The sequence below is a fragment of the Littorina saxatilis genome, linkage group LG14, assembly GCF_037325665.1.
Source record: "Littorina saxatilis isolate snail1 linkage group LG14, US_GU_Lsax_2.0, whole genome shotgun sequence".
NCBI classification, from domain to species: Eukaryota; Metazoa; Mollusca; class Gastropoda; order Littorinimorpha; family Littorinidae; genus Littorina; species Littorina saxatilis.
In genome coordinates this window covers 38018660-38090748 of record NC_090258.1, presented here as the reverse complement: position 1 = coordinate 38090748, position 72089 = coordinate 38018660, and the positions used below count along the sequence as shown (strand labels likewise).

At 40.8% G+C, this 72089-nt stretch overlaps 2 protein-coding genes across 7 annotated transcripts; one reads left to right on the top strand and one right to left on the bottom strand.

The window, feature by feature from the left end:
* Positions 1-14404: 14404 nt before the first annotated feature.
* LOC138947726 (cullin-1-like) lies at positions 14405-38920 on the bottom strand. 3 transcript variants are annotated; one of them, XR_011449773.1, is made up of 21 exons: positions 38790-38920; positions 36208-36530; positions 34332-34521; positions 33796-33963; positions 32470-32611; positions 31804-31967; positions 30808-30970; positions 30270-30400; positions 29511-29618; positions 28052-28158; positions 26834-26882; positions 25854-25985; positions 24980-25103; positions 24440-24516; positions 24080-24211; positions 23095-23187; positions 22031-22146; positions 21563-21668; positions 19203-19316; positions 16863-17321; positions 14405-16808 (listed from the first exon to the last, which is right to left on the bottom strand). XR_011449773.1 is itself a non-coding variant. In XM_070319266.1 (20 exons), the coding sequence occupies exons 2-20, from the start codon at positions 36342-36344 to the stop codon at positions 17241-17243; spliced, it is 2334 nt and encodes a 777-aa protein (XP_070175367.1). In that variant the 5' UTR covers positions 36345-36530; positions 38790-38920; the 3' UTR covers positions 14405-17240. The 3 variants fall into 3 exon arrangements, 2 of the variants coding, with proteins under 2 accessions (XP_070175367.1, XP_070175368.1); XM_070319266.1 differs by having other exon boundaries at positions 14405-17321; XM_070319267.1 differs by having other exon boundaries at positions 14405-17321; positions 38786-38907.
* A 176-nt stretch (positions 38921-39096) lies between these two features.
* Positions 39097-66594, top strand: LOC138947732 (DAZ-associated protein 2-like). Of its 4 annotated transcripts, XM_070319280.1 has the most exons (7): positions 39097-39243; positions 43707-43883; positions 48040-48209; positions 50583-50672; positions 60643-60770; positions 62569-62658; positions 63504-66594. In XM_070319280.1, the coding sequence occupies exons 1-7, from the start codon at positions 39237-39239 to the stop codon at positions 63532-63534; spliced, it is 693 nt and encodes a 230-aa protein (XP_070175381.1). In that variant the 5' UTR covers positions 39097-39236; the 3' UTR covers positions 63535-66594. The 4 variants fall into 4 exon arrangements, with proteins under 4 accessions (XP_070175381.1, XP_070175384.1, XP_070175383.1 ...); XM_070319281.1 differs by lacking the exons at positions 39097-39243; positions 43707-43883 and adding an exon at positions 44948-47651; XM_070319283.1 differs by lacking the exons at positions 48040-48209; positions 50583-50672.
* Positions 66595-72089: the final 5495 nt, after the last annotated feature.

Sequence of the window (72089 nt, the reverse complement as noted above, 5' to 3'; positions counted from 1 at the left end):
GTCGTATCTCACATGAGAAGTGTTCAGGCTAGCACTGAAAAGTGAACTAACAGATTTTTGACTCACATGCGAAGCAAAAGTGAGTCTATGTACTCACCCGAGTCGTCCGTCCGTCCGAAAAACTTTAACGTTGGATATTTCTTGGACACTATTAAGTCTATCAACACCTGATGTGGCCCGATGGTGTATGGTTACAAGATCTCAAAAAACATGTGCGGCAACTTGACCTCACTTCAAGTTCAAGGTCACAGGGGCCGTAATTGTTGTCTTAAAAACGACCATTTTTCACATTTTCGCATTTTTTTCTGAAGTTATCGAGAATGGCAACCTTAGCTATGTATGCTATACAGGGCAATGTAAGCCCTATCTTTGGACACCAGTTTGGTTGACCTTGCTTCAAGGTCAAGGTCGCAAGGGTCCTTTAAAGTTGGATTGTATACATAGTTTGAAGTGACCTTGACCTTGAACTATGGAAGGTAACTCTTCCAAATCTACATATGTGTGAGGGAAATACATTATACTTACAAAAGTGAGTCTATATACTCACCGACATCGTCCGCCTGTCCTTCCGGGCGTCCGGGCGTCCGTCCCCCCCCCCCCCCCCCCCCCCCCCCCCCCCCCCCCCCCCCGTCCGTCTGTGAAACCTTTAACATTGTATATTTCTTGGACACTATTAAGTCTATCAACACCAATTGTGGCCTGATGGTGTATGGTTACAAGATCTTCAGAAACATGTTTGGCAACTTGACCTCACTTCAAGGTCAAGGTCACAGGGTCCTTTAAAGTTGAAATGTATATATTTTGAAGTGACCTTGACCTTGAACTATTGAAAATAACTCTTCCAAAACTACATATGTGTGAGGGAAATACATTAGATCTTCAGAAACATGTTTGGCAACTTGACCTCACTTCAAGGTCAAGGTCACAGGGTCCTTCAAAGTTGAAATGTATATATTTTGAAGTATTGTTTTTCTCAGTTTTATTGTAAAATTATTCTGAAAGAAAGATCAAGGTCTGTTCAGCATGTGAGTCGTGTGGGCTTTGCCCATCTTGTTTAACTGAATGTGATTTAATCAGCACAACACTTGAAACTTGATTAAAATATTCAACACTATCTGTAGATTTGTTATCAGTTCAAAACAAAATAAAGCAAAGAATACCAAAGGCAAAGTAAGACTTACGAGTACAGTATTTCTGAGTCCTTGGCTGCAAGAAATTTGTGCTGAATGCAAAACGTGACCAGACAAACGTGAACACTCACTGCTTCTCATGACCATTATAAATGTTAAACTTACAGTTATCTCTTACCTTTGCAAAGATAACAGAGTTTTGACAGACATCAGATCTGTAGCACTTGATGTAGCGCGAGACAAAAAGTCTACCCGATTCCAAACTCTTGTATACATGCCTTCAGCTGCTCTCAGGATTATGCACTCTTGCCAAGCACAAAACGATGTTGATGTTAATCATCTGGCAAATCGTCCGGATTTGTTGACCAGCATGCGGTGGTAATGTGGTACGGATCATTCCCGTGAATTTCCAAAATCCATTGGTGGTATCGCCGCCGCTATTCTATCAATAATCGCTCAGAATACTTTCTCTTCTCACGCAGTCAGCATGGCGATCGCTTAATGTTTTGCCTGAAGCAAGGGGTCATCTCTCTTGATGCTTTTCAGAACGCGTCGGAGCTCATTGGGGATAACATCATGTTATGATGTCATAGGGTCAGAAATGAGGTCATGCAAGTGTCTTGAGTACACATGTTTTGTCTTGGCCAGCCAAACAAAATTTGGTCAAGAAAAGAATGGTTCTTGTAAAAAAAATCTCTTTTTTCAAAATGTAGAGGGTGTTGAGTATGAGGCTAGTGAAAAACATTTACGGACCGCCTAAGTCTACTTAGCGCTTTTTGACTGCGACTATGTCCCATTGGAGTTCTGTTGAGGGGGACAAATATCCCATTGTTGTTTTTTCCCAGGCTGAAGCCTGTTGGGGAATCCTCCTTTTAAGACCTAAAAAAAAGTTCTGAGAAAATCATGTCTTAAAAAAAGGAGTCTTAAAGGCCGAGGGTCGGGTATAAAAGCAGAGCGGCGCGTGGCACTTCAGTCTAATGTCCAACCCTTTTCAGGAAACGAGCTCTCACTTGAAATATTATTTTCAAAAATACTCTGTCTATACCAAACTCAAAAGCACCATTTTTGTCAGGCAAACATTTCAAGGTGTACACCATACATGCACCCCAAAAAGTGTGTATAATAAGCCCTGGATAACGTACTTTCAGAAAAAAAATTCACTCACCAAATTTGAATTCAAAATCAAACGGCTGTCAGTCGTGGTGGACTGGGCGGAGCTAAAGACACGAGAAAGATAATGTCCACGCAACGCTCATTCTTTTTCGGCAACACACACCCGCAACACAACGTTTACCAGATGTTGCCTGACCCCAAAGTTCCGGTCACTCCGCGCTATTGCAGCCGCCATGGATGCTACATGACACCACTGGCTAATCTGCCTGAGCAGAGTGAAACACTTTCAATGATCGTTCTGTAATTAATAAATCATTTCAAAGATAGTCTGCACTTTTCGAATGTTAGTTTGGGGTTTTTTTTCTTTTTTTCTCTTCTTTTCTTTCTTCTTCTTTTTTTTTTTTTTTTTTTTTTTTTCTCTTTTCTCTTTTCTCTCTCTTCTTTTTTCTTTCTTTTTTTTATCCATCTTTTATCTTTTGAACCTCAGTTACAATATGACTCGCTACGAGTATGATACTGTGAGCGAAGCTGAACAGTTTAAACGTAAACAGAATGGGTTATAAATAATAATAATATCATTCTTTCGTTTAACATGGACAATCTTCGAAAATGTACAATATTTTCAATCAATTATAATTTAGCTATAATTCTCTCCGTCAACTGGCATTTGCACACTTTCTCTCTTTCTCTATCCTCTCTCCCCATCCTCTCTCTCCCTCCCCTCCCCTCTCTCCCTCTCTCTATCTTTAATCGTCCTCTCTCTCTCTCTCCCCCTCTCCCCTTCTCTGTCTCTCTTACCCTCCCTGCCACTCTCTCTCTCTCTCTCTCTCTCTCTCTAATACTGTGAGCGATGCTGAACAGTTTAAACATAAACCCTACCATTCTCTCGCTCTCTCTCTGATACTGTGAGCTATGCTGAACAGTTTAAACATAAACAGATAGGGTTATAAATAGCAATAATATCATTCTTTCGTTTAACATGGACAATCTTCGAAAATCTCTCTTTCTCGCTCACTCTCTCCCACCCCTCCCTCCGCTCTTTCTCTACCTCTCTCTCTCTCGCACCCTCCCCTTGCCCCCTCTCTCTCTCTCTTCCACCAGCTTGTATTTATAATTACCTGCATAGTATGCATTTGATTTTATGAATAACCACATATGTATGCTCTTCATGCCTCATCTTTATCATCATCATCATCATTATCATCATCATTATCGTCATCATCATCATCATCGTCATCTTTATTATCACGTTTTCCGACCTCCTTTTGTTGGTTAACTTTTTAACTTTTTAATTTTTTTTTTAATTTTTTTTATTTTTATTTTTTTTAATTTTTTTTTTTATTTTAATTTTTTTTTAAATTATATAATTGTGTGTCTATGCGTCCCAAGGACAGATTGTAAGAAAAGGCGTAGCCTTAAATCTAAATCCTTGTAAAATAAAGTTCAATTCAATTCAATTCCTCCCTCTCTCCCTCTCTATCTCCCTCTCTCTCTCTCTCCCTCTCCCTCTCTCTCTCTCCCTCCCTCACTCTCCCTCCCTCACTCTCTCTCTCTCTATTACCATGCTTGTGTTTAAATGAATTAATAATAATGATATATTTTGCTGTTCGTCATAATTGTTTTCATCATTGGTTCACCTTAGTTAATACATTGACATTTGCAACGAGTCATTTACAATAGCATGATAGTACTGGGTTTCTCAGTCAAAAAGCCGAATGGAGAGCTCTCTTTCAAATATACAATTTGGGTCAAAGCCTTCTCCGTATTTGTATATACTTATTGACATTTTTGCAACAAGCAGAATAAAGTTAATATTTCTTATAGTTTGGTCCTGTTGCTTGTTCGGTTGGAAACCAAATAAAACGTCAGTTTCTTTTAATTTTATCTGTGAACCTGTTTTTATATAAATTTGCTTTTCTACGTTCTTCCAAAAAAGTGATATTCTTGGGCATTTAAAGAAAAAATGTTCAATGAAATCAATATCTCCACACAGACTACAGCGATTGTTTTCACGTTTTTTCATTTTGTGTAGTAAGATATTAGTGGGGTAGATATTATGCAATATCTTCCAGTGAAGTAGCCTTAGTCGCTCTTCCTTGGTGCAGTTGTTTGCTATCATCCAATTATTTCTTTCTATTTTATAGTTATATTTATTCATCCAAAAATGTATTGAGCAAGGAGTATTTGCTTTTTGTTTGGTAAGTAGTGATCTAAATTTTTTGGGAGTCCAGTTTTTAAGAGATTGAGGTTCTAGAGAGACAGTCGCTTCTTGAGTTTGGTTATTGTCAGCTCGCAATGATTGCGCAATGAGCGCGGTTCGCATTGCATTATAATCAAACAGCAGAGCAGGGTAGTCCCCGATTTTTTCTGCAATACGTGCAAGTGGTAATAATCCCTCGTCTGTCCATATATCTTGGACGTAATTTATGTATGCATTTGTCCATCTCTTGAAGAACAGAGGTCTGTTTCTGTACATTATCTCTTTGCTATTCCAGAGACAGGTATATTTGAATTCAGTATTGGACAGGTATATATTTCTGAATTCAAGCCATTTAATTAGACATGATTTCCAGAATTTAGATTTGACTTTTTCGAGTCCTAAAAATGTTTTCGGATTGGCAGTAGCATTGAGGCAGCAAAGGTTTGTTCCAACTTCATTAAAGATGTAGGTTGGTATTAATTTCCATTTGGCAGATGTGTCTATTTTTAACTGAGTTATCCATGTCATCATAAAGGAGGCTTGCATATCTATTATGTTTATCATATTACAACCTCCATTCTCCCCTACGTTGCACATTACACCTCTTTTTACCTTTTCAAAGGCTCGCGTATTTGTGTACTTCTTTTTCCATAAAAATCGAAATAAGATTGTATTTACTTTCTGTAGGATAGTGGCTGGAGCACTTAAAGCTTGCATTGGGTATACAAATTGTGAAATCAAGAAACTTTTTACAATACATAATTTGCCTGTGATACTAAGGTTTCTTTTAGACCATATACTTATTATTCTTTCTATTTTTTCGATTCTTACCGACCAATTCTCATTTATGTCTGATGCAGTGACATCATTTTTAAAGATTATACCTAAAATCTTTAGTTGTTTTTTCCATTTTAAGTCACAGAGATGTTCTCTGCTGTCCTTTTGAGATCCTAGCCACATTGCTTCCGTTTTGTTTTTATTAATTTTTAGTTGTGATATTTTCGTGAAATCCCGCAGTGGGGCACTGCGGTTATGAAATTAAAGGCCCCTTCTGTTTTTGGAACCGCAGGAGCTTTCTAGTTTGCTGTTAGGTAGATTTTTGGTTCCTCTTTCCTGTCATGCTCTCTTTTTCTTCATGAATTCTTTTCTTTTTTCTGCCTTCTTGCTCATTCACCTGTATTTTTTCCAAAAATCTCTTCTCTTGCCGCTTGTCTCGCGATTCATGTATAGTTTAATCTGTTAGTGTTCTGATGTAAGTCCAGCAGTAGATAGGTTAAGCCTATTTTAACATACTGGAAACTGGTAATCTTCCAGTAGGTATTAATTTAGTTTTACTAAAGCCTGCTGGGACACAAGTAATGGGTTAGTGCATTTGTAAACAGGAATCGCTTGACAAGTGGCCCCCTTCATCCCCCCCTTCCTCGTCCTGATATGGCTCTGCGTAGTCGGCTGGACGTTAAGCAACAAATAAACAAACAAACAAAATTTTCGTGAAATCAGTGACAAGCTTCATTGCATTTTCCAGATCTTGTTTTCCTTGTAATAGCATGCTAATGTCGTCAGCGTACATTGCTAATTTTATCATATCAATTGAGTTGTTAGTCTCTATCTGGGAGCGAGGTAATCGAAGTCCGTGTATGCTTGGATCGTTTCTAATCTTTATTGCAAGAATTTCCAGTCCGAGAATGAAGGCCATTGGCGAAAACGGGCAGCCTTGGCGAATTCCTGTCTCAATCGGGAATGGTTCGGAAATCCAGCCAAGGTAGTTAATACTACTTTCGGTCTCATTTGTGAGAACTTTAACCCAATGCGTAAAATTCTCGCCAAATCCGAATTTTCTGAAGGCCCATAGCATGAATTCCTTGGAGATAGAGTCAAATGCACGTGTATAATCTAGGGCCAATAAAATACCGGGTTTATTTTCATTATTCATATGTTCAATTACGTCATCTATTAATCGGATAATATTACTAGCTTTTCTACCCTTAATGAATCCCACTTGATCCTCTGAGATCAAATCACTTATAACATTCGACATCCTGAGCGCAAGGCATTTTGCTAATAATTTATAGTCTGTATTTGTAAGGGAGATGGGTCTCCAGTTACACAAGTTATCTCTTGTGAGGTCTTTTCCTTTATGGATTAAGGTTATAATAGCTCTTTTTTGTGAGGGAGACATTTCTCCTACATGAAAGGATCTTTGAATCGAGCCTACTAGTAGCTCTCTTATTCTCGACCAAAAGAATTTAATAAAACTTGTAGTCACTCCGTCACATCCCGGTGAAGAACCATTTTTCATTCTTTTTAACGCTTTAAGAAGTTCTTGTTCAGTTACTGGGTTTTCTAACGCTTCAGTTTGTTCTCGTGTCAGTTGTGGGATATCAGCTTCTCCTAAAAAAGTATTAGCCTGTGCCTCTGAGAAATCATCGGTTTTCTTAAAAACGTTTTTGTAGAATTTAACTTGTTCTTGTAGGATATCGCTTTGGGCGGTGACTGTGTTACCTTCTGCAGTTTGCAGTTTATCCATGATCTTCATGTTGGCTCGCATTTTTTCAAGCCCAAGAAAATATCTTGTGTTCTTTTCTCCTTCAGCAATATATTTTTCCTTTGATCGCTTTTGGGCGCTTTTTGCCTCATTTAATTCGTGGAGTTCTAGATTTTGTTTAACCTGGCCTCTGTGAGTCATAAGGTGTACATCATAAGGGTTGGAAGCCAGTTTTTTGTCCGTTTCATTAAGCTCTTTCGTAAGCAGGGAGCGTTCGGAAATTAATTTTCTTTTCTTTTCTTTACCATAAGCAATACAAAATTCTCTGATTTTAATTTTACATAGGTCCCATCTTATTTGCGGATCCATATTATCGGTTTCGATAACATAGTTCTCAATTAAACTGTTCATTTTTATAACAAAATCAGGGTCATTAAGATGATTGTCGTTGAATTTCCAAAAGGAGGGTCCTCTTTCTACTGGGGAGATGCAGTACTTCAGTCGAATTAGTCGGTGATCGGTGTTTGGGTTATATTACTTTTTTTTTAAGTGAAACATATCCATCCGAAAAAAAACGTTTTCTTCTTGGGCTGAAAAAGTAAGCTGAAGTTATTTTGTGGATGAATACGATCGTGAGTTAGGTACCAATGTCTTGAATTTATGGCAGACTTTTCCAGAGAAAATAATATTGTACGCGTTGCTTGATGTTTCCGGTAGAACACCGCGTATCACAGTCACGCACGTTGGAACCAGGCACTCATGACTCATGAAAGACACTTTCTTCACTTTTTCACACACTAAAACACCACTCTTCAGGCGACTCTGCGGCAAATGTCGTAATCCCTGTCTGTCACAGATATCATATTCATCAACATCCAGCTATAGTGATGCTCTGCTATCTAATTAAAACTTTATTAGTCACAAAGCTATTCTCCTCCGGCCATGACGCGACACCATGCCTTGACTGACTAAATGCAAGTTTTCCCACCAAATTTCTCCTCTTCCCGCAAATTTTGGTGACCTAGTTAGTCTCAGACAAAACCAAACTTCAATCAATATGAGGCTTATATTGCGCATATTCCGTGGGTACAGTTCTAAGCGCAGGGATTTTTTTAATTTTTTTATATTTTATTTTATGCAATTTATATCGCGCACATATTCAAGGCGCAGGGATTTATTTATGCCGTGTGAGATGGAATTTTGTACACAATACATCACGCATTCACATCAGCCAGCAGATCGCAGCCATTTCGGCGCATATCCTACTTTTCACGGCCTATTATTCCAAGTCACACGGGTATTTTGGTGGACATTTTTATCTATGCCTATACAAGTTTGCCAGGAAAGACCCTTTTGTCAATCGTGGGATCTTTAACGTGCACACCCCAATGTAGTGTACACGAAGGGACCTCGGTTTTTCGTCTCATCCGAAAGACTAGCACTTGAACCCACCACCTAGGTTAGGAAAGGGGGGAGAAAATTGCTAACGCGCTGACCCAGGGTCGAACTCGCAACCTCTCGCTTCCGAGCGCAAGTGCGTTACCACTCGGCCACCCAGTGGGCTGGGGGAGCGAAATGCATGCTCGCAGTGCCGTTATGTATCTGGATTTACTGGTCAACCTGAAGCCAACGGTCACATTCGTAATTGACAAACACAAACTATATCTTTTGTTCAAACTAAGGGTGTCTAACAAGTCAGTTTCAACTTGTTAGATTCACAGACTTTACATTTGGCTTATTATGGCAAAGACAATGGTCAATATATTTTCTTTAGAGAATGCAGTCGGTTTGTGTAACAAGGGTTACTGACCTACTCGTCTTGAAAACGGTACCGACCTTGATACCTTGGGAACTGTAAAACCAAGACACAGAGCTACATAGTGGCGCCAATCATCATGTGCTCAGTTGTATTACACAGTGTAAAAATGCGCGCACGCATGCGACGGTGTGTGTGTGTGTGTGTAATCTGCACTCAGCGGATTTATTGCTTGTGTTAATAAATCATTGCCACTAATAATGCTTCCAAATAACCGTCAGAAAAAAAGAGGAATACCACACACACACACACACACACACACACACACACACACACACACACACACACACACACACACACACACACATAACGGGAATTTACAGAGGTTCACACGAAAGGCACACACACCAAGGAGAGGTATGCAGTCTGCTGTTGGCTTGTTTAAATTATCAAGCAGAATGCCTTGGCCACTGCATCCAACAGACTAGGTAACTTGAGACCTGTCGGTCACTGAAAATAGGCTCCGCCTAGACCCATAGGTATTTTGGCCTGTTGGACCTCGGCCTTTAAGACCTAAAAAAAAGTTGTGAGAAAATCATGTCTTAAAAAAAAGAGTCTTAAAATAAGGGTAAACTTTGAGAGTTTATTAATAGAAAATGTGAGAAAACTAAGGGGTCTTGAAAGGGCGGATTAGGTCTAATCCGGGGATGGGGGTCTTAAAAGGGAGGGAGTCTTCTATTGGGTAGGATGGTTGGAGTAGGGGGGGGAGGGGGGAGGGGGGTAGTCTTCTGTCGGGAGGGGAGGGGGGAGGGTCTTAAAGGGGAGGGAGTACATCTTCTTTTGGGGGAGAGGGGGAGGGGTCAAGGTGGATTCCACTGTAATGGGAAATGACAAAGGCGAGTCGTGTAACCATTTGCTTTTCTTGTTAAATTCTTTGCAGGTCGTGAACAGAAAATAAAGGTCTCACCGAAACACACAGTGACTGGGAATCCCACTGTGCCACCTTTTCCCAGCGAAATGGAACTGGCAATGTTTGGTAAATATATTTTACCAAATGATTGACACTGGCAGCATGACATTTTACTACATGGATCAGTTTGGGGACTTCTGGCATTATAAAAGCTTCAGGGATCATTCTTGAGATTCCCAGATTGTACCATTTTTTTACCATTTTGTCTAAGGTGTTTTTGTGGAGGTGGGAGGTCATGATTACATGATATCATGCCTGTCTATGTCTGTACATCGAAGTGTTTGGTATGAGTAATTTCAGATATTTTGTATTACACATATTTTGCTCTCTCTTTATGTGGCCCACACTAAGGAATTTGAAGCCAGAATCTAAAGTTTTGGCCAAATCAGTAGATGTCAAACTAAAAATCAAGAAAATATGATGTAAACTATTGTCACACAAGGCTATTTCAACTATTTTGGTCTGTGTATCATCATGTCCAGTTGTCCTATGCCTGCAAGCTGTGACCGAGATTGCTGATGATGCTTTTCCAATTAAATGAATTAGTAGGCCTTCAATAAGGCTTCACTTTTAGTTATGAGCCTGAGCAAGCTTTTTCTCTTTTATACTATGTAGTACATGTATCTCTAGTTAAATTCTCACGTCTACTTCTTATCCATAATGCATGTTGTACATGGGCTCCAGACAGGCTGCTTGTATTCAAGTCAATTTTTGTAAATGTATTAAGTGTATAAGTTTCATTTCTGCCTGTTTATTTTTCACAGAGAATACCAGTCCCACTTACAATACAGTGCAGTTTTTTTATAATTCTCTTTTTCCCGTATGTTCCAGGAATGGGGTGTTTCTGGGGTGCAGAGCGAAAGTTCTGGCAGCAGAAGGGAGTGTACTCAACACAGGTATGTTTTTCTCACCACAGATGGTGCACTGAAGGTTTAGTAGTCATGATCAGCATGCTGAAGTCAGGTAAAGTCTCTCCAAGACTTTTGCTAGAAATTGGGATGTGGCAAGTTGGCTTTACACAGCACTGTATGCATAGTTATGTGGGTTTTTTCTCTTTAGTCTGGCTTTCTATCAGTCAAAGCGGGCGATCATAATGTTGAACCACGCGTGTTACTATTGCACAGTTCGAAAAGGAGCCGGCAAGCAAAGTCTCTCCAAGTCTTTAGCTGGAAATTGGGATGTGGCAAGTTCGCTTTACACAGCATTGTATGCAAAGTTTTCAGTGTTTTTTTCTAGTCAGGCTTTCTATTTCCATTTTTTTATTATCTTGCGCGATCCTAGCTAGATAACAAAACAACCAACATTTTTTGATTGTGCCACTTTTGTTCTTCAATGATAACAGGTTGGCTATGCAGCCGGCCACACTCCCAACCCCACGTACAAGGAAGTGTGCACAGGGATGACTGGTCACAATGAAGTGGTGCGTGTCGTCTTTGATCCTGCCAAGGTCACCTACGCCGACGTGTTGAAGGTGAGTGCTGGAAGGATTTCCTGTAAACCTGAATGCTACATGATATAGATGAAGGGGAAAACTCTTAACATTTTTGTTGTTGTCAGTGGAACAAGAACAAGGGGCGAATAATTAACTGTGCTTCCTGGGTTGTGGAGGACCCAGATCCTCACAAAAGTGTTTGTATCTCTAAAACTATTGGAAGTTTTTGATTGAAACTCCATGCAATCCTCCAACACCATGCAACCTTTCTCATGGACCACTTTTAAAAGAAAATATATATAAAAAATAAGCGATTTTGCAATTTGAACTGCAGTCTGGATCAAGGTGGTCAGGGACGACATACAGTCAAACCACCTGTCTAAGGAGACCACCCCAACGTATCCCTAAGGGATTTTACTATATAAATGACCTGTGTAAAGAGACCACCTCCCTGTCGAGACCAAAGACCACCCAATTTCGGTCCCAAAACACGGTTCCAACCTGTCGTAGGAGACCACCCGATGCCTTTTCCAAAACAAACCCACTTGACATTACAGTGCAGAACATGAGGTCAAGTATGGTCCATGACAGTTTTATGGTCTGACCTGATCTAACTGCAGCTTGACAGTCACTCCTCCACCCCCCTCCGCACATAGCTGAACAAGAAAGCAGCGGAGCAACAACTGTGACTTAAGTGGCCAGTAGACACAGAGGCGGTGAATCGCTGGCCTGTGACAGAGACAGAGGCGGTGAAGCAAACTTTATCCATTGTTTGCAACCTGAACTCCTGATTCGCTTCAACAAAAGGTTACAACTCCACTGTCCACCCTCAACAAATAGCTATTGTTCGGAGGACTAATGAGAGGATGTTGAACATCTTTTAACCGCGCTGGCATCAAAACCAAGCCGATACCTGCCCGGAGGATAAAACAAAGATAAAGAAAAACAGAAAACGAACTTATATAGACGGCGATGGTTGGATATGCTGATTAAAGAAAGCTTTTCCTGCTTCAGTGTTTGCATTCTCGTTCATTCTTTTGTGTGTTTTGTTTGTTTGTTCATGTGCCCATTAGAAATGTGAGTTGTGATTGGGTAGACGTCATCTGTTTGAGTGAGATCATATAGAATCTAGTTTAGCCCAAGGATGTGTCTGTGTAGTGGGAGGTTTTTGTGTGTGTGTGTGTGTGTGTGACATACGTTCAAGTGTTTCTGGGAAGATGGGTGTTTGCCAAATGGCAAACCTGTCTAAAGAGACCACCTGTCTAAAGAGACCACCTGTCTAAAGAGACCACCTGTCTAAAGAGACCACTTTTTCTCAGTCCCTTGGGTGGTCTCTTTAGACAGGTTCCACTGTATATGGAATCAAAGAAGGAATTTTACAGTGTTTATCCATATCCCGCATAAACAGAATAACAATCCAAAACTCTATATTTTGATGTATTGTTGGTTTCAGGTGTTCTGGGAGAGCCACGACCCCACGCATGGCATGCGGCAAGGCAACGACGTAGGAACGCAGTACAGATCCGGAATCTATACATACGGCAACGAACAACAGAAAGAAGCAGAGGCATCTCGCAAAGTCTACCAAGATCTTTTGATAGAGAAGGATCTTGGCACCATTACCACCGAGATAATCCCAGCGCCAGAGTTTTACTACGCAGAAGACTATCACCAGCAATATCTGGACAAAAACCCTGGTGGTTATTGTGGGCTAGGTGGTACAGGTGTGTCCTGTCCCATTGGAATTGTCAAGAAAAAGAAGGAAGAACTTTGAACGAAGAGACTATGAAGAATGTGGATTTTGCTTCATAGGGCACAAAGAACCGTGATATTTGGAAAACATGATCTATGCAGAGATGTTTCGTATTTATTATCTCGTGTTTGTTCAATCTGAATCAAAATTTGTGACAGTGTAAAGACAAAAAGTTCTGTTTTTTGTTTATTTGTTTTTGTGATTATAACAAAAAAAGAGGTTTGAAAGTCATGTACTAGAGCAAAGGATGTTGAACAACAAATATTAATATATTTTTCAGTTTGAACCTCCGATTGTAAATGTGCATGGGCCCTGCACCAACGTTTGTGGGAGTTCATCTCAGAATGTACAAAAACTGCTCAAGAATACAGAGTTGAAAGCAAAATAACCTGTTTGTTTTTCTTAATTTTGTACAAAATATGTGGAATGCATTGAGATTAGACCATGTGGAGTACTTACAATAAGATCAAAATGTAAGAATTTCAAACATTCACCTGCTGGTAGTTTTCAGCTTATTACTTCATAATGTTGTGCAGTTAATATTTACATTTACAGTCTGTAATGCGGGTTTTCCCTAATGCTGTTGCGTTTGATGATATAACTTTACTATCTAAGGCATAAAAAGTAGGTCTCTTTACTCCTTTACATTCAGAGGGCAATTTTGTATGTTTGTTGCTTTTTAGGACTGTTTTAAAGCATTGTGTTATAAACCTGTTCCTGTGATTTTTGACTGAATATATCTGAGAAAATGAAGACCGTAAGATTCTTCCTGGTGCTTTCAAATCTGTAGCATGACTGTCACTTGCTTCTGAGGCTTAGTCACAAATGTTCAGCTTAAAATTGTCTGTAGACATACACTTGCATGCACACCATTTATGCAGGTCTATCTTCTTCTTCTTCTTCGTTCATGGGCTTAGACTCCCATGTTCACTCATGTTTTAAGCACAAGTGGAGTTGTACGTGTATGACCGTTTTTACCCCGCCATTCAGGCAGCATACGCCGATTTCGGGGGAGGTATGCTGGGTATTTTCGTGTTTCTATAACCCACCGAACTCTGACATGGATTACAGGATCTTTTCCGTGCGCACTTGGTCTTGTGCTTGCGTGTACACACGAAGGGGGTTAAGTCACTAGCAGGTCTGCACATAAGTTGACCTGGGAGATCGGAAAAATCTCCACTCTGAACCCACCAGGCGGCAGCGACCGGGATTCGAACTCACGACCTCCCGATTAGGAGGCCGACGTCTTACCACCACCCCAATGCGCCCGTCATGCAGGTCAATCTTGAAAAGTGACACTTCAATAGAGCATGAATGATTATGAGAGGCTGAGTGAAAGAGATTGATTAGTGGTTGTGGTGCCTAGGCTGTGCAAGTACAACAACAAAATATCAGTGAACAAAAATGTGTTTTTTTGTGGATTTCTTTCTTAATGTGGGATTACATTCTTAGTGTGATGCATCAATATCCAAGTCATGCATCTAGTGGATATGATTTACAACTAAAAATGCTGCGTACAGGTGACACAAATGATACACAGTACATGGATAAAAAGACAACTCCACTTATTCCCCTTTGTCTTCATCTTTATTTTCTCTTTCACACACTATGTACATGTTGTTTTGATGAAAGATCATGTAAGTAGCGTGCTCAAATCTGAGGGTCAAAACAAAACCAGAAACGAAAATGTTTTCTTCCAAAGCAGCGAAAAGAAAAGAAAATAACAACACTCGCAACTTTATTTCCACAGACTCACATAAACTGTTAAAATCTGTATTCATCGTCATCTACTTAATCATAGCATTTAGTAAGTTTTTCACACAAACACATCCATGCCATACATACACAATTTTCAACTTTCATTACTCACATTAGAGCCAGGCAGTTTTCCCTATTGTCTTAGATTTCAAACTGAAAATGAATTGGTGCACACATCGACAAGGTATCTGAAAGCAAAAAGTACCCTCACATAGAATTCACAGCTGATGGTCATCCAGAAAAGCTGGATGCTAGTTCTTGTATTTCCTCTGTGTGTGATCGATGATCATCGATGCTACAGTAACGAACTGTTGGAAAGAAGAAAAGATGTTTATGATGCACTTGTGCAAACTATATCGTTTCATAACAATAAGGTCGTTGTGGCACTCCTTACAGTGCTGTAACTCCCACGTCAACAACCTTTCTGTGCTTAACACCCCCCTCCTCCAGTATCCCTGTCTTCCACTCAGCTTTTATTTTTTTCTTCCTCTCTTTTTTGTTAAGGGGTTCTTTTATTCCTTAGAATATGTTTTCAGCAAGATCCTGAACTGGGGGTGAGTGGAAAGTGCAAACCACAGTTTTTCCAGGTTTTGTAACTCGCCTTTTGTGCACACAAGGAAGTTACACATCAAAAAGGGTGAGTTCATACACTGCTACGAATACTGACCATTCCAAGTTAAACTCTGAAATGTGTTACTACTGACCAAGAGGCGGATCTTTTGTGATGTGTTCTTATTCCCTGACGTAACCCTCGACCTGCACCCACAGACAAGAGATCACGAAATTGTAAAAAAAAAAGCAGTCTGAAGGCATACCAAACATTTTTGAAAGAATGATGCAAAATCTTGCAATCCGGGGATCTCGAGAATGATCCCTGGAACTGTATCAAAATGTCAAAAATCTGCCAACTGACAGAAAAATCTCATGTCTGTGCCAGTACCTAATAAGAACACAAATAGAACCACTGTGATGCACATTCTTTGTCATTTTTTACAATAATTGCCAACAGAAAATTATAGGTGGGATAAAATTTGCTGTGAAACATCTCTCACATCCAAGCTTTGTGGTTATACATTCCAAGAAAGCACATGGCTGTTCAAGGTTTAGGGGAGCAATGTAGGAAATCAAAGAATCACAATGACTTCAACTTACAAACATCTCACACACTCTCGATTTCTTAATGTGTCACCCTCACACTTTCACTGCACTTCTCGTTGCAGAAAACCATGCACACTATTCATTCACACACATCTTACATGCATCCTAATCAAACACAGTTTGTGTTTTCTCAACACACACATACACACACTTGCTGTCTTCTCAAAATGTGTTTATTCAGATATCTTCTTTTTTTGTTTCGTTTGTTTGTGTTGTAGTCTCTCTCACTCTCAGCAAAATCATACAGATAAAACTTTTTTTTTTCTCAGGAAATAAATACACGCCAGGCATAATCTTGCTGTACAAAAACCATACATATTTACAGTCACGTGTTATGTTGTAGAAACCAATGCAACGACACCACTACATATACTCACTTTTTCTTGCAAGTTTTAGTTTTTATGTTGAAAACAGGAAACATTCAGACAAGAGAAAAAAAGGCCATCTTTGAATTGTTTGCATCATCAAGTCACCATGTATGAGAGATGCACGCACGGATGAGAGAAAAAAGCCAGACAAAAATTCTTACCATGCAACATCTAGCATAGTACAAGATGATCTGATGTGTTGCATGTGCTATGGAGTCATTTTCTTCAGAGACAGGCCTCATCAGCATGACAGTGAAGACAGAAAGCAACAGCCAAAACAAGATGACACGTCATCACACCTACTGAAGCACTAAATTCTCATTTTTCTACACCTTTACTTTCAACTTTTTGTTCAGTCTTCTTCTATTTCATTTTCTTTGTTCATGTTATAAACACTTCGTTCTTCTATTCCATTTCATTCTTCTTCAATTGACTTTCTTGTTCTACATTCTAAGCACATCTCAGCCTAAGAGCGGGGAATGACGGAACAACATAAGTTTCTGTCTAGAGACCAAGGTTACAGTCAAAAATTCACAACCAGCAATCAGCTTGTCATTCATTTCCTCAGACACACTTTCTCTTTCACAAGTTGCAACTTACATTCACATACAACATGCTACTCTTTTTCTGCCTCCAGCATTATAATGTGTATATCCTTACATACAACATGCTACTCTTTTTCTGCCTCCAGCATTATAATGTGTATATCCTTACATACAACATGCTACTCTTTTTCTGCCTCCAGCATTATAATGTTTATATCCTTACATACATGCGATTCTTTATCTTACTCCAGGAGAGACAGCAAGCATGTAAAGCAACTGACGCAATCAGACAACAGAAGACAGCAGATGTGGCAAGAAAGACGTTTCCTGGAGACCCCACAGCTTGCATTTTTTCTCTTTTTTTTTTTTACTTTCTCAGGATAACGGAACCCTGTCAATGACAAGACATGACAACACAAGTCCTGTAGTGTAGTTGGTTAGCTGGCAGTCATGTCGCTCTCAGCAAGCGTGGACAAGAGACGAAAAGTGAAGAAGTGGTAGTCAGTGGGTAGTGGTGGTTGCAGTAATGATGTTGCAGTACCGGTGATGATGATGAGGGAAGCGACGAGAGATCAGGCCAGGTAGCTGTAGGTGTCTTTTTGGCCATCCACTCGTTCTAAGTACTCTTTCTCTATCAGGATGTCGATGCATTTCTGAAAGCAGACAGACACACAGGTAAGCTTTCACCCCTAAACGACACAAGCAGATCTGGAAACCCCAATTTTGCACTGGGAGTATTCTCCCAAAAAATGTCAGGATGATAAAAACTGTCAAATGGCACTTTTCGCATTTTGTCCCAATCACCTACTCTGGGTACTACTGACAAGAATCCAAATGGCGCTAGTAACATGGTTATCCCTAAACTGGGATAATGGAGACTACCTGTCACATCTAGTACCGCAAGCTTCAGAATAATATTTCCGACACCAAAATCTCCTTCTACCAAACCTTGTATTCGGCAATATAATCTGTACTGTCTTTCCCAGACCTGGGAACCCCCGTTTTGCACTTTGAGTATTCTCAAACAAACTTGGTGTATTTTCAGAAAAATGAGCAGCGTTTGAACATCCATTGAATAAAACATGCCTCACGCGCATCCGTCACAGTTTACCTTAACCTATACATTTAAAACAAGAGGCGAAGCCTTCAAGGCTCACGTAAGAAATCGACAAACAGTAACACAAACTCAATCACTCCGTCACACACACACACACACACACACACAGTAAGCATAGGTGAAACTGTGCAAGAAAGCGAGACCCTGGATCTGCCAATTAGTCTCGGCCCGCTCACAATAACAATGACCGAGACTTTCAGTAATTCCTTTGCGTGACGTCTAACCCTCTTACGTCATAATGTGACGTCTTCAAATAGTTTCTATCACACACGTCAAACACTTTTGACCGAGACGTAATCTTCTTATGCGAGCTTTATCCATAGACTCGGAAATGTTAAAGTTTCTATCACACACACACGCACGCACGCACGCACGCACGCACGCACGCACGCACGCACAGACAGACAAAGTTTATCATCGCATAGGCTACACTTACGTGAGCCAACAAATGCTTTTTTCAATGTTTACTGACAAAAACTGTAATCATGCAAGAGCCAAAATACTGGATCGGCTTCGGGATGAAGAAAAGTATAGTCTTAATGGAAGGGCGCTGGTTCTGTGCGACGCTTAGTTTTCGAGATAGGTGTGACTGACGAAGAACAGGACGTCACATTCCAAATAAGCACGACTATGTTGCAGGTGGAAGCCGCTGAGATTGCATTTCTTCGGGAGGTTTCTGCAAAAATAGATATTACACGATTTGCGCGAAACAGTCGAGAAGCAGACGATCTCTGTTCGTCTCGTGATAACGTTATTTGGTGTGTCAGTGGTAAATGTAAATAGAAATGTGTAATACAGACAAAACAAACAAATAAACGTGTTTTTCTCGTGAAAATGTTGCATTGTGCGGGCGTTTGGGTGGCCACGTGATGTACACAAAGCAAAGTGCGGGACGGATTCTGCTCTGTGCTGTAACACTGGCAAGTTCAAAACACGAGAAAAGCGATTTCGTTATGCGGGCAGCCACGGGGGATGTATGTATTTTTCAAATGGTTGTAAAATAAGTCTTGTATTTATCACCATACTCAGGCCCTGTTCTTTTTTTCGTCACACCTAAAACCGTTATTTCTTGTGAGCGACGCAGCATTATCTAGGAATTGTTCTCGTCGTATTTTTTCCCCACTGACCGTACTGATCGTATTCTCGACAATCATGCATACAAAATACGACACAATCGTATGGGTTCCCAGGTCTGCTTTCCAAACTACTTCAATTGTTTTTCAAAGCTCAGCCAAAATAATTATGCTCACAACCTTCCTCATGAATATATCAGAGCAGTCACAACACACCAAAACATGTACGTTCTTCCTACTTTATGATCTTCATATTGAGTACTTTTTCAGAAATAGCCAGCCCACTAGCTTGCTAAACAAGTGTAAAAACTTCCATGACAATGGAAACGGTTCCTCTTGCCTACCTTGATGATGGGGACGCGAGGCTTGAAGCGTGCAGACAGCTGGTTGAGGACCTCCCCCAGGAGCTGCTGGTGCTTCAGCTGTTTCCGCATCTTCATGATACGTACAATGGCCGCCTGCACACACACAATTTACGTTGTAAAATCAGCAAACACATACAGTGGAACTCCCCGTTTAAGATCCCCCAAAATAAGACTTCCTCCCTTGTTTTTTCACATTTTTGTTTGTTTGTTTGTTTGCTTAACGCCCAGCCGACCACAAAGGGCCATATCAGGGCGGTGCTGCTTTGACATAATTATAACGTGCGCCACACACAAGACAGAAGTCGCAGCACAGGCTTCATGTCTCGCCCAGTCACATTATTCTGACACCGGACCAACCAGTCCTAGCACTAACCCCATAATGCCAGACGCCAGGCAGAGCAGCCACTAGATTGCCAATTTTAAAGTCTTAGGTATGACCCGGCCGGGGTTCGAACCCACGACCTCCCGATCACGGGGCGGACGCCTTACCACTACCGTGCCGGTACATTTTCTGTTCATATCCCCTGTAAATGTAGCTTCATTTAAAAACTCCCTCCTTTGTAAGACCTGATTTTATCAGATTTTTGGAGGTCTTAAAGGGGGGGTTCCACTGTACCTTTTCGTAGTTTTAATAAAAGGAAATCCAGAATTGAACTTGATTACTGCTTCAAAACAAGCTCAATATCTGATAGAGCAAAAATTAAAGAAGGCGTTAACGCCAAGAGGAGGTACAGTGGAACCCCTCTCTAGCGACCTTGAAAATGTTGACAAAAATCGGTCCTTATGGAGGGGGGTCCTTACAGAGGGAGGGGGCGGGGCCACAAAGAAAGTCACCTCAGATTTTCTTAAAAAAAGAAAACAGAGAAGTTTGAGTTGCTGACGACCGTTTCCTCAAGCAAACTGCTTCGATTTCATGTTTGACATTGTCGATGGTGTCCACCAGTTCTGGTGCATGTTTCAATGCAAAAAGAGTTAGTTTCTGAGCAAGCATTTCTTTACAGCAGTCCCTGCAATGATGAAGGCCCTCCGAGAAAGAGAGTGAAAAATCGGCCACCGTTCTCAGCAAGATACTCTTGTTTCCCTGCAGCCTTGACCAGTGAGTCGGTTACCTAATCTGTGAACCCTTCAGTTGTGTTGCTTTGTCAAAAGTTAGACACAGTCAACTAGTTTTGCTCTGAGTGAACAGTGCAGCTGGCCTCAATTAGCCGGTGACACCTCTCTGGCCACAGCACCAAACAGTACATGGCTGGGGGGAGAGAGAGAGAGAGAGAGAGAGAGGGGGGGGGGGTAGCTGGCTAAACTCAGTGGGGTGTCCGGTGTCACTGAAGTCAGCAGGAAGAGCATTGGAGAGAAATAGAGAGGTGTACTCTTCCAAACAATTTCCAAGGATCAGTTGTCAGGGCTTTGGGTAGTCAGTGAGGGAGAGTGAGAGCGGTTTGTGTACAGTCCGACTGAAGAGTGAAAAGTCACTGCCACAAGATCGGCATGCAGTCAATAAAGCCAGACAAGAAGAATGATTATGACATGCGGCTCTATCTGCTGGTTTTTTTTATTCAAACTGGTTTTCAACGCTTATTCTCACAAAGCATCTGCACACCTGCCTCTGTGCTGTGTTTGTGTGGCTGCTTTCGTATGATGTCAGTGCATGGTGAGTGCGTTCACTGCCTTGTCACCACTTCCCCACCTTTTTCAGAATGTTTTCTTGGAGGTGGATAATTCTTTGAATTTGCGATTTTCCAACATTAAGACTTTTTGCAATCGCGATGGCAGTTTCTCCCTTTTTGTGTCTGTTCACAACATTCACTCGATTTTCGAGAGTTAAATATTTTCTTTTCTTTGTAGACGCCATGTCGACCTCCACTGCTCTTCTGTCCAAAGACTGTCTATTCTGACTGAATTGAACGGTGTGTGTTGGTCACGTGAGTTTGTTTTCTCGATGATTGGTTTGTGATGTTTACTCAGCCCACCCAACCATCACACCTCTCAGCGGTGCCTTTTAGTGCCTTTGCTTACGCAAGACGGTTATAACTGTCAGTGATACGTTACGCTGACTGAGTCTTGGCTTTGTCTGACAAAGTCGTTACACAAGCTGTTAGGTCGGTCCTTAGACGTTAGAGCGGGGTGGTCGCTACACTGATGACAACTATATAAGGAAACACATCGGTTAAAAAAAAAAGGGTCATTGTGGCGGGGTAGTCCTTAGAGAGGGGGGTCGTTGTGAGGAGTTCCACTGTATTACTTTAAATGGAACAGCTTCATGGCTGTACGCACAGAAATATGTTGCTAAAAGTGAGACAATACTAATATTCAAATTGTCAAAGAGTGGTGTCATTCCTTACCTGTATGAGTAGCTTTCTGTCCTCCTCTATGTGTTTGTGTGTGGACTCCTGTTCCTGTTTCACCTCAGTCTTCATTGGCACGTTGATGTTCACCCTCAATTTCTTGCTGCAAAATACCAAATCACAAACATTAATAATATTGTATTGCTAAAAACGAAGTCTACTATAATATGTAAACTTGCGTATTCAATACACCATCAGGACATTTTAAGAATGACCACTGATCCTATTGTAATTGTATCAATTTTTTTCTTTCATTACTGCTTTTAGTATGATTCACAAACTTCAATTTTTTTCTTTTCACAAAATAAGGGGGAGTGCAGTCTGAGTCAGCTTCAGGCGTGAAGATGGGCAACTAATCAATCAACTTCCCAAACAACTTCTTGAAAAGTCATCCTGATGTATCCCTGCATCATAAATTAAAGCACAAACAGAGAGAAAGACAAATGAAAAGAACAGAAAACCCACTTTTTGTATCCAAAAAAGAGAGACATTTTGGAGGTGGCCTGCAGGTCGTCTTCACCGTCAGGGCACACCAGCAGTTTGGACTTGAGAAGGATCTGTAGCACTTGTGTCAGCATATCCTGCAAACATATTTATATATACATGCATGCAACGTTTCTCTTTCACCCGACTCCATATTTGTATAAAATCATTAACATCTGTTATGTCCCCATGTCTCTCTTGAATTATTTACTAACTCACCTCTTCTCTCTCATCTTCTATCTTGTCTCTAATTTTTTCATCTCCGCTCTTTCAAAGGTCTATCTCACTTACTTTAACCTTTTTGCTCCCCACCCCCCTCTCTCTTTGAAAAAAACACCTGTCTATTCCAACCCCCACCCACCCATCCGCCATACACACACATTTTTTCAAAGTCTGTTTCACTTATTCCTCTTACCACCATAGCCGTCTGAGGTTCACACTTGGCTAAGTCTGGAATTACAATGAACTCCTCCATATCTCTACCTTGCACTAACAAGCAGGAACTTGGAAGAAAGCTTCTGTTCTTTTGTTGAAAGACATATTTCTTTGAACACTGAACGCGAGTTCTTTTCTTTTGCTGAAAAAAATACTTCCTTCAAATATTTCTTGATGAATTTTCACCACCAATTACCTGAAACTAGTAGGGCGGGGATGTAGCTCAGTCGGTAGCGCGCTGGATTTGTATCCAGTTGGCCGCTGTCAGCGTGAGTTCGTCCCCACGTTCGGCGAGAGATTTATTTCTCAGAGTCAACTTTGTGTGCAGACTCTCCTCGGTGTCCGAACACCCCCCGTGTGTACACGCAAGCACAAGACCAAGTGCGCACGAAAAAGATCCTGTAATCCATGTCAGAGTTCGGTGGGTTATAGAAACACGAAAATACCCAGCATGCTTCCTCCGAAAGCGGCGTATGGCTGCCTAAATGGCGGGGTAAAAACGGTCATACACGTAAAAGCCGTGGGAGTTTCAGCCCATGAACGAACAAACAAACAAACAAACCTTAAACTAGTGCATTTTAATACCAATGTTTTGATTGCTGAAGACTTACCATTTTTAGTTGTGTGCCATCTGCTAGCTGTTGTACGCTCAGTGTGTCACAGTTGTTGAACATCAGTAGCACTGCCATTTGAAAGGTGGATGCCTGAAAATAAAAGCAAGTAAAGGTATAGATATCATAAAACATACTTTATTTAAGAGAACAGTTCCATAAACAGATTACAATGATTGCGAAATTGTCCACACACACGCACAATATGGAAAAAAGACTGAACACCATGTGTTGTGAAGTTTTTCAAAACATGATGCAAAATCCTGCAATCTGGCTGTAATTATCTCTGAAGCTTTGTTTATGCCAATGATATGCCAACTGGCCAGAAACAAATCTTATGCCTGTGTTTGCATAGTTTTCCTACGTTAGTTCAAGCTGCGTTGTAATTATCACCAATACGCCATACTGCACTTCTCATCAAGTACGAGAAGTTCTCAAGGGCACAGAAGGTAGACACCACATCTTAACACTTTCTACCCCACCTATGTTGACCAAGTTTTTTTTTAGCCGAGACCAGCTGTGCTGCAGCAGAATGGTCACTCAGAATGGTAGTAACTGTGTAGTAACTGTGTATCAACACGCTGGAATGCAGGCGTTAGGTGGACGTTACAGGAAGCGACTGAAGCTAACAGTCTGAGCGGATATATCCGTACCTGGTCAGATAGAGCCATATGAGCGAGTACGGATATATCCGTACCTGGGAGACAATGAGTTAATCGTCCAATTCAACACAGAATACTGATCTTATCGAGAAGAAGAAAATGAAAGTTAATTGTTCATGTCAATGCTTCTTATTTCCTCAGATGCCAGGAGACTGGTTTGGCATAACTCCCACTCACAGTTGTTGACTACATTCAGGGCACTTACTTCCCTTTATTTGGTAGCTCTTTGTGGGTATTGCACTGCCTCCCTTGGACATGATTTGTATGAAGTATAAGCCTCAGGCAAGTCTTAAGGAAGACTAGACTTTACAGCATCTACCTACCTGCAGTGTGTATCTGTTTTTGAAGCAGTGAGTGACGATCTCTCCCTTGGACATGTGATACAGCCAGTTCAGCTTGCGACCACTGTGACGACCGCTGTAGAAGGTGGTGAACCGCTGAAAACTCCGCTCCAACTGAAAGTAACAGAGAAGAATTCTGATCATGTTCGGAGTTCTAAAATGCAACATGAACAACAAATCAGAACTGGTAAGACTCTCATGTCCGAAAGGTGGACACTGCAGAAACACCCAATAAAGTAGTTTCAGCCATCAAAGCACATCAAGGAAAATGGCAAAACTAATAACAGTGTTGGGGTGAAACTTTGGGCGGGCCGTTAGAAGTTGGCAGAGAGTATGACTTACTTCCACTGGGAGTGTGAAACCGCAGGACTGCTGGAAGGGCCAGGAACCAGAACTCAACACCTGTATGCAGAAGTCAACTGAAACACAGGTAATGAAGGTAAAGTTGACCTGCGTTTTCTGAGCTTTCATTTACGCACACGCATACACACACACACACACCAAGACCAAAACACACATGTATGCACAAACAATGCACATTCTTCAGCTTCCCAGCTCCCATTCTAAAATATATGTTGAGTCTCAATTCTCTCTAGGCATCTTCCCAAATAACTCATGGTGTATTGTTTTCCTCTCAGTAAAACGTCCCGACTTTATTTAACTCAGCTCAATATTAAATTTTAAACATCTCATGCCAAGTTTCAAAGCAGCCAAAGTCAAAACAGAGATGCACTGTCAAATTTTTTTTTTACTCTACCAGTTTGGTTCTGTTTTTCCAGGAGAGTCTCAGCAAAGAGATGCTGCTAGCATGATACAGCTAGAGTCCAAAAGGGATCAGCCAAGTGTCGCAAACTACGAAAACTTTATCAAAATTTAACTTACTGTCCAGAGGCTCTCCTGCACTCTCCTGTAGATGTTTCCTGAACTGCTCGTTGAGGTCCTTGCTGACTCCAATGTCCTGGAACATCCTCTGCAGCTTGGACGTGTACTCAAACCCACAGGCTTGCTGCAAGCACAGGAAAAAAACGTCTTAATACATATGAAGACTTGCGCCACCTTTAACTTCTGGCACAGAGACGCATGTGTTGAATATCCAAGAAAAACAAAAACCTTTTCTTTTTTTTACTGTGCACAACCAGTGAAACCAATGCTTGCTGAAAAGGGAAATATAGCCCTCACCACGGGTGGCAATTTTATGAACATAAAAGATCAAGAAAAATCTGTTAGCGATAAGTAATGATCAAATGACTGTGGAATCAGTGGAAAGTGACACAAAATACTCTGTTTGGCATGTACTGTTAGCCTTGTATAACTACAGTGTTGTTCTCAGGCCTTGGTCTTTCGGTCATTGATGCATACTTTTTTTTTTATCTTGACACATTGTTCTGATTCCTGGCCGGTCAACCGTCCAATAGTTTTGACACGCACAAGGTCTTCTGATATAACAATATTTATGTCAGAAGGACATACGGACCTATACATACTTAATTATTTGTAATACCGATCACACTGACCTATTTTCTTCTGAGTTTTGGAAACAACATTGTAACTGAATTGCCTATCCTTTCTTATTGTGCCAATTCTGTGTTCATGCAATACAGGTTTGGACACTATTCACACTAATGGATCGAGGTGCTATAAAAAAAAAAAAACAATAAAAAAAACAAGACGATGACAGAACTGTACAAGGGACAAAAACAGCGCTTAAAAAAACCCCAAAAAACAAGGACCAAAGAGCAGATGTCTGTCGCCTAACCTTGAGTTTTGAGATCATGCTGGCCTCAGCATCATCGCTGGCAGACATGTGCTGCACCAGTCGCTTTGCCAGCATCTTGCTGTAGAACTTCTGGAACACGTCCTTGTCCTCGATGTACTTGAACACTATCATCTGCACACACACACGTTTCATCTCTCAGCGTTAAGCAGTCTTTCTGATAGGGAATACAGTGAGGAGATAATCACATCAAACAAGCCCCCCCAAAAAAGAATTTTTCAAATGTTAAAATGCTTTTCCCAGATGTATTGATTATATTCTTGTATCTGACAATCTTTATATTATCAGCAGGATTGCAAACCCAATATTTGCTTCACATTTTTTAGTGAGCCACACTGTCCCACAAACCCCTTTGATGACTAAAGCACAAGGTCCACAAGAGCAGCTTAAAATCAAGAGCATTAAAGGTCCTTGTCTACATTTTGATACCAAAATCGCCATTTGACCATTAAAATGCAGAGTCTATTATCTACAAATATCAACAATACACCCCCTTTCGATCAGGAAAGACGAAGCCAGTGTAGCCGTTTGAAAATTCATTGTAGTATTCCAGCGTAGTACTCATAGTAGGATATCCTTATTAGGAAAATGCCAAGCACAAAACTCTTCTCAAATCCCGTGCATTTCGTGCGTTTAAAAAAAAGCGTGGACAGCGCTCCAGTGTCAAACTGTTGCTGCACTTGTTTGGGCGTGGCTATAAGCATAGTGACATGAATTTGATTGGTCAGTATTTTTAGGCAAAGCACATGTTCTCAGCAAACAGAAAACAAAATATTGGAAGCGTGAGTCACGCTACCCAAAAATAAAATCTTTTTTTTACATATATTTTTTTTTCTATAACTTTTTTCCCCATGGTTCATTCATCATCTGACATAACTTTTTAGCGAAATCTAACCATAAGATTATTCAAAAAAAGCAAAAATGTAGATGACCACCTTTAACATAACACACAAATCACATACCACTTGATTTAAGGTGTCTTCAAGTTCCGCTTCCTCAGGATTTTTGGAGCTGAAATAAAAGAGGGAATAATTTAAATACAGGCAAATCCAGCTAACTCACAAACGGTTAAGTCAAAAATTCGCTTAGCACACAAAGAAATTCTGGTCCGGAATTATCCCTCTTTATCTATGTGTACAAAGTACCCTGAGCTCGAAATGGGATTTCTCTTTCGTAAGTCGAAAGACGGATAGCACACAACAGAAAGTCAGTCCCAAAGACAAAATTTACTCTATATTTACTACAGCAACTCGAAACACGAAACTTGGCGTCTCACACTAGCGCATTGTGTAACCTTATTCCCTTCTTCTCTACACGGACGCCACACCGACTGGTCAGTCGGCACGCAATAAAGTATGAAGTGAAGTTAGGAGGGGGCGAGGAGTAAGGAGAGGCGAGTGGTACTCACAGTGTGTGTTCACGGGTGAACCACGTGGTTACTATACGGAAGCAGAAGAATTCAAATTGTGGGTTGCCTCTCATTCAGTCTTTGTTCAGTCTTGTGTGCTCTGTGTGTGCGGCCAGATCAAAGGCATTGGGTGGCCTTGTTTACAGACACGACCTTCTTCCCAGGGGTCAATGACCCAGTTTTTGCCATGAGAGGTGGTTCCCCTGTCATATCTGAGAGAGGAAACACTTCCTGCATGGGGGTCAGTGACCGGTCAGTGACCGAGTTTAACAGAGTGGAAATCTGTGTGTGGGCCAGATCAAAGGCAGGGCAGTACCTAGTAGCTGAAACATGCATTATCACAAGTTGTTTGACTGGTACTCAAGCGGTCTCTTTGATTTTTTTCGTAGTTCACGGTACTATGACCAAGTCGAAATTTCGGATAGGACACAATAACAATTCGGTCCCTTCAATTTCGTCTTATCCGGATTTGCCTGTAACTATAAAGCAAGTACAATTATTTACAAAAATTCCCAAGAATTAAAACAACTCTTGCACACAGTCACTAAACCAAGCAAAGTCAGAGAGAACCAAACTTTTTACCAAACCATAAACTTCAAAAGAACAAGAGGGTGGAAGTCGTTAGTCATTCCAATGCTTGTTATTCTCAGGAGCCAGGTGACTGGTTTTGGATAACTCTCACTTACTCTTCTTATCTTTGTTTTGAGTGCTTACGTCCCATTGTTTCTTTGACCAAATTGTGCAGCTTTCAATCAAAACAGCCTGGTATTACCTCTTTTTGAGCAGGAGATCACAGTATCGAGCCAACAGCTCAGGAGACTTGCTGGTGTTGTTGACAAGTTTGGTCACAGCGTTGTTGTTGATGAACCGACCGCAGGCCTGCAGACAACACAACCACAGTTAAAAAAAAGTCATGTCTTAATAGTACAACACATTTTGTAAATTAAAAACATTGTTTCACCTTGCTATGACTGGCCACTCCCCCCAAAACAGAAAGAGATAAATAAGCTTACCTCTTTTTGTCTCTGTCACACACACAACACACACTCACGAACACCAATCTGTTAAAACAATCAGCAATGACACCACAAGTCAATCACAGACAATGACTTTCTGTCACAAGGCCAAAAGTCCACCCTCGAAAATTAAAGCAGCACACACACCAGGGTTCCTGCAGGGCAGAGCTGATACAATTCAATGAGTTTTCAAGGACATTTCCAGGACCAAATAAATGCTTTTCAAGGACATGATTTTCCCCAAATTAATGCAAAGCACCAAGCTTACCTTCAGTTTTTCAAGTCTGCAAACTATTAGTCATTCCGTAGTTGTTTCCCTAGCCAACTTCTGGGAAGGGAAGCAACTACGGGTGACTAGTAATAGTTAGTTTGTCTGCTTTCGTTTTCACTCGATCTTTTATTTTCCCAAAATGTGTGTACTGTATTTGACGAAAAAAAAGGGGGTTGCATTTTTTTTAAGTAAGACAAGCTGCTGACGAAATGTATAGGCAACAATTTGGAAAAATCAAGTACTTTTCAATGACTATTTAACAAAACTATTTTCAAGCACTTTTCAAGGCCTGGAAAAGGTTTTCCAATTTTCAAGTTTTCCAGGGTTCAAGTACTCTGTACGAACCCTGCAGCAGGGTTCCTGCAGGGCAGAGCTGATACAATTCAATGAGTTTTCAAGGACATTTTCAGGACCAAATAAATGCTTTTCAAGGACATGATTTTCCCCAAATTAATGCAAAGCACCAAGCTTACCTTCAGTTTGTTCAAGTCTGCAAACTATTAGTCATTTCGTAGTTGTTTCCCTTGCCAACTTTCGGGAAGGGAAGCAACTACGGGTGACTAGTAATAGTTAGTTCGTCTGCTTTCGTTTTCACTCGATCTTTTATTCTCCCAAAATGTGTGTACTGTATTTGACGAAAAAAAAGGGGGTTGCATTTTTTTTTTTAAATAAGACAAGCTGCTGACGAAATGTATAGGCAACAATTTGGAAAAATCAAGTACTTTTCAATGACTATTTAACAAAACTCTATTTTCAAGCACTTTTCAAGGCCTGGAAAAGGTTTTCCAATTTTCAAGGAGTTTTCCAGGGTTCAAGGACTCTGTACGAACCCTGACACACACACCAAATTAGTTCAAACAATCAGCAATGACAGCACATGTCAAACACACTTTCTGCAAAAATACCCAAAGTCCCCTCATGAAAATGTCAGCTGTGCTTCCTACCTTGTCGAGAGCAGCGACAAAACCGGCATCATTGACGAAGGCGGTGATAACTAAGGCGTTGTACTTCTTGTGCACATCCAGTATTGTCTGTACGTACACCTTGGGGTCCTGCACACACACAGTTTCAACCATTTTCACCACACTATAAATGGAAAATTTCAGTAGTAAATTTTTATTTGATTAATATACTTACCCAATTCTCATAGTTAATACCCTCCCATCCATCCCCGCTAAGGGTTTTTGAGAAGTCTCGAATGATTATTCCGGATGCCGGCGCTCACGTGGTGCGCGGTGGGTTGTGGGTAACCAGGTGGACAGGGCATAGCAATGGCTATGGCGTCTGTTGTTAGCTTGGGTACCACCCTTGCAAGGGCAGGTAATTTGAGTAGTTTTTCGACATCTAGCATGTGAGATTGAAATCAATGCATTTATGAGAATTGGAGTAAGAATACGTAATTTAATGCACAGCTAACATTTAGTGTGCAAACCAATAATAAGTTTACTGACGATGAATAAAATGTGTAAAAAACAACAACAGAACAAACAAAAAACACCAGTCAATTTGCCAAACTTGGCAAACCAATCAAAATAAATAAAAACGCTTTAAAGGTCAGATAGCTAAACCAAAATATCCATGAAACCTTTCAAAAATCCTATTGTGATTTGGGATATCCAGAAAAACTGTGAATGCTGATAAAAATATCATCTTTCCTTGACCAAAAAAGACTATTCTCGTATCAATGAAAGAAAAAGACTCACATTGAGGGCAGCCTCCCCACAGCGTTCTATAGCGGCCTGACCCTGTGTGAATATATGTGTCTCTAGCAAGGTCTTCAGCTCTCCCAGGCCGTCCACAATCCGTGACACCAGCATGTACATCCGCCCCAGGTCTGGAACATACACAACGTTCATGATGCATCTGCATTGCATAATGTGTGAATAATGGCATTTCCGTTCCATGCGTATTGCAGAAGTACTTATACATTTATTTGCCACAAATGTAAGTGTGCAGAACTGTTTTCTCTTACACGAGAAACCCCTTGATCCTTTGCACAGCTATAGGCAATCACAAGACAGGGATGTCGCCTGGCATCAGCAATAAGTGAAACGCATAAACTTTTTTCAAATCATACAAAACTGTTTGGCAGGATAGCCGAACTTTTTCGTAGCCGGGGAAGAGTGACAACAAGGACTTTCTAAACTTTCAGCAAACTGCTGAAACTTTTGCAGCCATTTTGGCATATTTGATGAAAAAAATAATTTAAAGCAATGGCTGCAAAACGACAGGAACACCCACCATCATTTTTGTCTGTGTCCAGCAGGTTCTGGAACTCGAAGTGGAAGATCTCCAGGTGTTTCTCTATCAAGACACGCTCGCACACCTTGGCTAGACTGTCCTGTGTGCTCTCATGTAGGTACGTCTGCACTCTCTTCTGCTCCTCCTTCAGCCTCATCTCAGCCTGCCACAAAGCAAGTTAGACTGAGAATGTTTTCATGCACAGCGCTGAGTTTACTTTGAAATGTAATATATGAAACACAATGAGGGAAGGAGGCAAACCTTGAATTGACAGTTTGAAAAGTGAATGAAAGAGAAAGGATTTTGGTAATGGAGTTCAATAGTGTTGGTAAATAAAGACAGATAAAGCACAAGCCAGGCTTTCATTCCATACCAGAGATGTTTTACCAATTACTAACAGACTACAATCACACATGCCTATGGGACGGGGATGTAGCTCAGTTGGAAGCGCGCTGGATTTGTATCCAGTTGGCCGCTGTCAGCGTGAGTTCGTAATCCATGTCAGAGTTCGGTGGGTTATAGAAACACGAAAATACCCAGCATGCTTCCTCCGAAAACGGCGTATGGCTGCCTAAATGGCGAGGTAAAAAACGGTCATACACGTAAAATTCCACTCGTGCAAAAAACATGAGTGTACGTGGGAGTTTCAGCCCACGAACGCAGAAGAAGAAGAAGAAGACACATGCCTACCAAACCCACAAATTGTCACAGTAATGAGTAAATAACACGAACAGACAGACATGAGAAACATTACCTAGAAAAAAGAGCACCTTCAAAATCATGGTGTTGCTAAATTCACAAATTCTGTAACTCATTAGTAGTAATGAGTGTCTTCTCAAAACAAAAAAACATGACTCATCACTCCATCCTACTTTCTTTTCTTTATTTGGTGTTTAACGTCGTTTTCAACCGTACTCCATCCTACTGAGCAAACAAATTTCTCTACTCTCCGTCACTTCAATTGTAAGTATACCCCTTCTCTCCAATAATTCTCACCTTCTTCATGTACTCTGTGACTGGGTTCTGGCGCAGGAACTCTGTGCTTTCCCGTGTGTAGTAACGCTCCGTGTCGTCCAGGAAGGGGGTCTCGAAGTGGTCTTTGTACACGCCTAGAGTGGGGCCCTTGGCATTGGGGTCATCCTCGTTCAGGCCAAGCTCCACTGCACAGGCAACAATTTATTTGTTAGCAAACATCGGTCAAATTTGTCTTTGATTAATAAAAGAAAAAAGAAGAAGAACACAGACTGACCTGAGAAATCTTTTCATTGGAACACTTAAACCATAAGGACATTGTTTCTGTGCTTCGCAGATGGTGTTTTGCATTATTATCAACAAATGTCCTGGTTTTCTGTACAACAGTACAAGTTCAGCAAGGTGAAGTTAATCAGGATATCCCTGTTTTCCTTTCCCTGCAGACTTTTATCAAAAAGGAAATGTCTCCCAAAACCAAAACTGATTACAAATACTGTGTGAGGAATAAAAATGATGGCATGTTAGGACTAAATTATGCACCAATGTGTAATAAACAGTAAATTCACTGAAGTACACTTGAGCTTGAAATGTACTGCTCACCAATAAGCCCATACTTGGTTTGAACAAACAACTAAGCCCAAAAAGACTTGACCAACAAGGTAATGCCCACCAAAGGCAGCGGACACTCACCATAGCAGTTGATGACGCCACTGACCAGACGAGTGTTGATGGTCTCCCCGTTGCGTTCCTTCTCTATCAGCTTCAGCACAGCGTTGGTCACCTGCTTGTTGAGCGGCCTGAACAGACACTCTCGCCATGTGGTCAGAGCAAGCTGCAATAAGAAAAGTCACCAATTAGTCAACCCAAACATCGGCAGGCCTCACCAAAAGTAGGACAGTAAGCACACTCTTCAAGACAACAATGTCTGTGCACTTGAAAACCGGAATGCAGAAATATTGTCTGGCAAGACAAGTTTTGTATCAAATGGTAAAGCCAAAAACATAAGTTTTAAATCATAACTTTCTTTCTTTATTTGGTGTTTAACGTCGTTTTCAACCACGAAGGTTATATCGCGACGGGGAAAGGGGGGAGATGGGATAGAGCCACTTGTCAATTGTTTCTTGTTCACAAAAGCACTAATCAAAAATTTGCTCCAGGGGCTTGCAACGTTGTATAATATATTACCATACTGGGAGAATGCAAGTTTCCAGTACAAAGGACTTAACATTTCTTACATACTCTGATACTGCTTGACTAAAATCTTTACAAAAATTGACTATATTCTATACAAGAAACACTTAACAAGGGTAAAAGGAGAAACAGAATCCGTTAGTCGCCTCTTTCGACATGCTGGGGAGCATCGGGTAAATTCTTTCTCATCCCAATCAATATGGGACTCCCCCTAACCCGCGGGGGGTTAAATCATAACTAATCATGACTAAATTAAATCCAAAATACTTTTTTGTTCCTTTTTATAATTATTCATTCATTCGCTTGGAACTTTCCAAACAAACGGCCGAACATTCCATCCAGCTAAATTCTTGTTAAGTACTCATTGTTTGTCTGTGCACTGTAAAGACCGTTGGGTCGATATATTTGTGACTGTAACGTATTGTTTTGTCCATAACAAACAACTTACCTTTCTTGTTTTGTTTTTTTATTCACGACTAAATTAGCATGAGTTTGCATAAAAATGCTCATGCCCAGAGTTAAGCCTTTGGACTATGGTAATGTTTTCCCTCACAAAAATGTGCCAGTGGTGGTCCGCGGCCCTAAAGTCAAATTTCCAAAAGATGGAATGATAATTAATGATGTGTGAACTCTTGACAGTGTGTTCTAGACTGAGGTACACCAGGCGAAAGTGGTTGCCATCCTACTGGGAGAGAACAAACCGCAAGGTCTGACTCGTTAAAATCACAACACATCTTAATTCCAACCAATTCAACACTGCGGCTTGCTCCCAGTCCCACTCGGTTGGTCACTTTCTCGTGCACCTTGGCCCTGGTTAGCACTCACAGAGTAGATGTAGTAAATGCCCTTGGTTCCCTCGTCACACTCGCGTCGCACCCAGTGCCTGTTGAGGTAGGCACAGATACCGTCCAGCACCTTGGAGGAGAACTGATAGTCTTCCCACTGCCGTGTGTAGAACTGCAGAACCTGTTCGTCCAGCAAGTCTTGTCCGTCCTGCAACAACAGAGGGAGCAGTGCTAATGCTGTGCTTCAATGTCATATTGTGTGGTGCCATACTGTTCTATCATCTCATGCTAATATTAATGCGCAGTGCAAAAGTTAAAACGAAAAGTACATCATCTGTAGTTTGCACACCTGCATGCATCTGGTTGGACATTTCTGTCATCATTAGTAAAACTGTTAACTCTTACTGCAAAACTGTTCAAGAACAATTTTGGTTGGCATTGTCATCATAAACAAACATGTTATGTTTTGGGGCCTTATTTAATTTCCAAACCGAACATTCCCAGAATAGTGTAATATAGATTACTACTGTGCTAGATTTAAGACCGAAAGCAAGACGTTTGACAACTGATATTCACCTTCAAGAGATTGATGAGGTAGGTCTTCAGAAACTCTTTCATGCGCTTGTAGAGCTCATGGCCCACGAACTGAGCGCCCCCGGTGGCCTGACGCTGCTTGTTGCGCGCCCCCGCCCGTTGCATGGACTGGCCCGTCATCCCTGCCCCCTGTCCTTGGCCGTGAACACTGGTGCAGTAGTTGTATACATGGCTACAGGGGTTAAGGAAAAACAGCAAAAATACACATCGCTCTCTCAGCAGCTAGACTTGTTCTCAAAGCCAGGAAGTCTGATCACGTTAAACCACTCCTCCGCACCCTCCACTGGTTGCCTATTCAAGCTCGCATTGACTACAAACTCTGTACCCTGTGTCATAGTTTTTTCTCTCAGACTGCTCCTGTCTATCTATCAGATATGTTGAATGTATACATTCCCTCAAGACAGCTTCGCTCTTCCAGCGATTCTCGGATGCTTCGCATTCCTCATGTCAGAACTAAAGCCTTCGGCCACAGGTCCTTCTCCTATGCAGCCCCTAAAATATGGAACTCTCTCCCATATGACATCCGCCACATTGACTCAACCCCTTCTTTCAAAGCAGCTTTAAAGACCCATCTTTTCAAAATCTATTTAGATCCCTGATCCGCTTTTTCAATACCCTGTACTATCGCTTCACGCTTGTGTTTGTGTGTGTGGGTGTGATCGACTGCGCTGTGTGTGCGTGTGTGTGTGTGCGTGTGCTATGACTATGATATAGTGATTTAACATATTATTTTTCTTACTATGTACTTAGCTTTAACTTGTGTGAGTGTGTGTTTTTCTTTGGATGTTGTTGTTTGTATAATTAATGCATTATGGCATCTACACTACTGTATGAACTAGGATACTATTTATTGTAAACATGTATTGCATTGTTCAGTTTGATGTAAAGCGCGGAGAGCGTGGGTTAACCCCATGGTTCGCGCTATATAAGCTTGCCACTATTATTATTATTATTATTTGTTAACGATACTCAGTTCATCTTGGAAGACAACGGAAAAGAAAAATGTGAACTTATTCCAAAGTATATATATTATTCTGTTCAAAATTTAATTCAATTTCAAGCGCTAATTTTTCAAAAAAGACAGATACTTTGTGGTGAGACATTTGGCTTAGCTCTTTGATATCAACTATTATCATGTGCAGAAGTCATGAATAACACTAACACTGTAACAGTGTCCAAATATCCCTTGAGTACGTCAATCAGCCCCCAGGACAAGACTCCAAGCATTACTAGAAGCTCTTGAGATGAACTAAATGAACCTTCCTTTTTCCTTTCGACTTGGCACCGAAGTGTGGTGGATAGTGCGACCGCGAGGCATCATGCCTGGATGAGCTGACTTCAATTTAAAGTCAGTTGATTACCTTTACCCAATCCCCCTGATCCTCCGATCTTCCTTTCTTTTTCCCCTATCCGTTTCTTATTTATTTCCAACGTTCTTCATGAGGTTTATGAAAGATCAAAGATAGCCACAACAAAGTCAGACAGGCCATAGAACTAGAAGTTCATCTTTCATGCAAGACTGGGCTGCAAGTCATATGTGTCTTTAAAGTTTATCCCCTAAAATTAATGCTTTCCTGTTTGCAACAGATAGTCACCCCCAGCAGATTTTGCTCAATATTTAAACGGGTATTAAATGAAAATAACTTGGGATATCCTATCATTGTAAATGTCAAAGTCACTACATCGTTGAGGACTACTCCCAGTCCAAAGCACAACCATATAATAATTAATATATATATACTTATTTACAAAGAAGGCAGTGTTTTACTTTTAACACTGCATGTCTCAGTAATGGAATAGTAATATCCTTTTATAGTTTAATCTTAAACTGTGTAAAAGAAGGCATCAACAAGGATACGTGTAAAGCTCCATGTAACGCTGTCTAGTCATGCTCTGTCGTCTGTAGACGCTGCGAATGCCCGATTTGAGGTCATCCCATATCTGGTCCAGCTCGATCTGCTTTAGACCGTGAGGGTTTTGTCCACCGCGACTCATGGTGGTGGTTCTGGTCAGCTCTCCTCCCACTGGACAAATGCTATGCGAAGGAGAAAATCAAAGTCTGAAAGGCTTCCTCCTCCGAAATGTCTAGTGTAGTAAAACCTCAAGATGTTGACCTAGGAGGGGTCAGTTGCTTGCCTGTCACTGCACCATTGTTGTTTACTGTCAGTGTCAATTCCAGTTCTGGAAGTGGAAACAAGGACAAAGAGTGATAGTTCAGATACATTTATTACCAATTCAGTGCCCCATATGGCTTTTTGACCAATCAGGACGGATTCTGGGTGACCCTCTAAATGTTATAACGTTCAGGCAGGGACCCTTTTTGTTTATCAAGCTAAAAATAAACAAGACAAAGTAAAAATTTAAATCAGCAATATCAGTGTGATTTATTCTAAAGAATGACACTTCAAATGCTGTCAGATAATACTCTCTTTATCTAAAAAAATACCGAAAAGCGAGTTTTGTCGGTGGGTGCTTTACGGAACAGCGAGTCACCGCCCATCCTATGAGTGTGCAATGCCGACCCGCTCACTTAAAATCTAAATTATCAAAGTTCGGAAAAACCAAGTGAAATTGGGTCACTCGCTTTTCGTCAAATGTATCTTTACGTCTTTTCCCATCCGTCTGGAGTCGGTTCTAAATCTGTCGCTCTCTGTTCAACAAGAAAAAGCGAAGCAACCGAAACGCATGTTCAACATGGTTTGTTGTGTGTCAAAGGCATTTGACCTGTGAATATTCATCACGTAAGGTGTGTTACTCTGATTGGCTGACCCAGGTCACGAGAATTCTTTGACTGACAGGCATAATCAGGTAGGAGCGCTCCAGTTCCCATTGTGGCTGTTCTGTCTAATTCGCGGGGTCGCTTCGAAATTTCTTTTGGTCGAATTAAACGGTAATAAAACCGTATTTCTAATAATATGCTGAATGTTAGCAAATGATAACAGACATGTCTCACAAACAATATCAGCATTCGCCTAAAAGGCTCATGCTTGATATCTTTTTTCTCGACATGTCTGTTAGGCCAAAAAAAATAATAGGTGTGGTTACGGTAACATAGCCAAAAAAAATAGGGTAGGAAGGTAGGCAATCACTTTTTTTTTTTTAACTTTTTTTTCTAATGTGTACAAATTAAACCTACTTGACAGGGAAATAAGTGTGCGACACGGGCGCTTTCGCTTTCATTGCGTTTTTTGCAGTCTTTTTTATTTTTTTTTTAACTTTTTTTGACAAATGTAATAAAAAGTTATGGGGTCGGCCCCTAAAAAATAGGGCAGGTCGGGTTACCGTAACCACACCTATTTTTTTTTTAGGCCTTATCATTTGCTAACAGTCAGCATATTAGAAATAACTGATTATGTCAGGTCAACATCTGAAGCTGTGAAGGTAAGCATTAATTGGAAGAATAATGTAGCACACTGAGATACAACTGATGCTCTTTTCCCTTTGATCTCCATGAGTAGTATTTACCCGAATGGCTAATATTATTAATATTACTCAAAATGTTATTATATATATATAAATTTACAATTATAGTAACAGGAAATCACAAAACTTAGAAACTACAAGTACAACTACAAGACCGCTAATACCAATAGAGTATCTTCACTAATAATCGAAGCTTTGTACACTGCATAGTGCATACATTAAGTTAGTAATAACAGTGTCCTAATTTTGAACAACACTGTACAGACGCATGAGCTTTCTCAATGACAATACTTTCATTTTGTTTTACAATACATAAATCATAAAATGTGTCCAATATATGACAGAAGAAAAGACTGCGTACATTTACAATATCGACCACTCAGTTGGCCAAGGGAAGCATGTGCATGGTCTGTGCTAGAGAGCTTTCAGTTTTTGTCTCTGTCTAGCACTTAGACTACCTCCTGCAAATTGTAATATTAATAGATCTGCACACTTGACCAGTAGACTGATAGTGATACTAGTGATAATTAATATCTATTACTGTATTAGTATTACTAATGATGACACATCACATTATTACCAGCAGTTATTACTTCTTTACAAGGTAATTTACCATTACGTGCTTTATCCGTCGACGGTATAAGTCTGTCAAATTCTAATGATTAAATCATTTAAACTGAATTGTCATGCTAATCAAAGAGCGAACGACCACGAGCCAGAAAAAACCACAAAAGCATTGACAAAGAATTGGCACCAGCTGCAGGAGACATTCCCCCAACAGCACATTCAGCCTTCACGTGCATATGAACGAAGACCTGAGACAATAACTTACTACAAATCAAGATTTCACAACACACAAGCTCGAAGCTCCTCACACTCTTTGAAAGTGCACTGGCTGCTCAGAACACAATATGGCGGTCATGGAAGAATTTCTGAAAGGAAATAGGGTGTAACAGGCTATTTCATCAAACTTGCACGCAGTTATCACGCATTTAATAGTAAAAGGAACTCACAAACCTTGTAGACATAAATTTCCTTCAGTTTGATAATCCTTAAGGCAAGGACAACGCTTAAATTGTGACGTGTTATCGCAACCAGAGTGAAAAAGGCCAATTGCCTCGGTTGTCTGCCTTGATCACACAGGCGGCTCTGTCAGAAGGAAGTAATCGAAAATAGTACGATTTGGGGTTTGCAGAATTGTCTCAGAATAAACCAGCGTGAACGCTTAAAATGACTTACTGAACTAAAATTTTAAAAATGATGTAACTAAAGTCATAAATATAAGAACATTGCATTCACCAAAAGTCTGTTTACATTTTATTGGGTAGTTTTTTGCTTGTTCATGGTCACGTGTGTTTGTTGATTCCTTGCGCAAACGGTTCTTACAAACAGTCAGGGGTAGGCCTGTGAGTGGTGGTTGTCCAACAAACCTTGCCGTGTCCTAACTAGCTTGGAAGCGAAACCATGTCAGGTATGTTAATCTTTAACAGCATGTAAATTCTGTTTGACTTTTTTGTGTGGACGTTTGGTTTTGATGATGCCAAAACACGAAACCAAGCTGGTTCAAAGGTCTTCATCATCCGTTTCTACCCCTGTGTCGCTTACCTACAATGTACTACTACAAGTCTAGTCAATGTGACGAAATAACTTGTTGGCCTTTTACTACGTTTAACGTGGTGTGTTGGGAACGCAGAACATGCACATGAAGAAGAAACGTGGTGTGTGACGTTGTCTAAGAATGTCCGTGTCATTTACTCATACTGATTTTGTCCCCATGCAGTCTATGGAAGGCGAAAAGTGTCAAATGATCGAGCAAAAGGATCCTGCGAAAGGATGATCTTTTCGCGTTTGACGTCGGGCGGAAAGGGTCAAATGATCGAACAAAAGGATCGATCCTTTCGCGTTTGACCCTTTCCGCCCGACGCGCGGAAAGGGTCAAATGATCGAGCAAAAGGTTCATGCAAAAGGATCGATCCTTTCGCGTTTGACCCTTTCCGCCCGACGCGCGGAAAGGGTCAAATGATCGAGCAAAAGGATCGTGCAAAAGGATCGATCCTTTTACACGATACTTTTGAACGAGCAGTTTCATCGCGCCGTTTCGGAAAATCATGGAACGGATTAGCACGAAGAACGAATCTAGAAAGTAAAGTAAGTAGATTACATGTTCTGGTGTGGCGTGAAGGAGCATGAAATATCAAGAGAAAAAAAAATTCTTCTTGTTTTAGCAAGTACATTTAGGGGTGTGTAGTTAAACTTAAAATTACTGTGTGAAAAGTGTTTGGCGCGAAGCGTTCTTCTGCAACAGATCTAGATGTGCCACTTTCAGCATGTGTACGGGTAACGTCATCAAATCTAGTTTTTACGTCACGCTTTTGAGCCGAGATCTGCAGTCTTGGTAAACAACGTATGATTTGGAACATTGGAGAAAAAAAAGTGAGTCACGGGTGACGGAATATCTACACGTACACGTACAGGTCTTTGCTACACGTTCGATCATCTAGAACACTGGACGCACGTACACGCAAACTGAACTCTGAAGTCAGTTTGCCACCAAAATGTGAACTCCAGACTGTGTGCCGGTAAAATTCCGGTTCCACTTTTTGTCGGCACCGGATCCAGCAAAAGGATCGATCCTTTTGCACGATACTTTTGCTTGTGTGTTTGACCCTTTCCGCGCGCGCGGAAAGGGTCAAACGCAAAAAGTATGCATCCTTTTACTTGATCCTTTTGCTCGATCATTTGACCCTTTTCGCCTTCCATAGCAGTCATGCATGATGCAGGCTGCATCTTTTGTCAGCTGTCCACATATATCACTATGTATCATAGATCATTATCATTAACTTTTCAAGTAGTTTCAGTTTACAACTTATACAAGCTTTTAACGTGACCAGATGTTGAAAATGAAATCATGACTGCTGAAATTGAAAGAGCATCGAGTTGATCAACAGAATGATAGCCCATCTTGGCTCATGCATATAATTATCTGCCTCGCACATAACTTTGTGGAATGGTTTGGTGTATTAATTTAATGTATATATACCGTAAAATCCCCAGCAAACGCCCAGTATCTAGCAAACGCCCACCCTCCACTTTTGGCCAAAAGTTGTGCAGAGGGGTCACTACCTAGCAAACGCCCACCCCGGTTGTTGTTTTTTTTACTAGAAAAAGGTACCTGATTCTATTGTTATAGTGGGGTTTTTTATTTACAAAATACATACAGTCCCAAAAAAAACCAACAGTGATTTGAAATGTGTCCATATCAGTTATCACTATCCCAAAATCATCACCACAGCCGGGAAGATCAGGCTAATTCACAAAAATAATTGATATCTGCAGGGATGTTGCTACATATTTATACCTATAGGACAAATGTCCTGAGTTCTTCAGCATCAATAAGACATTTGACCGCTTTCAGAAAGTGTAATAGGACATTATGAATTTGCGCCAAACACTGAGCTTATAACACATTCCATGGAATTGTTCCAAAGTCATGCGCCCACACACACACGCCCACACACACACGGCCCACACACCCACGCGCGCGCGCTGTAGAACACACACATAATATAGTAAATACATCGACACAGTGTGCATATAATGTTGTATTTGTTTAGTTTCAAAGAAACCACAAAAAATAAACCAACATGAACAACTTCAGAGCTCTTACTTTGATTACAAACTGCATGATTTGGATAAAAGTTGAAAAACAAAGTGATCGGTTTGATCTAATGCTGATCCTTTGCAGGCTTTAAGTTTTTTTTCAGCGGCATAATTCAGTCCTTCGTCTAGTATCGAAAACAAAAGCAGACGACACATTTAGTCAGTTGGAGTTGTCTCCCGTACTCCTGTGGCATGCACTGATCTAAAAATAATCCACTATTTTTAGATCAGTGCGCTGCACCGAGACGGTTATACCCAAACGGCGCATACCGCAAACGGTTCGGGAATTCCCGACAAAAGAAAAGATCCGCACTCCGCGGCACTGGCAACTTCAGTGTCAGCTGAACACGAGAGCGTTCGGTCTTTTAGAAGATTTGTATCTTGAAATGAAAATTAACGAATATCGCGCTGTCCGAAGGAATGGAGTACATATCGGACAATGACCACGCTCAGGCTAAAACGATAGGACATCTGACCGACATGCGGCAATGTGAATCGGACATTTGGGGATTTTCATCGTTATATGTCCGATGTCCGACGCCTAACGACATCCCTGTATCTGGAGGGAAGAAACTTAGGTTTTGTTTTTATTATTGTGAGTCACTGAGTGTGACACTGGATTTTTTTTCTTCAGTAAAAATAAAGTGAGCCCAGCCTTAACATCTGTCAAAGTGTGTGTGTTTGTGTGTGTGTGTGTGCTTGCGTACTTCATACGTGTGTTTGTGGATGTGTAAGTATATCTGTTAGTGTATGTGTGTATAGGAGTGTGTGTTTGTGTCTGTGTGTTGTGTCTGTGTGTTTCTTGTCCCACTGTCATTTTCTGACTTGGTTGTAATACTTGTATCACTTTTTTTTCTCGTGAAAATGTGATGACACTTTATCTTGCAAAGGGGTGTATACCTAGCAAACGCCCAGTGCACCCCCTACTTTTACCCGAAATCCATGCGGAGGGGGGGGGGGGGGGGGGGGCGTTTGCTAGGGATTTTACGGTATATATATATTTACATCATAAACATGTTTTCTGGATTAATTTGGTTACACGTTTTTGTACTGTAGACATGAAAATGGAGGGGGAGTATAACTTCTTATAAGCAGGCCTGAAAGTGGCGAGTATTTTACACATGCCAGTAAATACAGCACCCTATAAAAGTATATTCATGTGACATGTATGTGACTATCCCCCAAATTCGATTTATTCGAAAACGCACAGAGCGGTGCTGCTGATCGAACTTTGGACCATGTATTCTTATTTTCTAGTTTGTGATGATAAATGGTATTTTGACTTTGAAATTAGCTTCAACGCACACAAACAAATTTGTATTCAAGGGAGTAACCGCCCGTTGCGTTTTCTAATAAATCGAATAGGGGGTAAAATCGATAGAATTACATCACAAATCTGCTTCAGTTGCAAGATCATGCCATGATGTTCTTCTTCAAGATAATTGTACTGCTTGAAATTGGCGGAAAAACATTCAGTCTTAAGTTAATGTTACATGTCACCTGAGTATATGGGGCTGTATTTACTGGCGTGTGTATTTTACTCACCATGGCGAGAAGAAACATGTAACTGGCGAGTAGAAATGTTCATCTACTCGCCAAATGCAAAACTGCTGAAACAAATTGTTGATTCGGCTAGTAAAGTTTGCTCTCTGAATAGAAAATGTTCAGAATCACTAGTCAAAGGCTAGTACGCCATTTGTTTGACTTTCACTTTCAGGGCTGATAAGTCCTTTTAATTTTGATTCAACTTTGTAACCTTTTAATTTTGATTCAACTTTGTAACGTTTTATATGCAACACGTTAACACAGTTGTCTTGAAAGTTGAATATGTATTTTTCGAATGTTTCTTTTTTTTTTTTTTACTTTGTAAATTTTACACTTTCTACCCCACCTGTGTTGACCAAGTCTATAGCCAAGACCAGCTGTGCTGCAGCAGGTCACTCAGAATTGTTGTGACTGTGTAGTAACTGTGTATCAACACGCTGTAATGCAGGCGTTAAATGGACGTTACAGGAAGCGACTGAAGCTAACAGTCTGAGCAGATATATATCTGTACCTGGTCAGATTAGAGCCATATGAGTGGGTACGGATATATCCGTACCTGGGAGACAATGAGTTAATGGTGTAGTCTACCAGGAAGTACTACTACTAAAGTAGGCAGATCTGCTTTCTGTGATTTATACTTTTCTTGTTACCAAGCTCATGTTTCAGTTGAACCATTATTAAAATTAAGGTTACTAATTCTAATTTCTATGCTGCTGAACTTTTTTTCAGAAAAAAAGCAAGGCCCAGGGCCCTCATACCCCCAAGCTCCCCCCACCTCCAAGGGCCACAATGTCCCCTACCCCATGCAGCAAGGTCCCTCCATGCCACCCCAGGGTGCTCCACCTGCCTACACACCGATGCCTCCCCAAGGACACATGGGATACCCACAGCAACCGTACTATCCAGGTAGGTAGTCTTGCCTGACCTGTTTACCCCCCAAAATGGCTCTCAGGGATGCAACTGGTGCTTGTCAGTAATTTGAGGCATCTGTCAGTAATCAACCATAACCAGCCAGAAAACGTTTAAACGAAATGCTTGAACGCGCGCTACCATGCAATACAAGTACAACATTGGACATGATGTATTTATAACAGTATTGTTATACATACACAAAGCAAACACAGTACAACTGACATGTAACATCACTTAGAAGATTAATTGATGATTCCCAGATTGTGGCAGATTTTCCTGAAATGCAATGTTGATGGTAGTGCAGTATTGTTTTTCATTGAGTCTTTTAGTTCCTTGCCTTGGTGAATTTATTTCCAGTGTGAACTGTAATCAGTAATGCCTAATGCAGTAATGGAGAGAGTTCTGTGTCTGCAGTCTGTGATCTTTTTCTTTCTCTAGTTAACAGACATAAGTGTACTTCTATAACAAGAAAAACAGTATTTACAGTCAAGATGCACATCAATAAAACCACCATACATTCAGTCACATCAGACATCCTGCATCAAAACCAGTCAAGATAACATCCTCTCAGATACAATTTAATGATCAATGTAGTTAGTAAAAATAAATTAAAAAAATAAAAATATATTAAAAAAGCCTCAACTGCACCAACTACTTTATCGATGAAAAACAACACGCTGTATCACCATCAAAATTGCACGTCTTCATTGAAATTAAAAACACCCAATTATTCGCATCTTGTCAAAAGCCAGAAGGAGAAAGAAAAGGATCACAAACTGGAGACACAGCCTTTTTTCCTTTTCGATACAAACAATTTACAAATTCAGCAAGGAACTGAAAGACTGTACTGCTTTATGAACGAAAAACAAAATTGTACCACAATCAAAAATGCATTTCAGAAGAATCTGCCGCAATTTGGGAATCGATTCAATGAACATAAATCCCATCATGTGGGTTAGTGTATCGGCCGCTGAGACTGATAGATTGTGTTCGTCTTCATCAAGGAAATTGCTCAAACGTGCTTCGGTTCTTCTTGTGATCAAGATTTTCTTTTTTCACTCTTCTCAGCGTATTTTTGGCTCACGAAGTGTAGCCTATGCGATCGTAACTTTGTCTGTCTGTGCGTTTGTGCGTGCGTGTGTGTGTGCGTGTGTGTGTGTGTATGTCTGTGGTAGAAACTTTAACATTTCCGAGTCTATGTGTGAGTGGTTATCCAAGACTATGGATAAAGCTCGCATAAGATTACGTCACGGTCAAAAGTGTTTGACGTCAATTAATGCATCATGACGGCATGCCTCCCTGTAGTCTTTCTCTCTCGCGTGGTGTGTGTGGTCTCGGTCATTGTTATTTTGAGCGGGCCGAGACTATTTGGCAGTCGTGTCCCTGTAAGTAGGCAGACAGACAGATCTAGATCTAGTGTCTCTCTTTCTTGCACAGTGTCACCTAAGCTTACTGTGTGTGTGGGTGTGTATGTGTGACGGAGTGATTGAGTTTGTGTTACTGTTTGTCTATTTCTTACGTGAGCCTTGAAGGCTTCGCCTCTTGTTCTTTGTAGTAACTAGTATGTCTTCAGTCAACCTTTTGTGTACTTTAATCTCTTTCAGCGAAGCATTTCTTGGTGTCAAGCACAATCGATATGCCGCTTGCATTAATTTCCCCCAACGCTCTCACACGAAACGTCAAGGCAACACACATTGCAAAAACCAGGTGACTCGCTTTTGTTTGATTTTGTCAGACACGGCCACTTGACGAGATAAGGTTGCCGATACTTCTGCACAACTTGCTTTTTTTGTGTGCATTTCATCCTGAGATAGGTCCGCCTTACGCTTCGGATTTCCTGTGTCGATCGGACCGAGAATGACAATAAACCCATGCGCTCACTAGACTGTGCAAATGCGCATACCAGGCTGTTGCGGTGGATCCTGGATAGCTCAAGGGGTGTTCGGGAAATCACTGTCTCGGTGACTGCCACAATTGCGACTTTGAAATTTCGCGTACGGAAAATGTTCTCGTGACCGGAATTTTGAGTAGGTGACCGTAATACCGGAACTTAGACCCCCTATCCATAATAATTCCGGACAAACTTTGAGGGTAAACAGGTCTACGTGTATCTTGCAGCTGCACATTTCTGTCACTGTTGTAGACGATGGGCCTAAGTCAACCAAAGGAGAGTGCATTCCCTGTATTTGCACTTTCTGTAGGTGTTTTCTCAGCATGTATACAGGGAATTCACCCAAGTGCATTTTGTGTAGGATAGTATGATACCGCTCAATCTCGTGCAAAGCGTGTGACTCACATCGGCGTTGCTTCCCTTTATCTACATCCAAATGCATTTCCATGAGGACTTGATGGATTTTCTCACTTCTTCAATAAAATTTGCAACACTGAATCGAATCTCTTTAAAGAATATGGTCGACTAAGACCCCTTCTGCATCATTTAGTGTCAGCTCTTTCCAATGATTCTCCCGTTACCCAGCAGTCATGGGGACACATGCCCCGACAACAGCAACCACACCTTCCAGGAAGGAAGTCTGTGTGAATTTAAAGCTACAGTGTTGTTCCCAGACTCGGAGGACAAAATAGGTCCAAATGTCCTGGTTTAATTTGTCTGCTTGCTAGGAAAATCTATGGTCAGAAGACCTCCTTCATGTCAGAACTAGACGGTCGACCAGCCATGGGTCAGAAAAGTATGCATCGCTTGTGTCTTTCTGTTTAATTAATATTTGTGCCATTACCCATGCCCTCAACCTTCTGGAACATCTCATACAGCCACCCCAACTTTCAACCTCAACATCTGTTCACCTTGGATGTGGTCACTGTACACTTCCATACCCCATGCTGATGGACTTAAGGCGCTTGCCTTCTTTCTGGACCGTCGTCCCACTCATTCTGCCTACCCTCCAACAACTACTCTTGTCCGTCTTGCTGAGCTCGTGCTCACATTGAACATTGAGTTTGACAGTCAGGTGTTTGCACAGATCAGTGGAGTCGCCATGGATCTCCATCCCCATCCAGCATGGCAACTTCACAACCTTAGTCTTCTACAACAAAAACTGACGCCCATTGCTACCTTGACGTCAACACTTCTCATCATCCTGCCACAAAAAAAAAAACAGCATTCCTTTTTCTCAGTTTCTTTGTCTTCAAAGGCTCTGTTCTGAAGATGAAGATTTTCACCAACAGTCTGCCATAATGACCAGTCTACCCTCAATCCAACACCACCCAGGGAATTTAAGTGACCTGTTGTTTCTCTGCTGTTCCACCACCACAACATGCCAGTTGGAAGAATCTTGAAATCTAACTGGCACATCCTTCAAGCAAGTAAAACAGTTAGGTCTGTCTTTGCTGAAAAACCATTCTGCGCTTTCAGAACAGGACCTCTTTCTTGGTGAGGTCTCGTCTTCGCAGTCCCATCAACCGCTGTGTCAGTCCCATTAACCGCTGTGTCCCTGGGATATTTCCTTGCTCAAAACCAAATTCCGAAGTCTTGTCCCTTCCTCCACCCTGACACCTGCCTCCAAGGCCCTCGTGGCTCCTTCACAGACAAGAGAATGTTTGACTGTCAAAGTCCGACGTTATCTATGCGATCATCTGCCTAATTCTTCTGTCCGTTTGTTTTGGTTTGTGAGACGTAAAATGTGCACTGTTGATCTGTAGTTCTTTTTTCTATTATGTCATCTGTCGTCTTCTTTTTTCTGATTTGTATACCTGGAGAAGCGTCAAAACGTCGTGCTGTGTTATTCGTTTCGTCATCGTTAAACAGTGAGTACAGTTTTTTTTTCTTTTTCTTTGTCGCTCTCATGCGCAGTCACCATTGTTCTGCTAATATTTGTTTGTCTATGCACTTGAAGTTAAAGACTGTTTGTTTGAAATATCTGTGATTGAAACGTATTGTTTTGTTTATTACATTTACAAACGTTCAAACAACTCGTGTTTTTTGTGGGTATTTTGTCTTCTTTTGTCACATAGTGATAGAATGTTCACCTGGATAAACTTGTTTCTTTTTGGATTTGTGTACACATGTTGAAACCTTGGTCTTTTTGATACCTTGATACCTTTGACTGCTATAGATTACAACGAATACTTACTTCAATCATTACACTTCACTAGCCATAGTTGCGATAATTTCCACCGCCTTGTGTGTTTGCAGCCAACGCAGGGCCCCAGCCCTACCCCGCCTATGGTCAACCACCCCACGGCTACCCCCCTCAGTGTCAGCCTGGCCCATACCCCACCCATCCGGGCATGCCTGGGGCCTACCAGCCTGGGGCCTACCCGCCTGGGGCCTATCCGCCTGGTTACCCACCTGGTGCCCCTGCGGTTGGTCACTGTTTTTGTCTGTCTCGACCTGTTTTGTTACCAATACTATAGCTGTTGGGGTCTATGTCGACCAAAAGAATGGGATTCACTGTAGGTGGAGTGCCTGTAGGTGGATTCCCTGTATACCTAAGACTTTAAAATTGGCAATCTTGTATACAGGGAATACCACAGGGTGTAGTTCCTGTAGCGTTTCGCTAATATCAATGAAAGTCACGTGATGCTTAGCGACATATCGTTAGAATTTGATGTTTTTCGATCTTTTTTGATATTTCTTAGAAATTCGAGTATGGTTTGCAAGTTTTATTGAAAAACTGCACCCTGTGGGATTCCCTGTATACAAGATTGCCAATTTTAAAGTCTTAGGTATACAGGGAATCCACCTACAGGAACTCGACCTACAGGGAATCCCACTCTGTTGGTCGACATAGACCCCATCAGCAATACTATAGCGGAACCTCCCCTATATAACACTTCCTCCTATAATTTAAGACCCTCTCTTTGGTGATGTTCTGTTTAAAGTCTCTGTAAATTAGGAGAAAGTAAAGTGTTTCAAACACAGAGACCACCATATAAACTGAGAAAGGCAACAAACTTGAATCATGGGTTCCGAAAAGTCAAATAGGTTCAAGGGACATGAAAACAAAGCATCCAATCAAAGGTTGAGCCTGTCAATATTGAACCCTCCTTTTACTATCCCCGGCCCAATGTAAGAATTTCTCCCTTTTGATCCTCTTGCAGATTTTCTGTTCATAAAATCTGTAAATCTACCTCAATAATAAAACTGCTCCTTTTAAGAGGTTGGATTTTTCATAAAGTTTTGGTGAGCTTGTTATTGTAGTTGCGCTGTAGTCAAGTATCTGCAGTCATGGGAATTCTCCTCGGATCCGAGGATTTCCGCGAAAAGTTACACATTTCTGAGAGAGAAAATTCCTCTTCCCAGAAAATAAGAATTCAAGAGAACAAAAATCGAAAAAGACAATCTGCCTAGTATGACCAATTATGTCCTCCAGAAAACCGTCCCCTCTTTTAGTGAGATTCCACCCAAAGTCAGTTTTGCTAACAAAGAGTAAGTGTGTTCAACAAATATCAGTTCAGTTAAAGGATTAAAATGATTGTTAATACAAAACATGTATTAAATTTGGTCAGATGTTTTGATGTGTATAGTTCATGAAACATACTCCCAGAATGCGCCAGATTGCACAGATTTCAAAACAATTCTGGGGGACCCCCCTAGTTTTCCGAGATTTTTCTTTCAATCAATTCCCATGCCTGATCTGTAATAGGAGGTCGCCTTTGAATAAACACACATTTGCTTAAATCTCAAAAGCAGACAAGAAAAGGCTACAATTGTGAAGACCTAAATTTTGTTGGTCTGTTATTATCTTTAATAATGCAGATTATTGTGGCAGATTATGGGTATACGAGTTTGGGTATTAGAAAGTGACCATGACACTGACAGTAGACGTAACCAAGCTAAGAAAAGGTCACTCTCGCGGGAAATCGTCAGTCCCAAAAACAGAGAGACAAAATAACACGCTTTCACCTTGTGCAGTTAGGCAGTTTGAACATGTCTTTTGCATTGTTTTTGGTGTTAAAAACTGACCTACGAACAGACATTGGCCTTGAAGTGCACCTCAATTTTGAAGAATTTGTAGCCTTTTTTGTTGCATATATTATATATATTTGTTCTTCAATAAAGGTATTCAAGACTTGAAAAATAGAGTGCCCCCTGCTGAAAATACGATGTCTTGGTGGTTCCATCATTATTCTAACCGTCCTGATCACTTACATTTGCACAAGAGTGTGCGAAAGACTCTAAAATGCTTTTGAAACATACCAACCTACCTACTTCGGAGCCATTTTGTAGCAATCTCAGTCAATATCTATTTTTCGATCAAATTCTTACGTAAACTCATGACGTCAAAAGATGATCTAGTTTGTTTTCGCAACAATGTTCATCAAGTGGATATACAAACAATGAAAGTGAAACCACTGTAATCCAGAAAGTTTCTTAATTTGCTGAATAACAATGGGTTTCTTCATACGTTAGATCAGGAAAGCAATATCTAGCATCATCTTTTGACGTCTTTCTTGACAGTTTTCCTGATCACAAATCATTGTATGAAACTTTCTTTACAACTTTTTTTTCACATATTTTTCTAGCAAGAGGCGTGTCCCCTGTTTTGAGTGGTGCACTACCTGTGGGTTTTTTTTAAATTAAAAAGATACACAGCGGCCATAATTTCTTTTTATTTGAATGCATTTCAACTTCAAAAAGTTTGTTTTTAAGAGTGCAGATTAAAAACAATCAATACATGAAGAATTTGAAAAAACACTATATACCTACTGACAGTGTTTTCTTCTTTGATTCAGGCCTACCCTGCTCCTCCAGGACAGGTGGTTGTACCTGGACTGTTTGATGCTGGTGCTCGCTTTGATGGAACAGCTCAACCCAATATTCCAGTGAGTTTGTGTGTGTGTGTGTGCCACTCCTTCACTCAAGCCGACAGCTTCACCAATTGCCGTAATGCACTGCTGGCAATACTCACACCACTGAAAATACGTTAGCTGGCATGCTCATGCACATCTTAAGAAACATCAGTACATGTATTTTTGACTCACCTGAATAATCGGTGAGTATAAGAATTCATATGTGTCCAGTTGTATGGAGGGCGGACGGCCGGCCGTGGACAAAAAAACTAACGTTGAGGTTATCTCTGAAGTTTTTAAGCTAGATCTCTTAAACTTTGCACACTTCCAGGGTTTGATGATCTCACAAAGTTTGGTTGACCCTCGTCAAATTTGGGGGTCACAGCGGGGTCATGTTCATTTAATAATAACTTAACGTTGAGATTATCTCAGATGTTTTTGAAGCTATAGCTTTGATACTATGCACACTTATAGGGTTTGATAATCTATCGACTTCACGTAAGTTTGATTGACCCTCAACAAGTTTTGGGGTCACTTGTTCGATTCATAATAACTTAACATTGAAGTTGTCTCAGGATTTTTTTTAAGCTAGACCTTTGAAACTTTGAACACTTCAAGGGTTTGATAATCTACTGACATGACCCTAGTTTGGTTGACCCCCGCCACATTTTGGGGTCACAGCAGGGTAATGAAAATCTTTACTGGAAAAAATGTTCACCACTGAAAATGTCCACTGAGCTATCAACCATATAAGTATAACTTTATCAGTTATAAGTCTTGACCTCATCAAGCTATGATGTCATTGTTTAATTTGGTCACAGTCTTGGCTATCAGGGCTCTTGTCATAGTGGCAGAAATTAGGTCATTCAAGTGTCTGAGTGATATTTTGTCTGGGCTAGCCAAAACTCAATTTGAGAAAGAAAATTAGTAATTATGATTCTTGTTAAAAAAAATTCTCTTTTTTCAAAAATAATTTGGTGGATGTCAAGTATGTCAGGCTAGTGGTGGGAAGGAGGTTGATTTGAAAATGTGAAATATTCTTAGGGTTGAATAAGTAAATGGATTGATACAGGTCACATAAGGAACAAGTTTGTGTCAATAAGTCGGATGTGACAGTTCCCTTGAACATCATTTTGCAGCTTCTTTTTTTTCTTTTTTTTTTTCTTCTTTTTTTTTGGGGGGGTGTCATAGGTAGTGCAATCCTCCTTTTAAGACCTACAAAACCCTAATGGACATGATGAAGGAGATTCGTATGAAGCATTTGCTTTTCTTGTTGTACATTTGTGGGTTCCTTATTGCCTTTAGCAGTCTGAGTCTGATTAGTTGAGTATTGTGTAATATAGCATGACTTCCCTTCTTTGTCTCTGTTATTCCAGCGATATTGCTCCGTAGGCCTAAAGTTCGGCCATGACCTAGACAAAATAACTTGTGCAGCCGCAGAAACAAGAAAAAGGAAATCTTTTATGAAATGATTGGGAGCCACGCAAATTTGACCTCTTGATTCCGACCATGAACCCGCTGTTAATATGAAGTATAGAATCGAGTACAAGCTGGCTCTGTTAGGGTACCGCTGTTTTGAGAAATCACTTCCCCCCTATTTGTCCCATTCCCTCAGTATCTACGAGCCATCCCGTTCTCTCAGATCCTCCTCTGAAAAACTCCTTCGCATCCCCAAAACCAGGACCAAGACCTTTGGTGAAAGAACCTTTAGGTACCAGATTCCGACCGTCTGGAACTCGCTTCCAAGTTCTATCCGTGATTCCAGCAGCCTTTCCTCCTTCAAAACACAACTCAAAACATACCTGTTTCGTAAAGCCTTTGCTTAGCCTGAGTAGACTCTCCACAACTCTATTCTGTTTTGGAACTCTCTACCCTGTATGTGCTTTATGGTCTCTTTGTCAATGGTATCTTTGTGTGTGCGCGTGCGTGCGTGTGTGTGTATATGTGTGTGTGTGTGTGTGTGTACTTTTAACATTGTACGCTAAGTTTTGCTTAGTGCTTGGGTTCTTGGTGTTATGTCTCAGTTAAATGTATGCTTTGTATGCTTGTTGATTTGTGCTAGTTTATTCTATAATGAATTTGTAAAGCGCCTGGAGCCAATTGATGGGACTCGCGCTATAGAAAAGTTATTTATTATTATTATTATTATTATTATTAATCTGGAAGGTCGTACCAGAGATGCAGATCTATCTCTGGTCGTGCCGATTCATAGATTCAACCTACAAACTGCGACCTCATCTGTGATCCGATGGCCAAGCAATGCGTGGAATCTTTTATTCTAAAGCCTTATGGCTCGTTTCGACAAGCATTAAACGGATGAAATTAACCACATGCAGTTTATTTCAGTCTTTAGATAACTGCAAACGCATCAATGCCTCCCATTGTCGGTGTTTTATACAGAAATCTCTTCCACACGATAGATTCGCTTTGTCTCACGAAGCCGTCATCAACACGAACAGAACGTTTGCAGAAGCAAACTCTGCACCGACACGACTGAGACACAAGACTGATTATTTCACAGCTGCAATGCCAACAGAGAACAAAGACCCAGGACCAGCCATTTGTAAGACGGAACCCACCGAACCAAAAACAAATGACGTCAGAGTCTCTTTCATTTTGCGTGTAACTTTGTCATGATGTCTTTTTATGACAGTACATGTATGCGCGACAATTGTTTTCACTTCCGGTGTCATTTTAGACTGCGGAACAAGCAACTCGAAAGTAGTAGCTATAAACCCGTGTGTTGAAACACCTGAAACATTATGGGTTGCCGTTTCAATGTTAACCAAAAAGTGAAAGAAAAGAAAACAATGTTCAGTGGCGAAATGACAGTGGATTGAGCATTTATTCCGTGATGAATGTACGATTGAAGCTTCTTTTCACTCCGTGTCAGCCAACAAGACTAGATTTGTAGCAGACGACAAACAAAGTATGTGTAGTACCTGTCTTGTGATAACAATTATGTCGTTACAAATTATCTGTATGTTGTGAAGACATTTCAAAACAAAAATAGTTTTGATGCATCACTGGATATATAAGTTACACCTCTGATTCATCCATGGAATCGCGTGGTATTTAGTCTTGACAGGGTGAATGAATACATGATGTTTTTTCCGGAACTGGACAAAACTGGCCTTGCCAAGACTGACACAAAATATAGTTTTAGAACTTAGGCTTGTGTTGGTTATTCTGCCCATGGTGAATTTCTCATGCTTTGTTTCCACATCCCATGACGAATTCTCCTTACTTTGGTCATGCCATATACGTTACAGCTCTGATTCATCTATGGTATAGCGTTATATTTTGTCTGGACGGGGTGAAAGAATATAATGACATCACTCTCGGCAGAGCCTCGAGTGACGTCATCATATTCATTGACCCAGTCTCGACAAAATATCACGCGATACCATGGATGGACGGAGCTGTAACTTATACATCCATGGGTGCAACTCTGCCGGCTACACGCCGGCAACCAGTTTTTGGTTTCATCGGCTGCCGGCAGTGCCGGTTTTTGAAAAGTTGACGAGCATAATAAAAAAAATAACGCGTTAAAATCGGTCAACATTCACCGATGCTCTTTCGTTTGCCGATCGTAGTTTTGTATGTACAGGAGAGGATTTTTTGTGCATTTTAAATACTAAAAAAGCTTCAGCTTCTGGGAGGCTTTGCCCACCAGACCCCCCCAACGGGGCGCTGCCCCTGTACCCCAACTTTTGCAGGTTTTTGGAATTTTCCAGGTTGCACCCATGTACATCTGGTGCCATCTGAGCTTATTATTTGCCCCTGAACCATGTTACCAAAGTGTGTGTGTGTATGTGTGTCAGAGGCATTTTGCAGTGAATAAGGGGGCACAGTGGTATGTAATCTGGATGCGCCTTTGTCTCACTGAAGGAAATTCTTATGGGTCATTTTCAGCTCGTTAGTTAACCAAACCCTGTGGCAGGAATCACAGTCTTCCCACATGCATGAGATACGATGCAGAATGCCGCTTTGTTCATTTCTGTTTGACAGCCTCCCCCACCAGGGTACGCCCCCAACGCAGCCCAGATGGCAACCATGCAGGGTCACCAAGTCACGGGAACGCAGCAAAGAAGCAACTTTTTCACAACCGGGGCTGGAGGGACCGTGGGTTTTGGTAATCCATTTAAATGACCAAATGGACAGTTGGCGGTCATTGGGCAGCAGGGTTGAGTGTCAAACCTAAATGAACGTTTGTCGGTGAGAGACAAAGAGCAATGACATCACACGGAACTGGTTACCTTTACCTTTACCAGTGACATCACACAGATAACCGTTTGCCAATACCTTTACTGATGACATCACACAGAACCGTTCCCGCAGTGGGGCACTGCGGTTATGAAATTAAAGGCCCCTCCTGTTTTTGGAACCGCAGGAGCTTTCCAGTTTGCTGTTAGGTAGATTTTTGCTTCCTCTTTCCTGTCATGCTCTCTTTTTCTTCATGAATTCTTTTCTTTTTTCTGCCTTCTTGCTCATTCACCTGTATTTTTTCCAAAAAATCTCTTCTCTTGCCACTTGTCTCGCGATTCATGTATAGTTTAATCTGTTAGTGTTCTGATGTAAGTCCAGCAGTAGATAGGTTAAGCCTATTTTAACATACTGGAAACTGGTAATCTTCCAGTAGGTATTAATTTAGTTTTACTAAAGCCTGCTGGGACACAAGTAATGGGTTAGTGCATTTGTAAACAGGAATCGCTTGACAAGTGGCCCCCTTCATCCCCCCCTTCCTCGTCCTGATATGGCTCTACGTAGTCGGCTGGACGTTAAGCAACAAATAAACAAACAAACAAACACAGAACCGTTTGCTTTGATAAATTTATTGTCTGCAGGGCCAACACATTGATATATGGCATGGAAAAAGTGAAAATAAAAATTGTAAAAGGAATGACTGTTATAGTTTGTGAGTAAGAACAATTCTTGTCTATGTCTCTTTTTGACTACATGGTTGTCGGCTGTCATGATTGTGAGAACTTTTTTGCATATTTATAAACTTGTACGCTTTCTGGTTGTGTGAAGCCATCTTCATTCTTGGCTTCTTTGCACAGAAGATTTCGATGGAACTTAGTTGGAGCTGATCTGTATCTTACACATTTTTCTTTGGTGCCTTCTTGATAATGTTCATTTTCTGATTTGTCAAATTTCTTGCTTTAAATGAATCGTGATTAGTAATTGTTCACAGGTTGCAGGTGTTATCATCTGTGTATTCACCAATATGTTTATTGGTATCACTATTTGTTTTATTTTTGACTCACCTGAGTAATTGGTGAGTCTTAGGTTTCATAGGTGTCCGTCCGTATGTCTTTTGTTTGATTTTATTTTTTTGGGGGGTCGATGGGGTCATTGGTAGTGGAATCCTTTTGAGACCTTCACAACCCTGACAGAAGTAGGTCTTATTATGGGGGTAAACTTACACAGGTTAACAACAGAATATCTTGAAAAATGTCTTATCGGGGGGGGGGGGGGGGGGGGGGATCTTAGGGGAAAGGTGGTTCAGGGAGGGGCGGGGGTAACGAAGGTGTCATGTGCAAGCATTTGCTTTTCTTGTTTTTACTGACTTCATACAACTTTTCATTTGAAGCACCTCAGGCATTGACCCCACATGAATAATGCATGTACTACCATGTACACCCTGTCAGAGATGCATGCGCATACACAGATATGCTTCTTAAAGGCCAACGTCGGCAGGCGGCACATGTAGCTCTAGCTTGTCGTGCTGGCAACACTGAACTAAGCTCTGTTGCCTTCTACTATAACAAGGCTTGGTCTCCTGAAGAAAGATGTTCACTTTAACACATATATATGCATCAGTGATCTCAACATTCCCATCACTCTCTCTCTCTCTCTCTCTCTCTCTCTCTCTCTCTCTCTCTCTCTCTCTCTCTCTCTCTCTCTCTCTCTCAAACACACAAATATGCTTCTTAAAGGCCAACACCGGCCCGCGGCAGATGTAGCTCTAGCTTGTCGTGCTGGCAACACTGAACTAAGCTCTGTTGCCTTCTACTATAACAAGGCTTGGTCTCCTGGAGAAGGATGTTCACTTTAACCCATATGTGTGACAGGGAGACTTCTGCAGTTGTTGGCCTTAGATAGCGCAAGCTATTTATAGCCGACACCTGTGAATTGCAGAGTTCTGTTTGTGATAGGGTCTGGCTACTGCGGTCTCCTTGTATGTTCTTGGTTTCCTTTGCATAACCAAAACAGTTTTTATAGGGCTAAGAAATTAGCTCTAAAATTCTCAATCCTGTTTGATTGGACTTCGCCTACAAAGGTGATTGTTGTGTTTCGGCACTCTGTTACATATGCATGAGTGATCTCTCCTTCAACCTTTTCTTCTTCTCTCTCTCTCTCTCTCTCTCTCTCTCTCTCTCTCTCTCTCTCTCTCTCTCTCTCTCTCTCTCTCTCTCTCTCTCTCTCTCTCTCTCTCTCTCTCCCCCCCTCTCTCTCAGACACAAACACACAAAACTACAAGGGGCCTTATTCTCTGTAGGTGGCCTTTGTATGGATTTTGTCCCCTGCCTTAAAAACTTAATATTTTCCCTATCGGTTTAACATTAAAAGGCAAGACCTTCATCCTGTTCTTAATTACATTTACACTCTTCTTTGTTGACACTGATTTAATCAAAAAGCCCTGGGCCTCACTATGTGCAGGTGGAAACAAATATGCAGAATAAGTTCATGATTTGTCCATTGATTTTTACGATCTGTGATATATATATACCGGCTCAAATGTAATATGTATACATTCATCATCTCGTCAAGAATTGTATGTATACACTGATTTTTATTTTCAGCTTGCCATTTGTGTATGATTTCCTCTTTGTATTGATCGAGTCTTTGTATTTTGCACTCTAAACTATTGGTAAACACACAATTTTGTTCAATTTGCACAGGAAGGTCTAAAATCATTTACACGTGCTTGCCATAGTTTGAACAAATTGCAGTGAGCAAATATTTTACATTCTGACCTTTGAACATAATGTGGCTTATGAACATTATTTTTGTTGATGTGGAGTGATGTTCTAAAATGTCAGTGCTAAGGTACCTATACATGCCTTTGACAGTTTCCGTGAATCCAACCACATGAAATGTTTATACGTTATCTTGTCACGTTGTTTGTATGTGTCATTTTGTTTTGAAGTAAAACCAATGAGAAAGGATATTGTCACTGTGTACAGTGTTCATTGATTTAAAGGTGTTTGTGTGTGACTCAGTATGTTGTCTAAATGTATTTTAGTAGACCAGGAATTGAGATGAGGGTGGTGGTGTTTGTGTTATGTGTGTGTAAAGAGAGAGTCCCAGAAAACTACTGGACATTTTTACATGAAACATAAAATAAAAATTCTTGCAGATGATACCCCCACATATGCTTTTATTTTGTCAATAAATGTTTTTCATGACATCGTATCGTGCTTTAAAAAAAAAAAGTTGAGTCGGCACTGTGGCGACCTCATTTTTCAATCAAATTGTTTGAGGGTCGTGATGATGACTGATCCTGGATTTTCAATGTTACTTTATTATTTTTGACCAAGCGGCTGCACATTTTGCGAGATAAGGCTTTTTCTGTTTAATTAATATTTGCTTGTCTGTGCACTTAAACGACCGCTGGGTCGAATTATCTGTGATTGTAACGTAGTGTTTTGTCAATTACAAACATTCCAACAACTTGGCTTTCTCGGGTTTTTGACTCACATGCGAAGCAAAAGTGAGTCTATGTACTCACCCGAGTCGTCCGTCCGTCCGTCCGTCTGGCCGGCCGTCCGGAAAACTTTAACGTTGGATATTTCTTGGACACTATTCAGTCTATCAGTACCAAATTTGGCAAGATGGTGTATGATGACAAGGCCCCATAAAACATACATAGCATCTTGACCTTGCTTCAAGGTCAAGGTCGCAGGGGCCATAAATGTTGTCTAAAAAACAGCTATTTTTCACATTTTCTCTGAAGTTTTTGAGATTGAATACCTCACCTATATATGATATATAGGGCAAAGTAAGCCCCATCTTTTGATACCAGTTTGGTTTACCTTGCTTCAAGGTCAAGGTCACAGGAGCTCTTCAAAGTTGGATTGTATACATATTTTGAAGTGACCTTGACCCTGAACTATGGAAGATAACTGTTTCAAACTTAAAAATTATGTGGGGCACATGTTATGCTTTCATCATGAGACACATTTGGTCACATATGATCAAGGTCAAGGTCACTTTGACCCTTATGAAATGTGACCAAAATAAGGTAGTGAACCACTAAAAGTGACGATACCGGTATCGCGCTGAATGCAGAAGGGTTTGAGATATCTGTAGACTTAAACGTTAAACTGATATTTGTCAAAAAAGAGAAAACAGGCGCCAGACTAGAGAGAAGTCGGAGAACTGACGTTCCTTGTTCGACTCGATCCCCTAATGACCAGCGATTAGCATTTTAGGATGGAGAACCTTTTGACATATTTTGAAGTGACCTTGACCCTGAACTATGGAAGATAACTGTTTCAAACTTAAAAATTATGTGGGGCACATGTTATGCTTTCATCATGAGACACATTTGGTCACATATGATCAAGGTCAAGGTCACTTTGACCCTTATGAAATGTGACCAAAATAAGGTAGTGAACCACTAAAAGTGACCATATCTCATGGTAGAAAGAGCCAATAAGCACCATTGTACTTCCTATGTCTTGAATTAACAGCTTTGTGTTGCATGACCTTGGATGACCTTGACCTTGGGTCAAGGTCACATGTATTTTGGTAGGAAAAATGTGTAAAGCAGTTCTTAGTGTATGTCATTGCTATGTAAAGGTCAAGGTCAAGCATGTGAGTCGTATGGGCTTTGCCCTTCTTGTTTATTCTGAATTTTGGAACGTTGGCAGTCTCTTTGTTTTAGGATTTGAGTACTATGATAAACTGTGACTGTATTTTTGTTTGCGTAATGATTTACTCAAGCTTTGTGTGTGTATTTGTCTTCTTTTGTCACATAGAATGTTCACATGGATAAACTTGTTTCTTTTTGGATTTTACTACACATGTCGAAACCTTGGTCTTTTTACATTTAGTCAAGTTATGACTAAATGTTTTAACATCGAGGGGGGAATCGAGACGAGGGTCGTTGTGTGTGTGTGTGTGCATGCGTGTAGAGCGATTCAGACCAAAATACTGGACCGATCTTTATGAAATTTGACATGAGAGTTCCTGGGTATGATATCCCCATACGTTTTTTTCATTTTTTTGATAAATGTCTTTGATGACGTCATATCCGGCTTTTTGTGAAAGTTGAGGCGGCACTGTCACGCCCTCATTTTTTAACCAAATTGGTTGAAATTTTGGTCAAGTAATGTTCGACGAAGCCCGGACTTCGGTATTGCATTTCAGCTTGGTGGCTTAAAATTTAATTAATGACTTTGGTCATTAAAAATCTGAAAATTGTAAAAAAAAAAATTTTTTTTATAAAACTATCCAAATTTACGTTCATCTTATTGTCCATCATTTTCTGATTCCAAAAACATATCAATATGTTATATTTGGATTAAAAACAAGCTCTGAAAATTAAATATATTAAAAATTATTATCAAAATTAAATTGTCGAAATCAATTTAAAAACACTTTCATCTTATTCCTTGTCGGTTCCTGATTCCAAAAAAATATAGATATGATATGTTTGGATTCAAAACACGCTCAGAAAGTTAAAACGAAGAGAGGTACAGAAAAGCGTGCTATCCTTCTCAGCGCAACTACTACCCCGCTCTTCTTGTCAATTTCACTGCCTTCGCCATGAGCGGTGGACTGACGATGCTACGGTCTTGCTGAAACATTGCATTGCGTTCAGTTTCATTCTGTGAGTTCGACAGCTACTTGACTAAATGTTGTATTTTCGCCTTACGCGACTTGTTTTCTTGTACCCTTGATTGCTACAGATCACAACGAATACTTACTTCAATCTTTACTCTTCACTAACCATTGTTGCGATAATTTCCATCTGCTTGTGTGTTTGCAGCCAACGCAGTGCCCCAGCCTTACCACGCCTACGGTCAACCACCCCACGGCTACCCCCCTCAGAGTCAGCCAGGACAATACCCCACCACTCCAGGCATGCTTGGGGCATACATGCCCGGTGCCCCTGCGGTATGTCACTGTTTTTGTCTGTCTCAACCGGTTTAGTTACCCATGCTATAGTTTTGATATTGGTTTGAAAAGGCGAATCAGATCTTCATTTTACTGTGATATACCTAAATGTAAAAAGTTTCAATCACAGATACCACCATGTACACTGAGAATTAAAGGAAACAAACTTGAATAGGTTGAAGGGACAGGAAGAACCAATAAGCAAGCATTCAAAGGCTGAGCCTGTAAATATTGAACCCTCCTTTTGCCATCCCCCAATGTAAGAAATTCTCCCCTTTGAGGCGCTGCTTTCGCGAGTTTTTGTTCTTTAACACTTTCGCGACGGGAGGTGACTAAATTAGTAACAGCGCTGACACGCCCACGGACGGGAAGTGACTATTTTAGTAACAGACATACAAGGTACACGACTCGTGATTGCTTCCCGGTTTTTGAAGCTTGCAATAAATTGAGTTGTTTCCCTTGATACACGTGACTTGCTCTCCGCCATGTGCAAATTAGAGAAGATTTGAGTGGTTTTTTCGAACAAAAAAAATTAATCGAAGGCAAGCCTTGTCGCGGGAGGAGATTTTCCGGATGTTGGATCTTGAGGATCCTGTAGATCATGATTCCGACGTGTTGTTTTCGCCTCAAGAAAGCGATAATAGCAGTGATATTGAGGAAGAAACAGTCCTGTTGTTGCTAGTATGAGTCGGCAAACTACACGTGGTAGGGTGGTACTGCATGGATCTTCGAATCGTGTAGTTGCAAGGGGGGCGTGGCAGCACTGATAACAATGGATGGCTGGAGCCTCCTAATCCTTTTGGAAATGTTCATAGGTGTACAGTTGGGACTTTGTTGTGAAAATGTGACTTATATTCAATATGGATTACCTAGACATCATTTGGTGAGTGTCACAGACTTTTTGTTTCATTTGAGTCAGGATGCTGTGAGTGAATGCGTGATTTGCTTGTTTTTTTCTTTGTACTGTCTCCTTATTTCTGTGTAGAATGTTAACAATATTTCAGCTAATTCATAGGTTTTACACCTTGTTTGGTTATAAAATTATTTATAATACTTTCTGTTAAAAAATAACTTTTAAAAAAGCAGTGGAAAAGAAAACACACACAAAAAAATGTTAAAAAACACAAATTATCCCCCTTTCACCCCCCCTTTGCTAAAACAAATCGCGTGACAAACTTATAAATAGCACGACTGAACTGGGCATCCATTTTTTAATTAGTACACAAAATTTGGTGGTGATTGGACTTAATTCAAGCTTGCTAGACAGATTTCTTTACAGTTACTGTTTTTTGGGAAGTTTCTTGGTGGCAAGCTTGGGCAGGCAGGACGTTAACGCCGTGGCAATGCTAAGTCACAATAGTGTTAAGTCTGTAAATTGACCTCGATATTTAAAATTTCTTCCCTAAAGGCCTATTTTTGTTGTTGTTTTTTTTGTGCGCTTGTTAGGGTGGCCGCTTGTACTGTAGTCAAGAATCCGTAATGAGAGGTCGCCTTTGAATGACAGACACATTTGTTTAAGTCTCAAAAGAGAGGGAATATCAAAAGCAAACAAGAAAAGGTAGGTCTACAATTGGGATGACTTGCATTTTGTTGGTCTGTTGTAATTTTTTTTACAATGCGGATTATTGTGATGGATTATAGAGTAAGTTAAATGATGTTTTGTTGTCGTAGGATTTTGATTGTACAGCGCTTTGAGCAGGGTTAAACCCTGGAAACATACGCTCTAGAAATATTATGCATTATTATTATTATTATTAAAGTGACCATGACACTGGCAGTGTTTTCTTCCTTGATTCAGGCCTACCCTGCTCCTCCAGGACAGGTGGTTGTACCTGGACTGTTTGATGCTGGTGCTCGCTTTGGTGGAACAGCTACACCCAATATTCCAGTGAGTTTGTGTGTGTGTGTGTGCCACTCCTTCACTCAAGCCGACAGCTTCACCAATCACCGTAATGCACTGCTGGAAATACTCACACCACTGAAAATAAGTTAGCTTGCATGCTCATGCACATCTTAATCTTCACCGGATCAAGCTTTGGACATATGACCCATTTTTTTCCAAAGAAGGATTCAACATAAAAAGTATGGGTTGTACAAGACCCACACCATCCGAATAGGGATAAACTCTTTACCACCTCTTTGCAGAGGACAGTATGGGTCGTACACCACCCACGCCATCCGAAAAGGGATAAACATCATTAAATGCCTTCTTTAATTCCATATTGGTCGTCCACGACCCACAACATCCGGACTGTGTAGTTCAAATGACGTCTTTGGTTTTTTTGGGTTTTTTACAAAGTACAAAGATTATCCTTTTACAATTGGTCGATGGGAAGGTTCTATGGTGTTCGAGGATTTCATGAAGTCTCAATCAAAAACTCCCAATAGTTTTTGAGATACAGACACTTTAGTGAGACTCTGGGTCATTTGTGGGTTCTTCATTGCCTTTAGCAGTCTGAGTCTGAAGTTGAGTATTGTGTAATCTGGTGCCATCTGAGCTTATTATTTGCCCCTGTACCATGTTACCAAAGTGTGTGTGTGTCTGTGTGTCAGAGGCATTTTGCTGTGAATAAGGGGGCACAGTGGTATGTAATCTGGATGCGCCCTTTGACTCACTGAAAGAAATTCTTATGGGTCATTTTCAGCTCGTTAGTTAACCAAACCCTGTGGCAGGAATCACAGTCTTCCCACATGCATGAGATACGATGCAGAATGTTCATTTCTGTTTGACAGCCTCCCCCACCAGGGTACAGCCCCAACGTAGCTCAGATGGCAGCCATGCAGGGTCACCAAGTCACGGGAACGCAGCAAAGAAGCAACTTCTGGACAGACGGGGCCGGAGGCGGCATGTCTTTCTGGTAGAAACATCCACACCAGCAGTCAGCACTGTGTCGGGTCTCAACAACCCTCTGCTGTTTTTTCTTGCACTAGCAAACTCTTGGACATTATGACCAAAATGAACAGTTGGTGGTGATTGGGCAGCAGTGTTGAGTGTCAAACCTAAATGAACGTTTGACGGTGAGAGACTAGTATGACAAAGAGCAATGACATCACACGGAACTGGTTACCTTTACCTTTACCAGTGACATCACACAGAACCGTTCGCCAATACCTTTACTGATGACATCACACAGAACCGTTCACCAATACCTTTACTGATGACATCGCTCAGAACCGCTTGCGTTCATAAGTGTCTTGTCTGCAGGGCCAACTCGTTGATATATGGCCTAGAAGAATTGAAAATAAAAATTGTAAAAGAAACAAGGTTGTGAAGAAAGTGACAGGTGGAAAAAAAAGAAAAAGTACTAACACGTGGAAATAAAAATTAATTTTTGAGTGATAACAATTCTTGTCTATGTCTCTTTTTGACCACATTGTTGCCGGCTGTCATGATTGTAAGAACTATTTTGCATATTCATAAACTTTTCTGGTTGTGTAAAGCCAACGTCATGTGATGTATTCTTGGCTTCTTTGTACAGAAGATTTCTATGGTACTTAGTTGGAGCTGATCTGTACACATTTTTCTTAGGTGCCTTCTTGATAATGTTCATTTCTTGATTTGTCAAATTTCTTGCTTTGTTGAATCATGATTAGTAATTTTTCACAGGCTGCAGGTTTTATCATCTGTGATTTTATGTATATATGTTCATTCATATTATTTATTTTTATTTATTTTATTTATTTACGAGGATTTATATCGTGCACGTATCTCACCACACAAGGCGACTCAAGGCGCATGTTACCTATTACATGTACTATTAGTTGTTTTTCTTTCTTTTAGTACTACAAGTAGCTTGCGCTGTCTAGTATTCATACAAGAAACAAATACATGCATTTGTTTTTTTTATTGATTTCATACAATACTTTTCATTTGAAGCACCTCAGGGATTGACCCCACATGCATAATGCATGTACACCCAGGCATAGATGCATGCGCATACACAAATATGCCTGTTAACCTTCGCCGTAGGTCGCTAAAAACATTCTTTGCAGCACGTCGTGAGTACTTATGTAACCATACTTCTCAAAGAAGGAAAAACATGCACGGGTAAACAAAAAAAGAAAAAAATACAGAAATCAGGCTTTTCATTGAATTAGATTATCAAACTAAATATATTTCCGATTGTGTCCTTACATTTATCTTTTACGTGTGTAATTACGCACCAAGTTAATTCTTACCTGAAATAAACAGGAACCATAACTCAGCTTTTATTTTGACATCGAACCCACAATTATCTTCCTTACACGGTGTTAGAAGTATGGTTACATAAGTACTCACGACGTGCTGCGAAGATAGTCGATGTTTGACCTTTGTTTATTTAATTACCTGTCAATCAATTTTAATGCGGGTTTAGGAGATAATAGATTTTTAGGTGTTTGAGGCATTTCCAAAAGCTCATTACAGAATTCCACCTAGTTTTTGAGATATTCGCAATTAAAGTCCGGACTGTTACTAAAGTACTCACGACCTACGGCGAAGGTTAAAGGCCAACGTCGGTGCACGGCAGATGTAGCTATAGTTTGTCGTTCTGGAAACACTTAACCTCTGCTGCCTTCTACTACAACAAGGCTTGGTCTCCTGGAGATGGATGTTCACCTTTAACACATGCGCATGATTTCTCTCTCTCTTTGTCGTTCAACTTTCCCATCTCTCTCTCTCCCTCTCTCTCTCTCTTCTCTCTCACACACACACACACACACAGAACTACAAGGGGCCTTGTTCTCTGTTGGTGGCCTTTCTGTGCATTTTGTCCCCTGCCTTAAAAACTTAATATTTTCCCTGTCGGTAACATTGAAAGGCAAGACCTTGATCCTGTTTTTACTTACATTTACACTCTTCTTTGTCGACACTGAATTTAATCAAAAAGCCCTGGGCCATACTATGTGCAGGTGAAAACAAATATGCAGATTTAATTCATGATTTGTCCATTATTTGTATGATCTGTGATATCTATACCGGCTCAACTGTATTGTTCACATACACTGATCTTTAGCTTGAAATGTTTGTGCGATTTCCTCTTTGTATATTGTGTCTTTGTATTTTGCACTCTAAATTATTGGTAAAACACACAATTTTGTTCACATTTGCACTGCTTGCCATCCCGCAGTGGGGCACTGCGGTTATGAAATTAAAGGCCCCTCCTGTTTTTGGAACCGCAGGAGCTTTCTAGTTTGCTGTTAGGTAGATTTTTGGTTCCTCTTTCCTGTCATGCTCTCTTTTTCTTCATGAATTCTTTTTTTTCTGCCTTCTTGCTCATTCACCTGTATTTTTTCCAAAAATCTCTTCTCTTGCCGCTTGTCTCGCGATTCATGTATAGTTTAATCTGTTAGTGTTCTGATGTAAGTCCAGCAGTAGATAGGTTAAGCCTATTTTAACATACTGGAAACTGGTAATCTTCCAGTAGGTATTAATTTAGTTTTACTAAAGCCTGCTGGGACACAAGTAATGGGTTAGTGCATTTGTAAACAGGAATCGCTTGACAAGTGGCCCCCTTCATCCCCCCCTTCCTCGTCCTGATATGGCTCTGCGTAGTCGGCTGGACGTTAAGCAACAAATAAACAAACAAACAAACTGCTTGCCACAGTCTGAAAAAAAATTGCAGTGAGCAAATATTTTACATTCTGACCTCTAACAACATATGTGACTTATGAACATTATTTTTGTTGATGTGGAGTGATGTTCTAAAATGTCAGTGCTAGGGCGGTATCGATATTGCCATTGACTGTTCCTGTGAATCCAACCACATGAAATATTTATACGTTATCTTATCAGGTTGTTTATATGTGTCATTTTGTTTTTAAATAAATCCAATCAGAAAGGATATTATCATTGTGTACAGTGTGCATTTAACCTTTGCCCGACCGGGTTATCGACTACACACGGAAGACATGGTGGGGCCGTGTGGACCCATGCTTCTCAAAGAAGGAAAAATATGCATACCCTTCCGTAGACCCATGCTTTCCAAAGAAGCAAAAACGTGCATTCCCTTCCGTAGACGCAGTGGTTAAATTTCCGCGAGAATTAGTAATTAAAATAAATTATTAATTTAATTATTACCGTGCGGACTAAAGTTTTTTTAAAACGTGAATACCCTTCTGTAGACGCCATGTGGTCCCAGATTGTTATGTATTAATTTCGCTCCACGCGACTTGCTTATTAACTCCAAAATTAAACAGATCGTAGAAAATGATGTTTAGAGCCAATACCTGAAGGTTTGTGACTTCTCTCCCTAGTTTTTATGTAAGTTCCTTCAGTTTGAGAAACATGGGTCCGCAAGGCCCCACGATGTCTTCCGTGTGTAGTCTAAATTTGACCTTTGTTTTTTTAATTACTTCTCACTGAAATTTAATGATATTAGGACATGAGTTTTTTAGGTGTCTGAGGCATTCTTAAAAGCTCATTAAAAAATCCCAACTGGTTTAAGTTATATTTGCAATTAAACACCCTTCTGGGTCCACACGGACCCATGACGACCGGCGAAGGTAAAAGGTGTGTGTGTGTGTGACTTTTTGCATTCTGTCAAATGTATTCCAAATAGACCAGGAATTGAGACAAGGGTGGTAGTGCATGTATGTGTGTGTGTGTGTATATGTATGTGTGTGTAAATAGAGATTCCCAGAAAACTACTGGACATGAAATCTAAACAACGAAGTGACTGTGGTAAGATGAACAAAGTTAAAAAAAACAAAGGAATACTGTACTCACCGATACAAGAACGAGATAAGACGGTACGAATTTTCGCTTATGGAAGCTTCATCAGGAAAAACAAGAACACTAAAGACAACAAAAAGCGGACGCAACACGGAACGAACAAGGTTTTGACTGTGGTAAGATGAACAAAGTTAAAAAACAAAGGAATACTGTACTGAACAAAGTTAAAAAACAAAGGAATACTGTACTGAACAAAGTTAAAAAACAAACTTGTGTCTAAACCTTGTTCTAAAGGTTGTGTCTAAACGTGTGTCTAAACCTTGTTCGTTCCGTGTTGCGTCTGCTTTTTGTTGTCTTTTGTGTTCTTGTTTTTCCTGATGAAGCTTCCATAAGCGAAAATTTGTACCGTCTTGTCTCGTTCTTGTATCGGTGAGTACAGTATTCCTTTGTTTTTTAACTTTACTGGACATGATACAAATTCTTGATGATAACCCCACATGCTTTTATTTTTGGGATAAATGTTTTTCATGACATCACACCTGGTTTTAAACAAAATTTGAGTCGGCACTGTGATGACCTCATTTTTCAATCAAATGAGTCTTGATGATGACTGATCCTTTGTGTTCTAGAGAGATAGCTCTAGTCGGACATGGTGAACTGGATGCTTCAATTAGATGTCCGTGAACATCTCCAGAGGGGATGTCACCTTGCTCCACTAATATTTTGGCCGCCATATTGAAAACAAAATGGCGGACATTGAAACAGGAATTTTCGCTCATAGTTGGTGTTTGTGGGTACATTTAGTGTCTGTTCCTATGTTTATTAATGTGATAAAGGCGTTGACAAATGTTTTATTTTTGTAGGACAAATGGAAAAGGCGATATTTGACATTTTTAAGTTATTTTGCATATTCCGTCTTTAATCCTTTCAATCCTAACAGTTGGTTTCACGACTCTTGAGATTGTGAAATTCAGCAACATGTAACCATCTATGAGTCGTGAGAAAGCTTCTTGAATTGACTCAGACTCAGCGTCGAACGCTGAAGAAGAAGAAGACTCAGACTCAGCAATTGTTGCCAGGATTTGCGGACAACAAGTAAAATAGCAACGTAGGATTCCCTGCGCAACGTTACTGACATCATTGACATTGTAGAAAGGCTACAGAATAATGACCATATATCCCAAAAGCATTTGAAATCAGAAAATAAAGCGTTATTTATCAATCAGGTCATCGAGCTCTAGACGGGCATTAAAGCTGGGTTTGTGGTAAGACGCCGGCCACCAAAGCGCGGGTAGGTCTTGGGTTCGAATCCCGGCCGCGCATGGTGAGTTAAGGTGGAGCTTTTTCCGATCTCCCAGGTCAACGTATGTGCAGACCTGCTGATACCTTACCCCCCTTCGTGTGGAAAGATCTTGTATTCATGTCAGAGTTATGTGGCTTATAGAAACACGAAAATACCCAGCATGCTTCCTCCGAAAGCGGCGTATGGCTGCCTACTGGCGGGGTAAAAACGGTCATACACGTGAAAATCCACTCGTGCAAAAACACGAGTGTACGTGGGAGTTTCAGCCCACGAACGTAGAAGAAGAAGAAGAAGAAGCTCGTCTGGCATAAAGTGTGCTATTCGTCCTTCAGTAAGCAACACAAATTTGGCATAACTGCGTAAACGCTAACAAAGTCCATTTGAGGAAATATCGGCAGACCAGGGGACACATATTTCATCAGTGAATGAATCTGAATCTATGACATAACATTTTATGAAATCTTCATGACTTGACGAAATCTTGAGCATTGGAGAAACCACAGCTCCCACAAACAATGCCGACAAACTCACTTTGAAAGCTCTATGGGGTCTTCTTTGCCAGTTTTCCTCATAAAATGTCAGTTCTGGAGAACCTACATGCAACTGGTGTTTGTTCTTCTGCGCTTCACACGATCACTTCGAGACAGTGACTGGCTTTTGTTTCTCTCTTCATTTGCTGAGATGCTCTAATACTTCGGAGAATGTGATCACGTGAACTACAACACACGGGGAATCTTTTTTTTCTGGTTGATGTACATTGATCTGGAAGAGAAGTGAAACACTCGAACATATTCCACCGTTTCAGGAGAGTGGTTGGGAGTTAAGAAGACACTATTTTCCTTCAACACACACTTCTCACCTCAGAACCTGCTTCATGCTGCCGGCATGGAACTGACCTCATGTGGGTGTTCTTCAAAAGAAACATGCCTTGCAGATGCACACGTCTCGCTTTGGCATGTGCAACATTGTGCCTGTGAAAAGAATTCTGCATAAACCTTATTTCACTGAAAGTGTCATTGCTTTGTGAGAGAGAGAGAGAAATCCGAACAAGTCGCGTAAGGCGAAATTACTACATTTAGTCAAGCTGTGGAACTCACAGAATGAAATTGAACGTAGTCCGCCGCTAGTGCAAAAGGCAGTGAAAGTGACGAGCCTGTTTGGCGCGGTAGCGGTTGCGCTGTGCTTCATAGCACGCTTTACTGTACCTCTCTTCGTTTTAACTTTCTGAGCGTGTTTTTAATCCAAACATATCATATCTATATGTTTTTGGAATCAGGAACCGACAAGGAATAAGATGAAAGTGTTTTTAAATTGATTTCGAAAATTTAATTTTGATCATAATTTTTAATTTTTTTAATTTTCAGAGCTTGTTTTTAATCCAAATATAACATATTTATATGTTTTTGGAATCAGAAAATGATGAAGAATAAGATGAACGTAAATTTGGATCGTTTATAAAAAATAAAAATAAAATTAAATTTTCAGATTTTTAATGACCAAAGTCATCAATTAATGTTTAAGCCACCAAGCTGAAATGCAATACTGAAGTCCGGCCTTCGTCGAAGATTGCTTGGCCAAACTTTCAATCAATTTGATTGAAAAATGAGGGTGTGACAGTGCCGCCTCAACTTTTACAAAAAGCCGGATATGACGTCATCAAAGACATTTATCGAAAAAATGAAAAAAACGTCCGGGGATATCATACCCAGGAACTCTCATGTCAAATTTCATAAAGATCGGTCCAGTAGTTTACTCTGAATCGCTCTACACACACACACACACACACACACACACACACACACACACACACACATACACCACGACCCTCGTCTCGATTCCCCCTCTATGTTAAAACATTTAGTCAAAACTTGACTAAATGTAAAAAAGTCGCGTAAGGCGAAAATACAACATTTAGTCAAGTAGCTGTCGAACTCACAGAATGAAACTGAACGCAATGCAACGCAGCAAGACCGTATACTCGTAGCATCGTCAGTCCACCGCTCATGGCAAAGGCAGTGAAACTGACAAGTAGAGCGGGGTAGTAGTTGCGCTGAGAAGGATAGCACGCTTTTCTGTACCTCTCTTCGTTTTAACTTTCTGAGCGTGTTGTCAATCCAAGCATATCATATCTATATGTTTTTGGAATCAGGAACCGACAAGGAATAAGATGAAAGTGTTTTTAAATTGATTTCGAAAATTTAATTTTGATCATAATTTTTATATATTTAATTTTCAGAGCTTGTTTTTAATCCAAATATAACATATACTGTTCAAAAAAAGAAACGCATAGTTGCTACTTGCCAAATTGGTTTTATTTTTCGAAAAAATTAACAGAAAATCCAATATTTAGATTATTTGTTTGAAATTTGGTATGGACACAGTTGAATGCACACACAGTTCATTTGCATCTTCAAATCAATCAGTCAATCAATACGATTGGGTGCCGAGGCTGTCAAGTCAGTAGGGGGTGTGACTGCCTTGAGCAGCAACAACTGCCCGGCACCTCCTGGGCATGGACTGGATCAGATGCCGGATATCTTGCTGTGGGATGGTGTCCCACTCCTCCTGAAGTGCCTGCAATAGATCGCGGTGATTTGCCGGCGCTTCTTCTCGCCTGCGCACACGTCTGTCCAATTCATCCCAGAGGTGTTCTATCGGGTTCATGTCTGGCGACATGGATGGCCAGGGAAGCACCTGGACATGGTGGTCGGTGAGGAACTGGGTGGTGAGTCGTGCTGTGTGCGGGCGAGCGTTGTCCTGCTGGAATATGGCATCCTGGTCAGCCAGAAGAGGAAGGGCGTGTGGGCGCAGAATTTCCTCCACGTATCGCTGGGCAGTTATGCGCCCTTGGACGTGCACCAGGGTGCTCCTTCCAGCGGTATTGATCGCCCCCCACACCATGACGCCTCCACCACCATGAACGGGTGCCTCATCCACACAGTTGGGCGCGTACCGTTCGTTTACTCTCCGGTAGGCCCTCCTCCGACCATCATGTCGCTGGAGCAGGAAGTAGGACTCGTCGCTGAACCACACGTGTCTCCAGTGATTCCGGACGGCCCAGCGAAGGTGCTGGTTGCCCCACTGCACTCGGTTCTGGCGATGGCGGCGGGTGAGGACAGCTCCTCTGTGAGGTCTGCGAGCTCTCAAACCAGCTTCATGCAGGCGGTTCCGCACGGTCTGGTCCGATAATCGGTGTGGCCCGGGGAGAGCCTGGACAGAAGATGAGGCCGACAGGAAACGATTCCGGAGGTGGCGGAGCCGTATGAAGCGGTCGTGAGCAGCAGTTGTCGCCCTTGGTCTTCCCGCTCGTGGCAAGTCAGCAACGGAGCCAGTGGCTTGAAACCTGACCCACAGTCTACTGATG

Coding starts and splice junctions, on each gene's coding strand:
- LOC138947732 (XM_070319280.1), top strand. Junction 48,210..50,582: donor ACCCACCTGGTGCCCCTGCG/GTTGGTCACTGT, acceptor TCTTTGATTCAG/GCCTACCCTGCTCCTCCAGG. Junction 50,673..60,642: donor CAGCTCAACCCAATATTCCA/GTGAGTTTGTGT, acceptor GTGTGTTTGCAG/CCAACGCAGTGCCCCAGCCT.
- LOC138947726 (XM_070319266.1), bottom strand. CDS start 36,344: ATGAGTCGCGGTGGACAAAACCCTCACGGTCTAAAGCAGATCGAGCTG. Junction 31,968..32,469: donor TGGCGTCATCAACTGCTATG/GTGAGTGTCCGC, acceptor TTGCCTGTGCAG/TGGAGCTTGGCCTGAACGAG. Junction 29,619..30,269: donor GTGGGGAGGCTGCCCTCAAT/GTGAGTCTTTTT, acceptor GTGTGTGTGCAG/GACCCCAAGGTGTACGTACA.